Here is a 71,084-nt window from a genome sequence, read left to right on the forward strand (position 1 = left end):
AGACTCTGGGAACTTACTGACTGTGGACCACTTTGACGGAAGGACTGAGTTGCCAGTCTGAGTTGCCAGTCTGCGGTTGGGTCTTGAGCTCCCTCAAGAAGTGAAAGGACTTTTCTAGAGTAGCAGAAGGAATGGGACCCCAAAAGCGGAGGTAAGAGGGTAGGATTGAGCCCAGGTTCAAGCGATGAGTTTGTACTCTGTCTAGTACAAGCCCTGCCGAACATGATCTGGGATGGGGGGATCTGGCCAGATTGGGGGTGTGAGACTTCCAAAATGCCAGGATAGAGCCAGACGGCCATGTCTGAGACAGTGATGTTGAGCTGCTATCATTTAAACAGATTTCATTTCCAGAATGAGACCTTGATCAGAAATTTCTGATCGGCAGAAATCCATGAGAACTTCTCTACTCTGCAGGTGTGCAGAAAGCTAAGTCCCGGAGCACTAACTCGGGCATTCAAGGCACACAGCACAGGAACAGCGGGGCCTATTGCTTTGATAGCAGTTCTCTGTGCTCTGAAGCCTAGTAAGTCTCCAGCGTTCCTCTGACCACCGGCCTAGCCACACCGGTGGAGTTCTACCTCTGTGCTTCTTTTGTTGTTGTTTGTTTGTTTGTTTGGTTGGTTGGTTGGTTGGTTTTTTTGTTTGTTTTTCTTTGGGGGCAGTGCTAGGAATCAAAGGACCCTGTATACATGCTGGACAAGCGCTCTATCAATGTGCCCCAGTCCTTTCTCAATCTTTTTTACAATGCCGAAGTCCCCTAGCAAAGGCGTGTAGACACCCCCGGGGCCCCAGGAGCCCTGACATAGATGTTCCCCATCCTGCCTGTGAGAGTCGGAGATGCCGATTCCAGAAATTGTCTGCCTGCTCCTTTTTATCCCTATTCTGCCTCCCATCCGCAGTACAAACTGAGAAGCAGCTCAGGACAGGGACAAGGTTGTGGAAGGGAGAGGGGCTAGTGCCCATTGAGGCTGGCCTCTGGAGAGCTGTGAGTCTGAACTCGTGAAGCGGCGCAGAGGTACAAACCCTCACAGTGATGGTCAGCACAGAGGGCCTATGAAGGCACCTGCATGAGAGAGCTTTCTCTGAACGAAGCCTGGCAGAGGACACTAAGACAGAGGCAAAGAGGTCACAGCCAGTGCTCTTAGAGAACATGTCAGCGTGTATGGATGGTTGCCATGTCTTGGGATATGGAATGTGACAGACAAGGCGCCATGGAATACGGAAGCCATGGAGAGACATCAAGAGTGTCAAGAAAGACTTCATGAGGCTAGAGAGATAGCTCAGCCAGAAGAGCACGTGCCATGTAATCAGGAGGACCTGGTTTTGGTTCCTAGAACCCATGGAAGGAAACATGCAAGCATGGTGGTGTATATCCAAAATCACAGAGCTGAGGGAGTGCAGACAGGCGGGTCCCAGGGGCTCACTGGCCAGCCAACCTAGTCAAATCATTAAGTTCCAGGTAACAGTAAGACACCTTGTCTCGAAAAAAATAAAGTAGATGGTGTCTTCAGAAATAATACCTGAGGTTAACTCTGGCCTCCACATACATGAATGTGAACCTGCACACATACACTCCAGACAGACAGACAGACACACACACACATACTCCATACATGTACATATATATATATATATATTCAATACAGCTATGCACACATACATACAGTCACACTCCACATATACACACACTCTCCCTCAAACATACATACACTCCAAACAGATACATATGTGCACACACATACTACACACACACACATTCCATACAGATACACACATATAGACACACATACATCACAACACAATATACATATATACATATTACATGTATACACACACCATACATGTATACAAAATACACTCCATACAGATACACACACACACACACACACATGCAGAGACACAAACAAAGGAAGGGACAGGAGAATAGGCCTTGCATGATGAATGGGACTTTGAAAGACAGAGAAGGTGGCAGCCATTATCCCAGAAAAAAGGTTCCAGGATGACAAAAAAAACAGCGTGTTTGAGCCTCAGTAAGATCAGAGTGTAAGAGGAAGGTTGATATACAGAACTTGGCTGGAGGTGACACTGGTCAGAGATGAGGGCCCACAGGGCAAACCTTGAAGAAAATGCAAGGAATTTGGCTTGCCCCACTGGACAAAGGCAATGGAAGCCAATGAAGGAGAAATGGAGGCATGTGTGCATGTGTGTATATGGCGATAAAGAAAACAGACTGGGCTGAAAGACCACTTAAGATTTTACCGGGGTGGTCCAGAGGACAGCAATGAAGCAACAGGACTAGGTAGATGTGGAGACAAGAGAACACTCAAGGAGACCCCCGCCCCAAGGCTCAGAGGAAAGCTTAGTGCAGAAAGCAGCGTGTCCCCACAGTGAAGCATGCGGACTCCACAGTTCCGCTACTAGGGCTCCTCTCCAAGCCTCATCCTGCCCAGCTGTGGGATGTTGAACAAGTCCTCTCACCTCCCTGAACCTCAGTGTTTTGTCTATAAAAGAGAGATAGAAAGGGGCCAGTAAGGTGTCCCAGAGAGTAAAAGAGGCTTCCCGTCAAAGCAGACCACCCGAGTCTGGTTCCTGGCGCCCGCATGGTGGGAGGAGAGAACCGACTCCCTGCAGCCGTTCCCCGACTTCCACAGGCATGCTGTGTCATGCATGCACACAGTAAATAAAATGCGAGAGATTTTAACAAAAGGTAGGAAGAGTAGCTGCCTCTCGTGCACATTGCCAAATTATAGGTTCGTGGCACTAGGAGTGGGTTTCATCCATTCACCGAGCATCTGCTGTGGGCTGACGCTGTTCTCTAGGTAACAGATATAACAGCAAACAAGCTAAAACACAATCCCACCCTCGTAGGTTCATACTCTAGAAGAGTACAGGGACACGTTAGACAAGATAAACAGAATACACATTGGAACAGGTGTGTGTGGCAACGAAGAGACTCAGCAGGGGAGTCTGGGAAGCTGTGAGCAATACCACAGAGCAATCGCCAGTGGGGTCTGAAGCTGAAGGCTTCAGTGGAGACAGAGACAAAGCAAGAAAAGAGCAAAGGATTCTGGGTCGAGAAAAAATGCAGGAGCAGATGCATTGTCCCCAGAGATGCTAATGGAGCCAGGATGGTAGCAGGGCTGGAAAGGGAGGCCTGAGGCAGGGGCCAGGGAATGTGTGATTGGGACTATGGGCACAGAAAGCAACAGAAAGAGGCCAACAAGTCAACAAGCACTGGGGCTCCCTCGGAGAGTTATTCCAGTACACAGAGTGGTGTTCTCATAACAGTAAGGGGGACCAAGAAAAGCATCCATCTGACCCTGCCACTGAGGTACCAACCCAGGGAATCAACAGAGAGTATAGGTTAGGTTCATCCTAACTCAGGATGCAGAGTCCCGGGAGTTGAATGAGATACAAGGAGTGGGGGCTGTAGTTGCATTGTGGGAGACTCAGGGAGATGGGCCATGGCCAGGAGCTGGTCCAGGCACCTAGAATGCTCAAGCATCCTCTCTATGAAACTGTGGATTGTTACAAGAGAATGGGGTCTTGTTTCAGGAGGAAAGGGAGGTTTAGGGACTCAGTGTCACACACAGGAATGGGACTTAATGACTTCAGCCTCCAGGGTTCCTCAGAGGAGTCGCTGTGGAATCCAGTAGCCACTCCTCTCCCTCAGGAGAACCAACAGCCGGCTTGCAATTGGGATTGAGGATGAATTAATAATGAATACCCCATTGCCTTATCAGTGCAAGGCTGCTTCAAGGGGCTTGGGATTTGGCAATGAGAAAGCCAGGCTCTGTCCCTGCCCTGTGGAGGGGAAGCAGATGCTGAACGACAGCCAGAATAAACAGCTATTCCTAATGTGCGTGCAAGACTGCTACAGAAAGCACAGAGAGGAAGTCAAGTGAGTCCTGGAGGAAAAGGCTGAGGGAAAAGGTTGCCAGGTTAAATGAAACGTCAGTATGTGCCTGCCTAAGCAAAGGCCCGAGAGGGGAGGGAGCCATGCAGACATCCAGGAGAAGGCTATTTCTAGGTGTGGGCACATCCCGTGCAAAAGACCTTAGACAGAAGAGCTGGAGAGATGAAACCACGGGGGGGGGGGGGGGGGGGGCGGAAGGGGGTAACAAGGAAATCCAGTCCGCAGAGGCTTAAGATCGATGGAGCACATCAAGGGGTTTATACTCTGGCAGTCACATGACTGGGTTCTTACCTTCAAAGGGTGGTCATGACTGCTTCGCTGAGAATAGGGAACCATGGGGGTGGAAGCTCATGAATGGGTCAGATTCTAGACACGCAGTCTCGCTCTCTGTCCCTTGCGCTAGCGTCTATAGCCACACCCTGCCTTGTTCCCCCCCCCCCACAGAAAGCCAGCACCAAGTGTCCTTTAACGTCCTTGCAGCAGCTGATAGTCACTCATTCATTTTTACTTCATAAATATTTATTGAGCCAGGCATAAATACAAATAGTGTCCCAAGCAGGCAGAAGGCCATCATTTGAGATTCGGCATTTCTAAGGCACCAGAGGCCACCTTTGATGCCCTAGAAAGCCACAGGGAATTCATACAGGTACCTCATTCAGTATGAGATCCAGGGGAAACTGGTCTCAAATCCCACGCCATTCCCATCATGGCTGCTCCTCAGGGAACACGAAACAGCAAACAAATGATCACTCAGGGGCCGGGCGGTGGTGGCGCACGCCTTTAATCCCAGCACTCGGGAGGCAGAGGCAGGCGGATCTCTGAGTTCGAGGCCAGCCTGGTCTACAAGAGCTAGCTCCAGGACAGGCTCTAGAAACTACAGGGAAACCCTGTCTCGAAAACCAAAAAAAAAAAAAAAAACAAAAAACAAAAACCAAATGATCACTCAGAACACCCTTCTCTAAACCTTCCTGCCTGCCTTCCTCGGCCTCTCTTAAAAGTTTCGTGTGTTTTGAGACAGGCTCTCACGAGCTCTAGCTGGCCTGGAAGTTTCTGTGTAGGTCAGGCTGGCCTTGAACTCACAGAAACCAGGAGTACTCGCGTGAAGCAGGCTTTCTCCTTTTCATTTGGTTTAGGACTCAACGCTTGAAAAATATTGCCGCCCACTTTTAGGGTGGGTCTTCCCCCACCTAAAATTAACCTAACCAAGATAATCGACTACCGACCCTGATGTACTGAGCCTCCAGCCGGTACTAGATCCATCTTCAGGACAGACCAGGGTCTCTCACATATAGCTCTGGAGATGGGTGGGTTTGCCACTGTCTCTCAGAATTCCCTAGAGCCTGCTGCTCACTGGAGGCCCAGGCTGGGAAAGGAGCCAGGAGAAAGGACACCCAACATAATTGCTCTCCAATGACCTCAGGGTCCTACCAAAAGACCATCAGACACGGCAGGCATTGTGTCGGCCTGTCCTTCAGCCGCCACCAAACTCACATCTAGGACCAAACACGTCTCTCGCCAGGCCTTAGGGTCCTGTCAGCAAAAGATTAACACCTTATCAGTTCTGCAAAGAGTAAATGAGACAATATATGTGCTTGGCTCATTGTCATCGCTTAATAAATTCTTGCTGTCGTTTGCGGTGTCTTCTTGACTCCCCAGTTTCATCTGTTACAAGATTATAAACTCTCTGAGATAAAGCCAAGTCTTATCTTCGTCTCCTCAGAGGCTATAGAGGATCTGAAACACCGTAGAGACTTATCAATGCTGGAATGTGAATAAGGGCCCTTGGGGGTTTAAAGTCTACCTCTCCCGGGAGGTTCTTTCTAAACTATGTCATTGTTTTTAACCTTTTGTACGTGTATATACTGTTGAGCGCCCAACATACGTCTGTTCCTCCTTTTCCTCGCCTGCCTTCCTCCTCCTGATCCCCATTGTCCACCACTAACAATTTCGCTTCCACTTTCACGATCCATGCGTGAGCATACACGCAAACATATATGTGATTGTGTGTATCAACATGAGATCTGGGAACCACAAGGGAAAGACAACCTGGGATCTGTCTTTCTGCGGCTGACTCGGTTTCTGTAATGTAATTATCCCCGGCTGCATGCATTTCCCTGCAAATGGCGACTTCATCCTTCCTGAGGAATCTAAAATATCCCACCATGTTACAGACCTCATTTTCTACGTGACTGCCATTCTGACGGGTGGGATGGGCTCTCAGCACGGTTTTGACTTCCATTCCTCTGGTAGCTAGTGAAGTTGAATGTTTTTTAAATGCTTTGGTCATCTGTATTTTAACTTTTGAGAACTGTTCATTTCCTTAAGTCATTTATCAATTGGCTCGTTTTATTTCTTGTTGTTTAGTTTTGAGTTCCGTGCATAGTCTATATGCTAATCTCTATCAGATGGATGGAGAATTTCTCCCATCCTGTGGGCCAACCCTTCATGTAACTATTTCCTTTGCCATACAGAAGCTTTTAAATCTTACTGGTCCCATTTGTCAATCATTGGCCTTACTGTGGGCCGGCATCAAGAGGGTCTTTTTAGAGTCAGTCTGGCCTAGGTTACAGAACCTCCCATCCACACCTACTCTCTGGGTGTGAGGCATAGCATGGGAAGAGTGGGCTGGACAAGATGCCTGTGCCACACTCTACCCCAGAATGTACCAAGGCTCGAGTCCAAGTCCACTGCACATCTGGTTTTCCCCCATCAACATTCTGGACAGTAGAGAAACTGGGAGAAAGACGAGAGAGGACCACAGATAGCATGGGATGCGGCTCACTCAGGAAAATGAAGTCTGTCATCCTTGCTTGCTTCCGGCAAGAGGCAGGCCTCTGCTCTGGCCACCAAGACAGACAACAAAGCACTGGAGCCAGCGGTGTGCTCCCAGCTCTCCGCCTGCCTTCGTTATCAGCCAGCCTGTCAGGAGATAAGGCCAGCAGAGCTGTCTGGGCTCAAGTCACAAGGGAGAAGATAATTAAAAAGATGACGCTGGCCAGGCAGTGGAGGGGGCGGGTGGGGGAGACACCTGAAAATCTCACTGGAGACATCAATAGGACCGAAACTGGAAGCACAACCTTCCCTGAGAAGGGGCAGAGTACTCAGCACTTAGCAAATAGTGCCATCAGATGGAAAAAGGTCACCAGTCACGGGAGCTTTGCCTGGCTCAGACAGAGAGAGGAAACCCAGAAAGACCCCCCACTTACACCTCGCTCCCCACCATTCAGAAGCATCTGGCTATGTGGGAGGTCCTCAGAGACCCATTAGGTCTCCATCCACAGTCCTGAAGATTCAGCTCCGGGAAGATCTAGATGGTAAAAGGGTGAAGCAATTTGTTATTCTTTCCACTCAGTTGGCACCCAGAGGTCAAAGGAGGACCAATTAGGTCCTACCCACATCTCTGTACAGAGAACAGTTACAAAATAACCTCGCAGGACTAAAGGTGCTCAGATGAGCTGGTAGAAATATGACAGCAGAGAGAAGATCGGGTGCTGAGAGAGGGATGAAGGATGCTGGGCAGAGATAGTCAGTCTGCCCTTGACCATTCTGAAGGAGGAGGAGGAGACAGCTCCTCCATCGAAAACAGGAGTGGGTCCAGACTTGCAGGCAGCATGGCAACACAGAGGCAAGAAGGGGAAGCTGCTGAGCCCCTAGTGTTTGAACTGCATTGCTAAGGGGTGGGGCTTAGGTGAAGAATGGGCCCTGGAGTAGTTTGCATTCAAAGGGCTTTGGTGGCATTTGGTAGGTAAAAAAGAGTGGCCGGGATGATGGAGACATGCTCACTTTGTGTGCTGGAATGGGCCTGCTGGCCACTGGCTTCAGCCAGGAAGAGTATATTTTATGCCGGGAAGAGATAAAATCCAGGTGGAGGTGGCACCTTGGGACCTGTGTGCTGTTGACAGAGAAGGAAGGCCATGGATAGAGTAGAGAACTTTCCCTGAGAGAAGTCCCAGCCCTAGCCATGGGTCAGGTATGGGGAATGGAAAGAAAGACCCACCTGGAAGGATGGCAACTATCCTGATTTGGGGGTCTTTGGTGACTTTTAACCATCCCCCCTTTGGTTTTTTGAGACAGGGTTTCTATGTGACTTTGGAGCCTGTCCTGGAACTAGCTCTTGTAGACCAGGCTGGCCTCGAACTCACAGAGATCCGCCTGTCTCTGCCTCCCAAGTGCTGGGATTAAAGGTGTGTGCCACCACTGCCCAGCTGACTTTTAACCCTTAATAACCCAAGTGTTGGCTGCAGCGAGTTGGTTTTCTGCAGCCAGGGGAAGGGACTTGGAGAACTGCCGCAGTCAATACCTTCATTTTCCAGAGAAAATGTGATGCTCAGAGATCAGGAGACATAGGGATAGGATGAGAAGTGAGCCCCTCATCCCCACCCATGCACAAACCGGGGGAGGGGGATAAGTAAGTCCAAACTGTTTGGTTGGTCACTTCAGCATTGGCCCTAGCTCTGCGTGCCATCGGGTTTTTAGCTTTTCTACCTGTGACTTGAGACGTCAGTGAGTCAGTGGCCAAGTCCCCTGCTCTCAGGATGCTCACTAACTCTGAAGTCCCCAAGGAAAACAAAGATCCTGAGGCTCCAGTTTTTAGGGCACTCAAATGAGATTAGGCTTGGAGGGTTATGGGCCTCTCCTCAGTACCCAACTGTCTTGTCTCCTCCAGGCCCTAAGCTGAGGAGCCAACAGAATGCCTGGCTTGCTGAACCGCATCACAGGGGCGACCCTGCCTCTCACTGTGTCTGATGTCACCTCCTATGTGAGCGGCTATGCCCTGGGGCTCACCGCCTCCCTCACCTACGGCAACCTGGAGGCTCAACCCTTCCAAGGTAACCCCCGTGTAGATTTCCTGGAACCGCCTCCTCCACATGGAGTCCCTGTCCTGCCACTCACTAGCTGGCTGGTACTGGGCAAGTGTGTGACCTTTCTGCTGGGCTCCTTCCTCTGCAAAGTGAGATTTCCAGGACGGCCCCACGGGTTTGAAGTGAAGGAGAACAGAAAGCAGGGAGAGCTAAGATTTGGGTTCTGTAAGGAGGAATTGCTGAAGCAGCAGTACCTGACGGGCAGCTGCATGGGTGGACATGTGGATAGGACCCATCACTGGGGAGCAGTCTCTGTAGAGGACAGGGGCTCGCTGTCACACACCTCTCCTTCCCCCAAGCAAGGGACTGACAGACATTGGCCAGGGGTTAACTGCGGGCAGGATTCTCTCCCCTAACCCTTTGTGTTTGCTTTTTTATTTGATTAGTTGGTTGGGGTTTTTTTTGTTTTTATGTTTTTTAGACAGAGTTTTGCTGTATAGTTCTGGCTAAGCTGGTACTCACTATGCCGTCCTAGCTGACCACATACCCTCAGCAATCCTCCTGCCTCAGCTGCTAAATGCAAGTATGGCAGGGAGGTGCCACCACATTCGACCTGGACCACCTTCTTATTCAGGGTGATGGAGTCTCCTAATGGCTAACCCATTCTCCCAGGCCCTGTGTCCAAACTCTGTCACTGCCTCAGTGCTTCTCTGGGGGCCAGCACTACCTGAAAGGAACCTACATGGGAACTTTCTTCTTGAGGATGTGGCTGGACAAATGGCCTTGCTCTTCTGTTCAAGGGAGCCTAGAGCTGGGGACTGAAAACGGGCTTACCTAGGGACCCTGGAGACACTGATGAACAGCTGTGAGACTGACCAGCTTTCTTCTTGCAGGAGGGACAAGTGTCCCATTTTATAGATAAGGAACCTGAGGCTCTGAAGGACAGGAAGTCAGGGTTTGTGGAGTCCTCACCACGGTCTCAGCACTGTGTTGTCTCCATGTTAGAGGAAAGGGATTGAGGTTTTCAAGCTCAGCATCACATAAAGCTGACAGAAATGCAGGCTCTCAGGCTCTGCCCCCACAGGGATTCAAATCCAAAAGCCAACAACCTCCAGACAACTCGCATATTCCTCACTCCAAACAAGTTCAGCTCTAAAACAATAGCCAGGCGTGTGGGTGCTAACTGGAAACCCAGCTACTCTAGAGGCTGAGGCAAAGGGATTGAAATGTCAAGCTCTAGCTGGGCTATGCAGCAAGTTCAAAGCTAGCCTGGATAACTCAGTGAGACCCTGCCTCAAAATAAGAAGTAACAAGAGGGGATGGGACTGTCACTCGGAGGTAGATCACCTGTTTAGCTTGTGAAAGGCCCTGGGTTCAATCCCTAGAACGTCAGGAAAAGTAAAGACATAAAAATGCGTGACACCTACTGTGTGGCTTGCTGTAGATGGGGACTCTAGACTTAGAGATGAGTGTCCTGTCCAGTGTAACAGGGTCAGGAAACATGAAAGGCCTAGATCTGAACCCTTCTCTAGCTCTTCCACAGCCCCACCTACTGAGGGTGCCAGCGGCAAGCCAGTGACCGTGGACCAAATTCACCACCCAGTCATGTACCGCTAGGCCTAGGCACAGCCTACACGACAGCCCAGGTTTTTCTTTTGCTTGGAAACCAGACTCTCTGGCCCCCAAAACTCAGACATTCAAGGGTGAAAACTGGCAGGTATTAGACACATACGTTTCTTCACGTTGCCTGCTGCTGCCCTCACCTGCCTGGTCCCGGCCCTGGTCGGCTATGTCCTCTCCAGGGCCAGTGAGTACAGTCCACAGATCCAAGTACAACCCTGGCAGATCCAAGACTGACCTCCCTCTGGGAGCTGGACATGTAGGATGGGGCTAAGCACCTTGTGACGCTGGCCCTCACTCCGCCAGGTCTGTTCGTGTATCCGATGGACGAGTATACCACAGTGGTTGGTTTTGAGGCAGTCATTGCTGACCGTGTTGTCACCATACAAATCAAAGACAAAGCCAAGCTGGACCGAAGCCACTTGGATATCCAGTCTGCCACTGTCACAGGTAAGAAGTTCCCACAGAGCGTGGTGAGGCTGACCTGGGTGGAGGCTGCCCGAGCCAGAGCCTCGGGCACATGGCAAGGCAGCATGGGACTGTCTTTATTTTCATAGTCAAGGGGCAATGAGGATCCAAAGAGGGCAGGTTACAGATCTTTCCAGCGCAGAGGCTGTGTGGAATGAGTCACACCATGGGCTGGCTCCTAGCCTAGTTTTAATGATTGATGTGAGCTTAGATTAAAAAAAAAAAAAACAAATCTTGTCTGAGGACTGGGGAGATGGCTCAACAGTAAGAGAGCTTGCCGCACAGGTGTGAAAACCTGAGTTTGGATCCCCAGTATCCAAATAAAAAGCTGGGTGTGACTGTCTGTCCTTAGGACCCCCAGCACTGAATGGGGACAGGGGCCAGAGACACAGACGGGAGTATCCCTGGTGCTTGCCGATGAACCAGCTTAGCCAAAAATCCTTAAACTCCAGGTTCAGTGAGAGACCCTGCCTCAAGCGAACAGTGGAAAGCAAAATGGAAGAAGGCACCCAGCATCCCCTCTGGCCTTGATGTACTCACAAATGTGTGCACCTGTGTACAGATGTGCACACATACTCAGCCACACGCATGTGTGCACACTCATCTGTAAAAATAAGTAATCAGAACCACTCAGTGCTAAATCAATGCTTGCCAAAACTTATGCCACTGTAAGTTCTAGCAGCATAGCTAGTGATTCCTGCTAGTGAGGAAGCTGAGGCTCAGAAAGAGGCAGTGGCAGGTTCAAGGTCACACAGCATGTTAGTGACCTGACCCATACTAAGTACCACACAATGTAAGCAAATCGGACCTTTGATTGTCAGGTGAAACTGAAGATGTCAACATGAGCATCCAGATGTAGACAGATTTTTAAATCAGCACTCAACGATGGAACCTTCTGGTGTGTGTGTGTGTGTGTGTGTGTGTGTGTGTGTGTGTGGTGATCTTTTGTGACCTGGAGAAATTGCTAGAACATTCCCAAGAATGGCCATGATGGAACATCAAAAGTGCATGTGCTTGGAAAGGTGCTTGTTAGAAGAGAGGAGGGAGACTTGACTGGGGACTAGGGAGGCTCTCATGGTGGGGGAGGAGGTGATGGAGGGGTGACACTAACCAGTGGGACAGCAAAGCCCATGAGAAGAAGCAGGAGTGTGTCAGCTGGTGCCTGGGTGGGGTCTGTGGGGTGGGCTCGTGATCCTTTGGTGGGTTCTCTTTATGGTTCTGAGTCTCCTAATGGAAATCCATAGCCTCCACTCAGACCCTGAGGGTACAGAATCCAGCCAATGAGCTAATAATTGGCTGAGCAGGTTAGGCCAGCCAACCCTTAATGGTGGGCCTCAGTTTCCCCATAAGCAAACAGGGAACTACCTCATAGCAAACTTAAGAAGGGGCCAGAGACAAGGTCTGCACAACACCTGACACCAACCTGGCACTTAGGGAACAGTCCACAAGAGGGGGTTCCCATCACCCCTCATTCCTGCGCGCCGGGAAAGGTGGCCTTGGATGAGGATCTGGAGCGGATTCTGTTCGTGGTCAACCTGGGGACCATTGCTCCCATGGAGAATGTCACCATCTTCATCAGCACCTCCTCGGAACTCCCCACGCTGCCCAGCGGGGCTGTGAGGGTCCTCCTGCCGGCAATCTGTGCCCCGACCGTGCCTCAGTTCTGCTCTCAGAGCTCCGGCTCCTCCAGACAACAGGCTCAAGGGTAAGGAGGCCCTGCCCAGGAAGGAGACAGGGAGGGGCAGGGGAGGCATTTGGGCCCTCTTACTTTCAGGGTTCCAGAACAATCTACTGGAAATGCTCATTCTGGTACTGGCAGAAGTGCAAGGCTTTAAAATTTCCAGGGGTTATTTTTCAATGCACTTAAGAGGGATTTTTCTGAGTATTTACTATATGTTAAGCCCTAGGACTCAGTGTTAGGGATAAAACATGATTCATGCTGTTTAGAAACTTGGAGTGGTTGGGCAGTGGTGACACACACCTTTAATCCTCGCACTAGAGAGACAGAGTTGGGTGGATCTCTGAGTTCAAGGCCAGCCTGATCTACAGAGTGAGTTCCAGGATATCCAGGGCTACACAGAGAAACCCTTTCTTAGAAAACAAAAACAAAGAAAGAAAGAAGGAAGGAAGGAAGGAAGGAAGGAAGGAAGGAAGGAAGGAAACTCAGAGGGAAGCCAAGCATGGTGTCATGCTCCTTTAATCCCAGCATGCAGGAGGCAGAGGCAGGCAGATGAATCTTCGTGAGTTCAAGGCCAGCCTGGTCTACACTATGAATTCCAGGACAGCCAGAACTACATAGTGAGACCCTGTCCCCAAGCAACAATTTAAAGGGAAGAGATCATTACCATCATGCAACAGCCGTGTGATTCTTTATGTCTGTGGCTTGAATGCGTAACTAATTGTGTGAAAACTGTGGTTTGAGAGAAGCTCTTTGGGCTAAGGAGATGAAGAAAGAGTATCCAGAGGCCAGGCTTCATAAATACCCTGACAGTGAGGGCAGAGCAGGGCCTAGGGAGGAGCTGACACAGGTGACGACAGGCTGCAAGGCTAGGAGAGCCCAGCAGACTCTGGATCTCCCCAGTGCAGCAAAGAGCCATTAGTGAGTGCTTCCAGCTGGGCAAAAGGGGTCCTTCTACAGAGTGGGAAGGGAGGAGAGTGCCATGGCCTAGGAGGTACCTGCTGAGACCACTGTCTATGAAAACAAGTGCTAACTGTGTGGGGGGTGTGTGGGGATGTGGGGGATGCAAAGAGGAGAGGATGGTGTGGCTGCTGTTTTATAGAGCAAACCAGGATTAAACAACAGCTATGCTCTTCCTCCTCCTTTTCTCCTTCCTCCTCCTTCCTCCTCCTTTTCTCTTCCTCTGCCCTCTCCTCCTCCTTCTCCCACTTCTTCCTCTCCCTTCCTGCCATTGTCCCTCTCCACCCGCCCCCTCCTCCTGAGCTGTTAGGGATGGAGCCCAGACCCTTACACTTGCTATACAAATGCTCTACTGCTCAGGAAGCTATGGAAATACTTTCTAGAGGGGCAGGGAGTATACAGAGAGTCTGAGGCTGCGGCAGGTCTGATTGGCTGTTGTTGGGCTGAAAACAGCTATGGCAGAGTGAAAGAGGAGGAGTCGAGCTCACAGGGCAGTGGAACAGATGTAGATCTTGGAGATGCCAGGAGCAGGTGGCAAAGCTGACCTGGGCGGGTACCATCAACCCCATGTGTCACTTTGCAAGTCCTGCCCATGGGGCTACAGTGTGGGTTTGAAAGGCAGAATCTGACTGGGGCATTCTGGACTTTAGTAGACCAGAGACCCCTGGTGAGCTAGCCCCTCATTCCAGCTGGCAGAGTTGACAGTTATGCCCTTGAGAGATCTGTATCAGCTCCCCATGAACCTCACGGCTGCCCAAAGCCAGCTGATGCAGCGTTTGCCAGGCCAACGGGAAACGGGGAGGGGGCTCCCGTTCACTGCCAGGAAAATGGGACTTAGACTACAAGCCAGGAAAACCGTTTGACTGTGATTAGCATGTGCCCTTTAACCTGGGGACCCAAAGAGACATTCTTTATAAGGTCAAAAGAGACACAGCAAGGCTGTTGGTGGTGAGGGTGGTATTTGTGAGCACAGGGAAGAAATGAGTGCCTGGCAGTGGATAGCCCTGTGTGGCATCCAGCCACCAGCAGGAACCTTGAGTGACAGCATGTGGACCAAGCTTAGAACAGAGAGTGAAAATGAGGGCGTCACTGAGATGCATGATAGATCACAGACACGAGGCCACGTGACGTAGCAAGTCACTTCATACCAGAGCCAGGCAAATCTGGGCCAGGATGCCAGCGCTGCCAGGCAAATCCTAACCAAGGCCCATGGGAGAGTTGCTCTGTTTGCGGAGCCTCAGACCCTCATGTGGGAAGTGTTGGGCTCTGATGTCCTCCTCCTGGGTTTGTGATGCCAATGATGAGGGCTGAGGCACTGGGAACCCATGTCTGGATCTTGGCCCATCCCTGGTACGCCCCAGTAACAGACATGGCGTCTCTCTGCGTCCAGCCCCTCCCTGGAGTCAGGCTGAATGTGACGGCAGAGGTCCTGGGATGGAGGAGGCTGGGCTTCGTCCTCCTTCCCCTCCTCCTCCTCTTCCTCCTTCTCTTATTCCTCTCCTCACTTCATTTCCCTCCTCCTCCATACACCTTTCTAGCAAAGACCCACACTGCTACGGCATCCAGACTGTGGACTCCTGGAATGGGCTGTGTCTGGCCACCCTCCTGGATACAGAGGTGACCAACCCAATGGAATATGAATTCAACTTTCAACTGGAGATCCGTGGGCCATGTCTGCTTGCAGGTGAGAGGGCGCTACCCAGGCCCAGAGAAACAAAGGGGATGGGCCTTCTGACCCAAAGCCTCCAGAGAGATGGGGGGAGCAAGAGGTCACAAAGACCACCTAACCCAGACAGAAGTCAAAACTGAACACCTCAGAGCTGGATGCGCAAGCTGTCCCGAGATAAACTTCTCCCCAGGACAGCTTTCACGTTAACCCAGCCCTACCCTGAGACTTCCCTGGGGAAATATCTTTCAGAGAGTGGTAGGTAGCTCAACCTTCTCCAGAAGGCCATGGCTATAAAGCTGAACTCTGGTTCCCTCCTGGGGAGTATTCAACTCCCCCCTGTATCCTCGCTTCACCCTAGAGATTCTGGGGTGAATTCTGGTAGTGGAACATTATAAAATTCTCTGAATAATTCCAACAAGTAACCAGGGCTGAAAACTGGGGTTAAATGGTTCCCTCCCAACCATCTTCTGGTTTAAAGGGCACAGGGCATGGTTTCTTGTCAGTGAGTGTTGATTGCAATGCAAGGAGCTCTCAAAGAGCACCCACAAAAGTGCCCCACCCATGGAGCATTGAGCTCTTCCTGGTTGATTAGCAGCATTTGTGGGTACACCCTGTACCCCAAGAACAAGTTAGATCCTGTGGTTAGGAAGGAAGGACCACTGGGCACAATCTACACTATGGGGAAGCTGAGTAGGGTATCCATGCTCACACACCAAGGTGTGTCCATGTTAGGGCCGGCCTGCCAATCATCCCCATCCTATGTCTCAGTCTCCCTCTGAGCTCCTTTCTCTCTTGCTCTCCTAAATCTGTTTCTCCTCTGTCCTGTCTTTCTGTGCTCTGCTTTCTCAGGGGTGGAGAGTCCCACTCATGAAATCCGTGCAGACGCTGCTCCCTCCGCACACTCAGCCAAGAGCATCATCATCACCTTAGCCAACAAACATACCTTTGACCGGCCAGTGGAGATCCTCCTCCACCCCAGTGGTATGGTACCCCAGGAGGGGCTCTGCTGCCTTCGTGGAAAACATTTAGTCAGGGCAAGAATTGAGATGGGTGGGAGATGGGAGAAGAGACCAAAGACTTGCTCCCAGGGAAGTCTGTCTCTATTCAGCAAATTCCAAGCCCCAGGGATCACCTGCCTTGGGGGGCCTTGAAACCCTACATTCTCTGAGCAGAAGTTGCTCTGACAGTTTGTAAACTCTTTGAGCCATTCTCTGCCTCCTTAAAAGCTCACAAAATGTCTGGCCCTGAAAAGATGCCACAGGCATTTGACTCAGCATCATATCAGTCCATTTGACATAAGGGTAAACTGAGGCCCATGGAAAGAAGGTAGTACTAGGCTTCCTCTACTAAGGAGTCTTCTCCTGGCCCCTACTGCCTCACACACCCAGGGATGTCACCCTCTTCTCCAGCTAAGTACCCACTCCCATCCCTCATGAAGAAATCACCCCTAGACAACAGCCCCTGCTGTGCCCCTCACACCCAGGCAAAGGCTGAGTGTTGATCTCATCTGTGCAGAGCCCCACATGCCACACATCCTGGTGGAGAAAGGGGACATGACCCTGGAGGAGTTTGAGCAGCACTTGAAGGGAAAAGCGGATTTCATTCGGGGGATGAAGAAGGACAACAGTGCCCAGCGGAAGGTGAGCTGCCTGTGGCAGAGCTGGGGCACCCTGAGGACCTGTCTCACTGAACCATTGAGGCCTCTGACCCTAAAGTGGAGGGCATGACTCCTTTGAGGTCACACCCTAGGCTGGTGGCCATATCTGGACAAGAAGTGAGAGGTGTTTCCTTCTGGGGTCCCAGATACCTCAGGGAAGGTGGGCATGGACTTCCTGATGCCACAATCACTCCATCCCGTCTCCCTGACGGCTCAGCTTCTTCTAGTACCCTCCCCAGCATTCCTAAGCCTGGCAAGGCTTGCAGCTAAGTAGAGATGCCATCTTGGCCTTATTTCTCCAGGCCATCCCGGCCCTATAGCCCCCTCATCACCTCCAGGCCTCAAAATACTAAATAGGTTTCTTGTTCTTCCGTCATCTGGAGTCCTTATTACCTGCTACAAAATGGATGAAAGATGGGCCAGGAAAAAGGTCCTTTTCCTCTGTCCTTCCCCAGCCCCGGCAGTGAAGGGTAAAGAGGCACTGACTGCAGGAGGGGCTGGACAGAGGGTGAACCCGCAGCCCCACATTGAGCCTAGTGATCTCTTTTCTACACATGGTGCCCCACACAGCGCATATCCTGAATGTCAAGCGTGAAGGCACATCTCTTTCCATGGGCTCATTTGCTGATAAGTGGTCTGAGACCCAGTGCCCAGTGTCACCTCTAGAGTTAGATCTGGGGGTATCGGGTCTAGAGGACTGGCAGCTCTCCTAGAGTGGGGTGCAGTGCTACTGTACTTTACTGTTCCCCACCTTCTCACTGCCCTTGCTGGTACAGGGCAGCGGGAAGGGAAAAGGACAGGAAGATGTGGGTCACCTAACTGCTTGCACCAACCCCACCATGGGAGACTCCAGTGGAAACCCCTGATGGGGGAGATTCAGGGGGCTTGGTATCATCACTCTGCTTACAGAGGGAAGCGGGGGCACCGCCTTGCAGAGAATATGCTAGAAAGGGAAGCTGAGCAAGGTCTCAAAGATGACGGCAAGTGTGGCATGCCAAAGGTGCCACCAAGCTCCCAGAACAAATGATGGCGTGAAAAGGGTGACACCCCTCCCCCTCCAAGGCCTGGAGGTGGCTGCCCTGGCTGCCAGGCCTCAAATCAATTAGCTCTGGGACCACTGTGGCTAACGAGAATTAATATGCTACCTTGGGTTCGTTATGCAAATAACCTGCATCCTCACAGAGTTCTGAGAATGACGGCGATCAAGAGGCAGCTGCTCAGAAGTGATGAGTTTATTGTAATTGGATAATGGCAGCTTGAGGAGCCATTAGGGAATCCGGAGCCAGGCACCCATTTGTCCCTCTGAAAGGCAGAATCAGGTTGCTAGAAGGAGCTCCTTGTGGCTGGCAGAGGTTGCTGTTTCTGTTTTGGTCTCTGTTGTTCAAAAAAGCCAAGCCAGGCAGTGGCCTTTTGGCAAAGGGGGTTCTGGGTGGGAGGGAGAGTGGGATTCACAGGTGGGAAGGAAGTCAGGTCAGGGGCATCTGGAAGGCGAGCATCACCCGGGAAGGATGGGTGATGAACTGCCATTGGCTGATTTAGCAAGGAAAGGGCAGGGCATCCTGAATGGAGGAGATGGAGGTCCTAAGAGAGACAGAGACTAAAACAAACTAACCAAAAGTTGGGCAGAGAGGCCAGTAGCAGACAAGGCACACAGAGGGGGCGGGGCTGGAGAGAGAGAGAAAGAGCCAGTGTCTCTTTTATTCATTCAGCAAACGCTAAACCCCCAACTGATGCCAAGCGTTCTCAGTCCTAGAGAAACAGCCCTGGAAATGTTGTATTCCTTACCTCAAGGGACTTATAGCCTAGAAGAGGAAGACCAGCAAGTGAGCAAGACTGTCTGGGAGGGGGGCTGAGACCCTGGGAGAAGCAGGACAGGATAATATGATGGCAGGCGTTCTTTAGCCAGGTGTCAAGCAAATGCCCATTTGAGAACAAGATCTGACTGGCAGAAGGCCCACGGGGAGAGGAGTGGGCAGAGAGCACAGCCCCTGGGTTTGCAGGCAGAATAGCAGGATGCCGCTGAAACAGAGTCCAGTAGTGGACAGACCTGTGGGACTTCATAAAGCACAGCATAGACTCCATGCTGTGGAGTACTGGGAAGCTGCTGCCGGCCGCTGTATGTGCACGGACCATAGGGAGTCAGCAAGAGGTGTCTGTGGAGGCAAGAGAAAAGCCTGCCCCAAACTTGGGCAGTGCCACAGAGATAGCAAACAAGACATGATCAGGGGTTTCTTAGGTAAGGAGTGTGAGTCTTTATTAAAGAATGGGCTGGGAGGGGTCTGGAAGAGAGGAACACTAGGGACAACTGCTACATCTCTGGTGTGAGCCAGATGAGTACTTATGCCCACTGTTAAGATGGAAAAGAGAGAGGGGAGAATGAAAAACACACCGGCAGGGATGTGTGGATACAGACAGCCTACGGTGGAGGGAGTGGGAATGGAGGAAACAGATCCAGTTCAGAACGAGCTGGCTGGAGAGTCAGGCAAAGGGTTCTGCAGCCCTGGGGAGCCTGGGGCAGGCCCAGAGCCCGAAGGAAAACACAAGGCCAGAAGATAAAGGCACTTGCTTGACAGCTAAGTTTAATCCCCAGAACCAACATGGTGGAAGGAGAAAACGGATTTCTACAAGTTCTCGTCTGGCATCCTCATGCACACGCTCACACAATACCAAAATTCATAACAACACATCAACGTAAAAACAAAAACAGCCAACTACGAAAGGTTGACAGTAATGTGCCTGCCGTGCAAGCGTGAAGCCTGAGTCCCATCACAGCACCCACATAAAAGCCAGGCTCACAGGCCTGTGATCCCAGCACTGGGGAAGCAAAGACAGGGGCAGGGGATCCCTGTGGTTTTTGGACCAGTCAGTCTACCCGAATGATATTGAAGTTCAGTGAGAGATGGTGTTTCAAAAACTAAGGTGGAGGGTAATTGAGAAAGTCACTCAAAGCTGACCTCAGGCCTCCACATGCATACACACACGCACACGCGCACACACACGCACACGCACATGCACACGCACACACACACACACACACACACACACATGCACACACGCACGCACGCACGCACATGCACACAGGTAAAATCAAATCAAAAGCCTTGGAGCCACTGTCCTTCCTGACTGTCACTGCTCATCGCTTAACCCTACAGGACTCCCTGGAGATATAAGAGGCCAGGGTGAGGCACAGCAGCTAGAGGGGAGGCAGCAAGCAGAGCAAATGTTGCATTCAGTGTGAGAAGTGCTTGAATCCCCCAGGATGGGCAAGGGCAGCTGCAGCAATGATAATGACACTGACTCTGCCGGGCGGCCATCGTCACAAGTGTGGCATCCATCCACATGACCACGCCACAAGGCAGGCACACGTGCTCATTTCGTAGAAGCAAGTATATCCACGTGGAAGGGTGGGGAAGGCTTTGCAAACATGAAAAAATGTGAAAGAGAAGAGTCCATTTGCCTGCAGGAGGGATCCAGTAAGCAGAATGGTGACCAAGGTGAGCCAGAGAGGGCCTTACATCCACTGTGAACACCAAAGGTGCTCAGTTAGGGGGTTTCCCCCTCTTATGTGCTAATGTAACTCATCCTCAGAACCACCATAAGAGGTCAGTGTTTGCAGCCTGCTATACATGTGAGGAGACACCCAGAGGAAGGAGTTACCTGATACCACATGGTTGGGTGGCATCAGAGTTGGGGTTCAAACTTGGAAACATGCAAAGCTGTGCTTACTGCTGCTGCATGTCATCCTCTAGTAGGCACAGGATCCAGGGACAGCCAGCCTGGAAGCTTTCGGCACAGAGTATTATTTGGATCTAGGTAATGTTTGGTGAGTGATGGGGCGCTGGTATGAGTCCCCAGGATTCCTCAATTGCCCAAGTGTTGCATGACTTTTTCCGGGGTGATGTGGACAAGTGTCTGTGCACCCCAGATGGGCCACCAGTAATGAACTAAAGAAATGATCCCACTTCCAATGTAAATTAGTGAACCGAAGAGTATGGGCTTACTTACAGGAGCATGGTTGACTCAAAGGCCTCAATAAACAGCCCAACTGAAAGTGAGCAATGACTCAAGAAAGCTGCGTCCCTGGAGCTCCCTGAACAACTTGGGCATATTGAAGAGTCTCTTCTTTTCAGCAGTAAATGCTACTTCTAGAACCCTGGGCAGGCACCTTTTGACTCCTATAGGTTTCAGGAACCCTGTGAAACCTATGACTTGTGTTGACTTCCCAAGCTTTGTAAGTCTAGAGGCCTGGACAGGCACCTTGTGAATCCTGTAGGTTTCAGGAACCCCCTGAGACCTATGACTTGTGTTGATTTCCCGAGCTTGTAAGTTTGGTTTCCTTTCTGGGTCTTAAGGAGCCTTCCTGCCATGGGAGGAAATGTTTTAGTTAGGAGGAAACAGCTACACCCCACCAAATCTGAGAGTGTTCCCTTCTCCTCCAGACAGAAGTCATCCGGAAGCGTCTCCACAAAGACATTCCCCACCACTCGGTCATCATGCTCAACTTCTGTCCCGACCTCCAGTCTGTGCAGCCCAACCTGAGAAAGACCCACGGGGAGTTCATCTTTCTCATCGACAGGAGCAGCAGCATGAGCAGGACTAGCATCCAGTGCGTCAAGGTACCGTGTGTGGGACCCTGTCCCTGGGAGCCAGGGCTCAAGTCCATCAGCTGCCGCTCCCTTCTGCCTGGCTTTTCAAGGACTTTCTGTTCTAAGAAGCCACTTGTTCAAAATCAGTTTAAGCAGAGACACCTAAACTCAATTTGTTCCCAAAATAAACCCTGAAATGATGGAAACAGAACCAGAGAAGCTCTCCATTTGCAAGGCATGAGGGCCTTCACTTTCCATAGACTTGTGCTGCAAGCCTGCGCTGGGTAAAGCACTCTTCTAGGTCCTGAGTGGGAAGGGGCACAGGGAGGGGGATGTGCTGGGAGCCTGGAATGTGTGGGATAATGGGCTAGCCCCTCAAAGTGCGTCTTGGTTTTTAATCCAAGTATCCTAAGAGATTGCACCTCTTGTCACAGTCTCCACATGAAGAAAAGGTTCTTGAGAGTTGTGGTCACCTACCCATAATCTGTGATCAAACCAGTGACTGTCCAACTGCCCCCCCCCACCTGACATCACAAAGTCACTAGATGTGGCCCCTTTAAGTAGAACCCAAGAGAAAAGATTGGATTTGCTCTGGGTAGGTAGCCAACTCAGTGAAGTGCTTAGAAGGACTAGAATTAGATTCTCAGAATTCATGTCTAAAAACAGTCTCCAGGTGTGGTGGTGCACACTTGTAATCTCAGCACTGGGAGACAGAGACGGGTGGACCCGTTCGGCTCACTGCCCAGTCAACCTAGCAAGCTGGTTCCAGTTCAGTGGTAGACCTTGAGAACAGCACCCCAAGTTGTCATCTGGTTTCCGTGGGTATATGCACACATGTGTGCGTGCATGAGTGCACACATATGAGAGCACGTGCGTGCACACACACACACACACACACACAAATAAAAACATTTATTCTTTCTCCCAAATGACTGATGGTGGACAAAGCCATCTTAGGACGAGAGAAAAAACCCAAGATGCTAACATAGTCAGTACCTCATAGAGCTCACAGTCAAGTGTGGTGTGGCTTAATAGTCAGAAAGCCTGGGAGTTTAAATTTTGTCTCCCTGTTTCGGAAGCTCCAGAAAAAAAAAATACAGAAGAAGAGCCTCCCTTAACCATCACAGATCCCCTCTTCCCTGCCAGGAAATCATTAAGCTTGTTATGGAATTATCCAATGTTCCCTTTTATTGTGACTTCTGCAGGTGTCTGTCTCCCCATCTGGAGTTATGAACTCATTAAGGGAAAAGAACTGTCGCGTCCTCATCTGTCCCTGTGTGGCCTAGCTCTGTACTTCTACATAAAGCACCCTCATTCTATTTATTGGCTTGAGGGATGGATTGTGGCTCAGGAGAATGAGAGAAGGGGAACCAGAAGAAAATGAGCTCTCCTGTCACCAGAGAGGCCATCCTTCCTCTTTACCTCACCCAGGGGGCGGGAGCAAGTTCTTGTTTCCAGAGCAACAGACTCAACAAGGAGAGGAGAACTTAGGTGGAATCTACAAGGCCAGCAATCTCCTACTCCCCTTAGTTCCTCCGCATCTTGAATAAGGTCAGAAGCATCATAGACGAGAGCCAAGAGCCTTCTGGAGGCATCCTGACACAGGGATGTGAGATTGGGGAGGACCTTCTACCCCTGCCTGCCGCCAGAGGTGGAGGCAAGCAGGGAGCTGTCCGGGCTTTCTGGAGTGCTGAAGTACACTTGTAGATAGTGTGGCTCTCTAGATCCCCTTCCACACCCACATCACGTAAAAGAGCCCCAGCATTAGAAACCTAAAACAGTCTTTGGAAAGCATTGCATACCTTGTCCCTCATATCTGGGGTAAGGAATGGATCCTTAAGGGGTGAACTGCTTTACCAAGTATCACAGGGCTGGTGGAGAGGCTGAGCCTTCCAGATATGTATCCATTTTTCATGGGCTGCTTAGGAGAAGCAAACCATGTCATCTGGTTTTACAAAGCTCTCTTGTTTATGTCATTTCTGCTGCGTGGCATGGTTGAAGGAGCAATCCCGGGGTTCAGAATTGATTCTGTCACAGTTGCTATGTAGCTTTAGACAAACTGATTCTCAGCTGTAGACTTCATTCATCTTTTCTATGAGGTGAGAAGAAAGGATTGATTCAGAGAGGGCAATTGTATGTCATGTGGCCCTCTGCTTCCTGCTCCTTCCCCGCCACCCCACCCCCACCCCTGCTAAGCCTGGACTGTGTCTCTGCGTTCTCCTCATGCACCCACCCCAGGAAGTTGTTATCGTTAAAATGAAATTGTTTATGAGCAGGAATCCACTTTGTTAGTGGCAGCCCTCTCCACCGTTACCACTTCAGAAATCTCTGACAGGGACTTCCTCTGGTCCGTCCTTCAGTCCCCTTTCCCCGTGGAGTCTCCCCCTTGCTTTTTTTTTATAGTTCCATTCTCTCGGCTCAAGGTCATCCCTTCACAAATGGCTCTGCATTGGTGCAGTCCACTCGGCTAAGCATGACCCTTTCAGAGAAAGGCACAGAAATTACTCGGGGAAAGCCCTGCCAAGAATAAGGCTGGTGGGAGGTGGGGTGGGGGAATGTTTGAGTCATTCATCATGGTCCATCGGGTAGAACTTTTAGGGAACGCAAGGCTGAGGGAGGAGGGGAAGAGTAGAAATCCAAACAGCCCACGCCAAAGGGGAAAGTTCAGGCAATTTAATTTCCGGCAGCTGGCCTCATTCTTCAGCCGCCACTTGCTGCCAAAAGCAGGGCTTTAAAAAAAAATTCTAATAGGTGTGAGTCGAGGCGATCTGTATGGATCAGCAGAGCCTCCTGCCAGCAGGAATATGCATTAGTGGCCAATGAAAAAAAAGCAGATATTGACTTCTTTCGTAGAGACACAAAATGTATTGACACAGGCTGTGCAGAGAGGCAGCGGGGACATTAATGGCAGCATTTAATGTAAGTGTTTGCAGAAGGGGACAGAAGAAGGCTGCAGGGCTGTGGCGCTTAGCCCGTTGGATGATGTGGCAATTGCCGGAATCAACTGGCAATGTTTGCTTCTATGTTCTAGAGTATTATGGTCTGTTTCTCTGAAACTATGCTGAGATGCTAGGGAATGGGGAGCGTAAATATACGATATGGAAGTAAAGGGGAAGACCTTTCATTTCAGCCTCTGGGCTGAGGCACAGCCAACACAAATGAAGACTTCAGAGCTGTATTAGGGAATTTTTTTCTTTTGATTTGATTTATTTTGTGTACATTCTGGGGTGTATGGAGATGTCAGAGAACAACTTGTGGGGTTCATATCCCTCCTTCCACCATGTGGGTCCTAGGGATGGGCAGCCAGTGCCATGTCACCAGACCCGGTGCTGGGTTTGTGAATGTCAAAGCCAGAGGCTCAGGTTTTATGACCCAGAACAATGCCTCAGCTTTCCTGAGCCTCCACGCGCTTCCCTACAAACTAGGGGCATTTGTACTAACATAGACCTCACTGGGTTGGTAACAGCTCCACGTACGGCTTCCTCTGTGCCGTGCTGAGGCTCAGGCAGACACAAAGTCGAGTGGTTAGTGGGAAGGTGGGGTTTCCACTTGAAGCTGCCTCCCTGGCCACTGCTCTATACTCCATGTGATAGCGGCGATGGAATGCGGTTGTTAACTGAGGTTGTCTAACACTGCAGCCGCCCACCATAGCAGCTGGGTATTGATCACTGATCATTATTCTTGCCAGTCTTCCCTGGTTTCCTTCCTTGCTTGCTTCCTTTCTAGATTTTGGTATACAGTTGAGATACACATGTAGCCCAGTCTGGCCTGGAAGTTTCTACATAGCTCAGGCTGCCCATGAGCTAGTAATTCCCCTACCTTCAAATCCCCAGTGCTGAGATTTGAGCGCCACCATACCCAGCCTCATTGATTTCCTCATATTTTCTCTTTCTTTTCTTTTTTCCTTCCTTCTGTTCTTCTTTCCTTTCATGTGTGTGTGCGTGTGTGTGTGTGTGTGTGTGTTTGCATGCACATGTGTGTGTTGCATGTATGTGAGAATACAAGTTCATGCATCCATGCTCATGCATGTAGAAACCAGAGCAGAATATTGGGTATCTTTCCTCTATCATTCTCTACCTTGTGCCTCTAATAAGGGATCTCTCCCTGAACCTGAAACTCACCTTTCCAACTAGGTTGGCTGATCAGCCAGTTCTCATGATCCGCCTGTCTCCACCCACCATTGCTAGGGTTACATGTATCCACAGCCATGATCAGCTTATTATTTGGGTGCTGGGGATTTGAACTTGGGCCCTCATATTTGCAGAGAAAATACTCGTACTCTCTCCATCCCCACACTATTATAGTTAGCACTTTTACCAAGGTCTCCTGGTGGTGCACATTTACAGAAGATAGGGACGCTAAGGCTCAGACTCAGGAGGTCAAGAGACATGCCTGAATCCTTGCTGCACTGTTTACTAGCTGGATGCTCAGCCAATCATTTGCCCTCTCTGAAGAATGGGGATAACAATGAGTCTGTTGCTGAATGGTATACTTGAAGTACACCATTTGCATCTAATAAATATGAGTTAAAGAGACTTCCTTGGGCATGTGTCACCAGTGATAAGATGATGCTGATGCAGGGGTCTTGGATGAGCATCAAACGCCATTGGATCAACAATGGAACCTTCCCTCAATGTCAAGTTGGCTTTGGCAGAGGGGAATGGGCAGACCCTGCTCTTCTCACCTCTCAAGGTCAGCAAGAGGTGATGGGGACTGCGAGGCCATTGCAGAGTGCTCATGATGAGTCAGGCCTGTGCATGGATTGGAGGTCACATGCTGGTAGATTTGATGGGTCAACCTCTGGTCAGGAGTGGCAGATTTTAGATACAGAGAGAAGGAGTGCTGGGTACCGGTAGGGCGACAAGTCCCTGTAGAGGTGGCTTCATGCTGGAAATGGCAGCATTGGTGTGTGGTGACAGAGTGGCAGTAGCCCCTGCTAAACTCTGAGAATCCCTTTTCTTGCCTGGCAGGAGGCCATGTTGGTAGCTCTTAAGAGCCTTATGCCGGCCTGTCTCTTCAATGTCGTTGGGTTTGGATCTACATTTAAGACCGTCTTTGCTTCCAGTCAGATCTATAATGAGGTAAGGAGAGGTAAATCTGGACCTGGGTGGGTGATGGGCAGTGGTGAGCAGGAAGGGGAAGGGAACAGCAATGGGGTCACACTGGGGACAGCCTCAGAAGCTGCCTGCCTGAGGCTTGCTGATGCCTTCAGAAGTCTCCTGCTCCTTACAGTAAAGTCTGTGAGATCATGAACATGGAGAGCGGGGATAGAGGATAGGGACACATCTGTCATACCCATGGCCTGCCACCCACCACAGCCCCTATCTCTTGAGGATCCAAGGCTGAGCTACAGAAATGAATGGCAACAGACAGAAGAACAATTAAATGGCAAGGTGGCTTTAAAAGTGGTTGTGGGGTCCTGAAAGCTTAGCTGCTGTTTGGAACAAAAGGACTCTGGCCCCAACAGCAAAACTGGGGTAGTCTATCCAGAGCTGAGATGCTGGGAAGGGCATACAGAGTGAGGAAGGAAGAAGGAGAAGAACAGCATTGGCTACTTACTACTAAAAGTAAAGGATGGATTTTTAAAATAAAAGAGAAATACATGTTGAGCCAGGGATGGTGGCACATTTCTGCAATCCCAGCGCTGGGAAAGTGGAAGCAGGGGATCAGGAGTTCAAGGTCAGCCTCAGTTACATGATGAGTTTCAGGTTAGCTTGGGCTACATGACACCCTGTCTCAAACAAGCAAGAATAACAACACCTTTGATTGCTAATTTTTAGATCTAGATAATCAAAAGGAATAAAATGTTTGAATTTCCCTTGATACCATCAGTCAGACAAAAACAAAAATGATAAGGAAAAGCGATGTTTCCAGGTCACCTTCTGTGCGTTTCTGTGCGTTTACACACATTTTCAAGACAGGGACTAGGTCTTCCAGACTGGGACACGACCTACTTTCCCAGTCTATCAGGAACATATTTTCATGCCAAATCAATCCCATCTGTGACATCATTTTAATGACTGCCCGCCCATGGCACAGACAGAATGGGATTGATTTGTTTACAAAGCCTGGAAGCTGGCCTTTCCGTGGCCTCCATGTTTTTCCTACTTAGTCATTTTTGCTTATGGATTTCCTATGCATCTTTGCCTGTCTCCTGGGATGAATTCAAAACTATGCATTCATCATAAGACTTGATATTGACAAGATTGGCCATTACTATTATTTTTTAAGATAAGGAGACTCTTAACTCACATGTAGTTGAGGATGATCTTGATGTTCTGGTCCTCCTGCCTCCACCTCTGGAGCACATTACAGGCATGTCCCACCACAGCTTGCTCATCTGCGGTTGGGAGTGGAACTCAGGGCTTGCCTGTATACTACCAACAAACCACACCCCAGCTTCAGTATTGATCATTCCTTCTAAGTCCCTACAAACATGGATATAGGAAGAGAATCTTCTTGAGCCAGGGGCAGGAGAGTGAATCCAGAGCCAGTCCCCACAGGTCGGTCCAGGAGGGAGGGGATCTGGAGCCCAGGCCGGGGAAACAATTGTCTTCTCAAAGTGTCATGGGAGTCGGTGCCAGGGTCGTATTCAGTGTTCATTTCTGAGGATGCACAGTGCTGTGCTCTTTCCTCCGTGCCCCCTGCTTCCCTTACCAGGCAGGGAGATTACTTGTACTGAGCAGTTAAGAGCTCAAAAAAATCCACATTTTTTCTGGGGGTGCTTATATCCCTAAGGAAGAATGCAGAGAGGACAATATTGTCATTATTTTGTAAATGGTGACATTCCAAGACATTGACGAGGGATGGATTTCATCAGTGGCTGATAATTTTCCAAATGGAAGGACAGGGGTATATGGTTGAACTAAGAGCTAGAGAAGAGAGTTCATCCTCAGGAGGCACGTGGTGAACCTAGGACCTGTCTGCCCTGCCATGGTCCTTCCCTGCAGGCGAACTTGGCCAAGGCATGTGACTGCATCCAAAGAATACGGGCTGACATGGGCGGCACCAATATCCTCTCCCCTCTCAAGTGGATCCTGCGGCAGCCAGTACACCAGGGCCACCCAAGGCTACTCTTCCTGGTTACTGATGGGGCTGTGAGCAACACTGGGAAGGTTCTGGAGCTGGTGCGGAATCACGCCTTTTCTACCAGGTCAGCCCAACCTGCGGGTCTAGGGTCTGATTACCTCAGGCCGCCTGAGTTTGGGGGAACCCAAATGAGAACAAGTTTTCACTGTACCAGAGGGAGAGGATAGCACCTACACCTCCCAGAATGCCTTGTTTCCAGGATGCTGAGAGGAGATGCTTTCCATGTTTGCCCTCTCTCTCTCTCTCTCTCTCTCTCTCTCTCTCTCTCTCTCTCTCTCTCTCTCTCTCTCTCTCTATCTCTGGGGTATGAGTTGTCCACAACTTAACAACTAGAGACTACTGCCAGTGCTAACTGGCAGTTGGTTGTAGAGTGTGTATGTGTGTGTGTGTGTGTGTGTGTCCATGATAACTCCTCTTCCTTCCCAGACTTTTACCTGAAGACAGAACCATCTCTAAGCTGCCTCTGCTGGACTGTGCTCTGTCTCTTAGTCCACTGGGGACAATGACCCAGAGCTACCTTCCTGTCCCTGTCCTCCAGGTGCTACAGTTTTGGGATTGGACCCAGTGTCTGCTACAGACTGGTGAAAGGACTGGCGTCTGTATCCAAGGGCAGTGCGGAGTTCCTGACAGAGGGGGAGCGGCTGCAACCAAAGGTACACAGAAGGACCTCTAGCATCTCCCAGTACTGCGGCTCCAGCAGCCCAGATAGGCCCAAAGCTGAGATCTATGCTGGGCCATTGAGCTCACCCCAGCCACACTTTGATCCTCTGGTTTTCTCCTTTATAAAATGTTAAACTCAGAGATGATGCCCAAGATCCATTCCAAGAGTCTTAAAGAGTTCAGAGGTGTGTGTCCCCTGCGGAATCAGCTGCCCCAAGCCTGCTGTGCCTCCCTCCCCTCAAGATCACTTTCTCACCGTCTTTTTGTCCCCTCATCTCTCCACGTCCTCCACACACATCGTCCACTCTGTTCTGACGCTCCGCGACAGATGATCAAATCCTTGAAGAAGGCCATGGCGCCGGTGCTGAGTGACGTGACCGTGGAGTGGGTCTTCCCTGAGACCACAGAGGTCCTGATCTCGCCTGTTAGCACCAGCTCGCTCTTCCCTGGGGAACGGCTGATGGGCTACGGCATTGTGTGCGATGCCTCCTTGTACATTTCCAATTCCAGTCCCGTAAGTACCTCAGCCGTGTGGGAGATCGTCTGCAGAGCTGCCTCCTGGCCCCTCTCCCGTTGCTCATCGTGGCCGGTTTTGTTTTTGGTTTTGGTTTTGGTTTTTGGAGACAGGGTTTCCCTGTAGTTTCTAGAGCCTGTCCTGGAACTAGCTCTTGTAGACCAGGCTGGCCTCAAACTCAGAGATCCGCCTGCCTCTGCCTCCCGAGTGCTGGGATTAAAGGCATGCGCCACCACCGCCCGGCTCATGGCCGGTTTTTAAGGAGTTACAAACTCAATGCCTAAGGTGGCTAAGTAGAAAATGAACTTAGTATATTAAAAGACAAGAGCCAGGGGCATGGTTCAGTCAGTTTAGGGCTTGCCATGCTAGCAAGAGGACCTGAGTTCAATCTCCTGTGTAGAAATGCCAAGTACAGTGACCTGCACTTGTCTTCCGGCCTTCACATGTATGTGTGCACATGTGTACCCATGACCACAGGGACATACATGTTCACTTGCTTGTAAAGTAGACATGTATTAAAATGAAAATGAAAGAGGGAAGCCATGAAGGAGAGCAGCTATGGCTGAACTCCTAGTTAAGGCCAAAGGAGAAGGGAGAACATGTCCAGTTGCCTAGGGTTCACCTGACTGGACTAGAAAGCCTCCATTTATGGTATTGAAATGTTTCTGTACTGGGACACAGGCTGTGTATTGAGTGTGCTTATAGAAATAGTTGGAATGCTATATGAAATGTCCAGAATTTTTAATGGTTCATATGAATGTGTTATAGAAGGTGAACTAGTCAACTACACAGAGAAAATTCTAAACAAAATACTGGCCACGTTTCTTTTTTTTTCCATGTTTCTTTTTCATGGTCCATGTTTTATTTAATTTTAATTATACTTGGATTTCTGAAAGATACTAGATTATCAATACACATTCCTATAGAGAGGGACCCAACCAAGTCATCAATTCCTCCTCTTAGACTGGTGAAATAGTTCAGGCAAGGTAAAGTGTCTGCCTCTCAAATGTGAGAATGGAATTTCACCCTGGAACCTACATACTTGAAAAGCATTGTAGCACCTGCTTGTAATCCCAGAGCTGGGAGGTGGAGGCAGGAGGATCTATCCCTAGGGCTTGTTGGCCAGGCCTTGAGCCTAATGACAGACTCACAATACTGAAAGACCCCGTCTCAAGGAGGTAGACAGTGATGAGCGTTGTTGAGGATGTCACCCAAGGTTGTCTCCTCTGGCTTCCACACATAGACCCATGTATGTACAGTCCCATGGATATGAACAGACATATGAACATGTACGCACACACACACACACACACACACACACACACCATTTTTCCAAGTTCTGTGTTCTTCTCCCGTGAGACTGGCCATATTGTCTCCTGCTACCGGCAGATGTCAGATAAACATCACCGTCATACACGGTGGATATAAATGTGACTGGCCATTACCCTCCTGGAAGGCCATTAAGAAATAGCTCGTGAAAGCAGAAATACACAACTCTTCTGATCCAGGAATGTCACTCCTAGGTTGCTGCCCCAGAGATGACCACAGGGCATACGGTAGTAAAGACAAACAGTCATGAAGCAAGTGCTTCACAACGAAAGGCAGCAGAATATTATACAACCAGATGTTAGAGACAATGATCAGCAGAAAGAATGCTTTACGTACAAAGTTCAAGATACTAATAAATGTTTATGGTCTGGTTTTGGTAAAATAAAGCATGACCTCCCAAAGTGTGAACTCTGTGTGTGTGTGTGTGTGTGTGTGTGTATGTGTATGTGTGTGTGTGTGTGTGTGTTGAAGAGTAAAATGAAAGGACACGCGGTTTATCTATTAGGAAACAAGAATGAAATTTAGAATTACATTTTTAATTTTTCCAGTGTACAAAGTCAATGATTAACTAGTACCATAATATAAGAAATTCTTCTCTCTCTCTCTCTCTCTCTCTCTCTCTCTCTCTCTCTCTCTCTCATTTTTGTTTTTATGTTGTGTTGTTGAGACAGACTTGTACTTTGTAGCCCAGGCTGGCCTGGAACTTGCTATGTAGCTCAGGCTAGCCTTGTACCACAGTTCCTGAGTGCTGGGATCACAGTTGTGAGCCACCATATCCAGCTCCACGCTTACCATCTCTTGATCAGAAATTCACCTCAGTTCTCCAAACAAACCAGCAGACACTCCTTCCTTATTCGGCTTGGTTCTCGGAGGTGCACACCCACCTGAGCCCCCCTCACACCCTTTGCTGCCCACAGAGGGCCTTGCTGAGCCTAACTTTGCTCTCTCCCGTCTTTCCTCTCCTGTCTCCAGGACAAAAGGCGAAAGTACGGCACGCTGCAAGCTCAGGAGTCCAGCAGCTCTGTTTTCTATCACTCTCAGGAGGAGGGACTTGGCCCGGGCAGTGCGAACTGTGCCAAGATCTTCAACCCAGGGCAGACCCAAGATGCCCATCCATGCAATGGAGACTCCCCCTCCCATCACGGTTGGTCCTCTGCTTTCTGCTCTGCTATGTTCCCTTATCCTTGGAAGTGGTAATGGTTGCTACCTTATATTGACCAGTTTCTACGTGTTAAACATTTGATAAAAACCATCTCTGGGACCAGTAGCAGCTGTGCATGTGGATACAATGATACCCACGGTACACACCAGTTAGCAGCTATGGGTATGGTCATGCTGATACCCACAGAACAGACTGGGAGACAGAGACTGCAGAATCTCAGCAACTGGCTAAGTTCTTGGATACTAAAGAGGGGGTCAACCTAGACCTGTGTGCCTTTGTAAAGTTTGATGCCATTTTCAAAAAGCATTTACTGATTATTTGGGGGGGGCAGTAGGATGGTTCGCACCTCGCACCTGCCCTCAAGATCCCCCCTTTTAGACACAAAGGCACAATTGACCTTAACTCTGATAAAGCCGAGGAACAGAGACCACAACTGTGGTGACCCCAGGGAGAGAAGAGCATATCTGCCTAAGATCACGGGCCACTGAGGATGGGGTCTTAGTCATGGGAAGGGAGAGGAAGTGCCTGGGAGCAGAAGCACTCAAGCAAAGCCATGGAGGTGTAGCACATAGAAAGCACTGGCCATTGGCTGCTCATCTGTTCTAGTGTCCTCTGACCACTCAGCATCTCTAAAGGGGCTAGGAGGGACCAGGGAGATGGCTCGCTGGGTCAAGTGCTTGCTGAGCAAGCATGGAAAAGCGAGTCTGGATCCCTAGCATAAAGTCCACTGTTGAGAGGATGCAGGAGGATCCAGGGGCACTCTGGTCAGTCTAGCTTATCAGCAAGCTCCAGTCAGTGGGACATCCTGCTCACCTTGGCAGCACATGGACTAAAATTAGGATGATATGGGGGAGATTAGCATGACCCCCTGCACAAAAGTGACAGGCAGATGCATGACACATTCCATAGCGTTGAGTAAATTCAGCATGAAATAAATGCAAATAAAAGTAAAAATCCTAAGATTGGGGCTGGGGAAATAGCTTGGTGAATCAAGTTCTTACACACCAGCAAGAGGGCCAGAGGCTCGCTCTACAGAGCCCATCTAAAACGAGTTGAGTGGAAAACAATTGGCCAAGATTCCTGACGTCAACTTTGGGTCCTCCCTACACGCACGTGCCCAACTACCCACACATAACACATATAACACACCACATACACCACACACACACACACACACACACACACACACACACACACGAATGCTTGAATACTACACAGACATGAACACACAAATTTTAAAAAACCACCAAGGTAGACGGCAATAGAGAAAGAAACCGCACATCAGTCACATGCATGCATGTGCGTGCACGCACACACGAGAGCACACACATACATGACGAAGACAACAGAAGGAACAGTTATGAGAAGTTAGACCAGGACCAGACCTGGCAAGGCTTTGGATGCTAACTGAGACACGTGCACATATTTCTGTAAGAAAATGGGAACTTAAGACATTTCAAACGGGAAAGTGACATATTAACCCCTTTCTTTTCCCCACTACCCTCCACCCTGATAACACCCCCCTCTTGCTACCCTTGTCCAGGTCTGGATGTCTCCCAGCGACGGAGGGCGTACAGCACCAACCAGATCTCTAGCCAGAAGACCACCCCAAGGGCCACCACAGCCAGCGATCCCACTGGGATTGCCAGGAGACACCCACTGAGAAAAGCCAAGGTGCAGGACCTTGCCAATCAGGGCAGCTCAGAAAGCCAGCAGATTGATCTGCAGGTACCTAAGCAGGGCTGGGTGGAAGGGGCTGAGAGGAGTTTGGTTTGGCTGTGGCTCACACGTAACAACAAAGATGGAGCGTTTATCAACACAAGAGCACATAGCATAGGGTAGAATGCAGAATCCAAATCCAGCTAAGGCCAAACTTCCTGTTGACCCCTCAGACTGGTCATCTCTGACTTGGTGAGCTTGCCCGAGCCCTGTATACAGCACTTCCCCATTGGCACAGGACACTGTATAGATTCTTGTCATTAAGTTTTATGGTACCTGGGAGAGGAGGGAGTTTGGAGACCATCCACCCTCACTTGGTACAGATGTCATAACTGAAGGTCAGAGAAGTAAGCCAACTTGCCCAGAACCACACAGTGGATTTGACTAGGAAACCCTGGCCCTCGGGGTTCTTGCTTTCTTCCTTCACACTGCTGGTCCTTCCATGCCTGGGCAGTCATTCAAGGCAAAGAAAATAGGAGTCAGAGCCACCACAGGAAAGGTCACCAGTGTCCTGTTAGATCATCCCTAAACAACCTCAGCATCATTGCTGTCAAGGCTCTGCTGTAGGGGCTGGTCCTGGACATGATAGAGTATCTTTGGAACCAGGGGGACAAATCCATCTGGTTGAGACCACTATGCCAAACCACATCATGACTTAAGCATTCTCTTCAGGACAGAAATCACTTGTCCTAAGCATGTGGGCCCAAGCAGCTTCCCGTTACCTCCAGTGCACCTTCCCACTTCCCCGCCACATTCTCTCCCAATCGCCACATATGCACGGGCCACACACCACCTGGCCCCTGTGGACTCTCCGGGCTTCTCCAAGGACCCTCAATGTACTTGGTACACAATAGTCTTGGAGTTAGGCATTTCTCTCATACATTTCTGAACCCCTCTGAGCCCCACTGCCTCATCTACCCCTTGGCTTTCAGATACTTGTTTATACCAAGCCCAAGAACAGATAGATGAAAATCAAAACAGACCAAAAAGCCCGTAAACAACACTAAACACACATGCAAGCTTTGTAAGAACAGTGTAGCGAATTGATAAGCCACGGAGAGCCCACTGTGTTCCGTAAACAGTGCTGAGATCTGCACCATTTGGAAAATCAAAGTAAAAGCTGGTTTCTCTCGCCTTATGGGAAAATAAATTGCATATGAATCAAAGACTTAAACACACACAAACAAAAATAACAAAACTTCTAGAAGATTTTTTGGGGGGTGGAAAGGACCTCTTAAGCACAACATATGGGGAGACATAAGGGAAGGGCTGGTAATTTTAACTACACACAAAAAAGGTTTGAAGCTTTATGCCAGAAAGGAAAGTGGGTTTGGAATTCTCCACGGCACAGGGTTCTCTGCGCCTCGGAGTTGACCCATGGCCTGGGAGTTCTCTGGTTTCTGTTTCTCATGGGTGGTGGAGACTCAGCCATGAGTCCCTGGGTCCCTGGGGGACAGCACTGGGAAGAGCTGTGGGGCAGAGAGAGAGGGAGGGGACAGAGAGAGGGAACTGGGAGGGACAGAAGAAGGAGGCTCAAGCCACCAGCCACCATGGGCTTCACCTCTTCCTTCATTTCTCCTCTTTTTCCCCTTCCTCTGCCTACTTCCATCCTTACTCCTTCTCGTCTTCCTCCCTCCTCCTTTCTTCCTCCTCCCTCCTCTTCTTCCTCTTCTCATCCCTCCCTCCTCCTCTCACATTCTCTTGTCCTCCTCCCCTTCCTCCTCCTTCTCCCTTCCTCCTCCTCCCCATCTTCTCTTTCTCCTCCTTCTCATCCCCTTTTCATCCTCTCCACCCTCCTTCCCATTCCTCCTTCCTCCTCTTCATCCTCTCATCTCCATCCCCATTCCCTTCCTTGCCATTCCCCTCTTCCTCTTTCACCTCTGCATCTTTGCATCTTTCCTTCCATCTGCACCCTTCCTACTCCTCTTGCCTCTCTCCTCCCACTCCCCCTCCTCCATTTGTATCACCCTTTCTCCCCTCCACCCCTCTTGCTTTTTTAGCCCTTACTCAGCGGTGGCCATGACCTGAGCCAGGGCCCCAGACTGCACGGCCCAGGGGCCCGCAGGCCCTCTCTACTGCCTCAAGGCTGCGAGCCCTTGCTGCTCTCTCGCCAGGAGCCCCAGGCCTGGAATCCTATGAAGGAGCTGGACCCTGGTTCCAGCCCTAAGTCTGCCCCTGACAGCCGAAGCTCGGAGGATCTGGGTAAGTGTCCAAGGTCCGAGACTTGAGGGGACAAAAAGGCCCAATTTCAGGTGACAGGGTCAGAGGACCAGTGGCTGCGTCTGTGTCTTTGTGAAACTCTTGCTCTGAGAACAAACTCTTACTTTCTAGTCCCATCTTCTCCACTCAACCTGACTGTACCACCCCGTCTATCCAGCCCCTCAGGGACAAGCTTCCTGAAAGATGGATCTGTCTGTCCCTCTCTGGGTCAAACCCAAGCCACCTGTGCTGCACTAGTCCACTAGAAAACTGTCCTCAACTTCTTAAGGGAAGGGAGGCTAGCTCTGTGTTTCCTAGAAGTGACTGCCACCAGGGTGGCTCCCTGTCTCTGGCCTCAGGTTCAGCCCTCTTGTCCCTCCACCCACAGAGCCACCCCATCACCCCTCCACCTTTGAAACGGAGATGTCCTCAGACTGGGAGCCCATGGCTGAGTCGGAGGAGCAAGTCAGTCCCTGCAGGCCTGCCACCCCAGGCCCTGTACAGGGGAAGGCCTTGGTCAAAGGCCTGTGTGACAACCAGTGTCTGCAATGGGAGGTGAGCTTTGAGCTGGAACCGCCAGCCCTGCAGAGGGAGGAGGAGCAGGATGCGGACCTGTGGAGCGAGACCTTCCACCACCTGGCAGCGCGCGCCATCATCCGTGACTTCGAGCAGCTGGCAGAGCGTGAGGACGAGATCGAGCTGGGTGAGCACCCAGGATTGAGGAGGGGGCCCGTATTCCCTACCAGAAGCAAGCCTTTTAGAAGCATGGTACCCCACCCACTCACTACCCAAGGCCCACCCCATCCTTTCCCAAAGCCCCGCCCACAGCCCAAGGCCTGCCCTCTAGCAGCTAGTATCCCACCAACTGCCGAAAATACCCCTCCTCAGTCTTCAGAGTCCTGCCCACACCCCCAAAGCCCTCAAAGCCTTTGTTCTAGGGGTCCCAGTAACTCAGCCATTTCCCTAGGTTAACCATCTAACCAAGCAACGCCACCCAGTGTCCCCTCCCATGCCTGAATGTCCACCCCATCTCTTACCAAAGCCTTGTCCATACCACATGAAATTCCCTTTAATCTCCTAGTGTCCTGCCCACCGTGCTATGTATGTATATGCCCACCCCTCTTCACAGCACGTCCTAATGCCAAACCCATACCCCCCTTCAAGAAAGATTTCATCCTTGCCCTTCATAAAAGCACCTCCCACAGCCTCAAAGTCTGCCCAGGGGGGGCACAGCGCTCTGCCTGCCTCCTAGATCCACCCATTCTCTCATGGAAACCCCACACCCATACCCTGCCCTCTCTTAGAAGCAGAGAGGTGGAGGATCCCCGTTCTGCTCAAGGTTCCACTATTATTCTTCCTCCCCTGACTCTGTCACTTACCACCTCCCAACACCCCTGCAGTGGCCAAGGCTCTCTGCCTGCCATTAGCTGTCTTCAGAGGTCTACACTCCACCACAACTTTCCCCCACACATTTAATGGCGCTTGGGACTCTATCCTCAACCTGAGGTGCCCCCTTCCTCAACCCTGGCCTCCTCCATTCTCCTCTCTTCCCGCCTCCTTCTCTCCTGCCTCTGTTCCTACATCCCTTCACCCCCATGCTCCCTCACACCCAGCGTCCCGTGCCTGGTTCTGGAGACCCCACAGTGATAGGAACTCCTCTGAGGCAGAGTCTTTCCTATAAGGTCCCTAGACCTAGCCGAGATCTCGCACTCTCTCATCGGCCCCATTGACTTCCTGACCATCAGCTGGGGACCAGGCTGGGGACCAGGCTAGGTACTTGGTCCTGTAGATGCTTCTGAAGGTTGGTTGGCATAGAACAGAGCAAACCCATCTTTTCCTGGGAGCACCTGGCACTGGCTAACAGAGGCCAGCATTAATCAAAACAATTACACAGAAAATTAATTAAGTGCTGTTCAGAAACACATGAATCTAAGCCATGTACAAGAGGGATGGTTCAGGAGCTAATTTAGTTCAGGAACTAGGGCAGCCTTTACCCAGAACATGACTATTGAGATCTGGATGAAACTTGCTTGGAGAACAGAGACAAGGGCCAAGAAGAGTTACACAATTCCTTTGTTCTAAGTTTATGCTTCATTTGCATACTATGTGACTTATATTTCATTTGTATTTCAGGGTAATGTGTGATACTCTTTTCTTCCCGTGAATACTCCCCCAGCCCTCATTTTCCTGGCTTCTGGAACAGTCCCCAGAAGGCAACAAGCCATAAGGAGGCTTCACTACTTGGTAGAAAGGGCCCATCTTCCAGGGCAGGTCATCCTAAATCCTAACCTTGGGTCCTTATTAACTTGCTGTGTGACCCTCTGTGCATGGACTCCTTCTCTGGTTTTAAATCTCAGAGAGAGAGAGAGAGAAAGAGAGAGAGAGAGAGAGAGAGAGAGAGAGAGAGAGAGAGAGAGACTGTGTGTGTCTGTGTGTGTCTGTGTGTGTCTGTGTGTGTCTTTGTGTCTGTATGTATCTGTGTGTCTGTGAGTCTGTGAGTCTGTGTATCTGTGTGTGTGTCTGTGTATCTGTGTGTATCTGTGTGTGTGTCTGTGTCTGTGTGTATCTGTGTGTGTCTGTGTATCTGTGTGTATCTGTGTGTGTCTATGTCTGTGTGTGTCTGTGTGTTTGTGTCTGTGTATATCTGTGTGTCTGTGTCTGTATATGTCTGTGTGTGTCTGTTTGTGTGTCTGTGTGTATCTGTGTGTGTGTCTCTGTGTGTCTCTGTCTGTCTTTGTCTGTGTGTGTCTGTGTGTGTGCGTTTAGGCGGAGGTGGGAGTGGTAATGGTGGATAGGTATATCCCGAGGTCCGAGGAGGATGCTGGGTATGTCCCTCTACCACTCTCTACCTTGTTCCCTTGAGACAAGAGTATCTCACCAAACCTGAAGCTTGGGGCTTTGGGACCAAGCTGACTGACCAGCGAGCCCTCTGGGTCCTCCTATCTCCCTCTCCCTGCATCCCCAGAAGGGGTCACAGGTGGCCATGGCCACACTCAGCCTTGCAGTTGTCCACTGGGGATATAAACTCATGTCTTCATGCTTTCTTAGCAAGCACTCTTACCCGTGGAGCCTCTCCCCAGCCGCAGCTGTTCAATCCTCTCCGCGATGTCATAGGTTTTATCTGTTCTGGAACCGCAAAGCCCTGTAACAAGGTCCCCATTAGTCATCCGCAAGATTCAAATACAAAATACAGACAACATAGAATACTTTTTTTTTTTTTTTTTTTTTTTTTGGTTTTTCGAGACAGGGTTTCCCTGTAGTTTCTAGAGCCTGTCCTGGATCTAGCCCTTGTAGACCAGGCTGGTCTCGAACTCAGAGATCCGCCTGCCTCTGCCTCCCGAGTGCTGGGATTAAAGGCGTGCGCCACCACCGCCCGGCTAGAATACTTCTTAAATAACACAAGCTACTTAAGAGAATTGTCTATCTTTTATTCTAAGATAATGACTTAATTTATTACAATATCCTTTATCTTTTTGAAATGATGATTTTTTTTTTGGTCTGGATGTCTTTAATTAGTACATTTAAGACCTATTTGATTCCAAAGATGGAGTCTGATGGCCAAACTCTCTTTCTAGAGTCTCCAAGCAATACTTTCTGATCCCAAGCAGTGAACCTCACTCTTCCTCCCTCAGGGTCCAATCGCCGGTACCAGGTGAACGCCGTGCATACCAGCAAGGCCTGCAACATAATCAGCAAGTACACGGCCTTCGTGCCTGTGGACATAAACAAGAGGCGGTACCTGCCCTCGGTAGTGAAGTACCCCAACTCCGGTAAGGCATGTATGTTTGCCCATGGACTTGAGGAGGGGCTGAGATGGCCGGAAAGGGCAGCCCTGCAGACAGGGGTGCAAGGCCATGAGAAAGCAGAAAGGCTCCCAGCAGGTGGCTCGGCCACTGAAGGGGAGAGGAGGAAACACCTTTACTGTATTTGGTTTATCTCAGGAGGGACAATGAATGACAGAGAGCCCCAAAATGTCTGGAATGATGCAACTTAGGTACAGATGGGTCAGAGTGGCAGCCACCCAGGAAGGGGAGCTTGTACCTCCATGCTGTTCCCGTCCTGGTTTCTCTTGGCAGGTGTCTACATGGAGAGAAATCGAGCGACCCATAAGGTTACATGAGCTAGAACATACCAATACACACTGTTTCCAAACTACAGGTGTAAAATAGTCTATCCCAGAAAGAACGCTAAAATGCTTTATCTGTAATACAGTGTATTCCATTGCAGGGAGCTCCCATCGTCCATCAGGCCCAGCCTGTTAACAAAAGCCTGTCATTCTTGTTACTCAGAAGATTGGTGCCCAGGGATGCAATTCAAGGGCTATCTGGGCTACACACTCAAAGGCTAGCCTGGGCAATTTAGCAAGACTTTGTCTCAAAATAAAAAGTAAAAAAGAGAGCCTGAGTTATAACTCAGTGGCAAAGTGCTCGCCTAGTGTGAGGCCCCAAGGTCGGTCCCTAGAACTGACATCCTTTGTTTTTACACTAAAGCATATTTTTGATCATCTAAGCCCCATAACAGGTTCTGCAAAGTGACTCCATTATTACCCCATTTTGTCAGATGGGACACAGAGGCAGAGGAGGTTACATGTCCTGAGGTTACTGAGCAGGACAGGCAGAGCTAGGCTGTGATTCCCAGTAGCTTGGTCCAGTCTGTGTTCTTGCCTCCATTCTGACTCTTAATGTATTGTAACCAGGGACTGGCAAGGTGACTCAGCAGACAAAGGCATCTGCTGTCAAACCCAAGGAGCTAAGTGTGATTCCTGGAACCCACATGGTTTAAGGAGAGAAAGTTGTTCTCTGATCCTCACGTGTGTGTGTGTGTGTGTGTGTGTGTGTGTGTGATATTTCTGTGTGTATCTGTGATGTCTGTGTGTATCTGTGATGTCTGTGTGTATCTGTGATGTCTGTGATCTGTGTATATCTATGATGTCTGTGTCTGTGATGTTTCTGTGTGTATTTGTGATCTGTGTATATCTATGATGTCTGTGTGTATCTGTGATGTTTCTGTGCATGTCTGTGATGTCTATGTGTATCTGTGTAAACAAGTGATTCTCAACCCTCCTAATGCTGTGACCCTTTAATACAGTTCCTCATGTGGTGATCCCCCAACCATAAAATTATTAACACTGCTACTTCATAGCTGTAATTTTGCTTCTGTTGTGAATCATAATGTGGATATCTGATAAGCGGCTCCTATGAAAGGGTCATCTGACCCCCAAAGGGGTCTTGACCCCCCCGGATGGGAACAACTGGTGTAGAGGACACTTTTCATGGTTGGTTTGTTTTTGGTTTTGTAACTCTGGGGTTTTTCTTTTCTGAATTTCACCTTCTTGGCATTTTCAGGGCTCTGTCCTTAGTTGTTGTATGTTTGTTTGTTTGCTAGTCTTGCTAAAGATGGAACCCAGGGCCTGGCTTGCTGGGCAAGCACTGTACCCCTGAGCTACAGCCTCAAGCTTGAAGTTCTTTTTTTTTTCCTTGACCAGATCTCCAGAAAGATGTTTAAAACCCAAACATACCCTCCTCCCCACTTTTTTCCCTCCCCTGCCCTTTTCCTTATCTGTGTTACCAAAATGATCCTCCATTCCCAGTTCCCCATTTCCAGCTCAGTCTACCAAAGCTGGACCAGAGGCTGTGGCCCTGCTGTATCCTCACTCCTGTTTTCGGGAAGCTTCCCCTCTCTCCCCTCACCCAGCTCTGACTCTGTGGCCGGCCTGAGAGATGGAGGACCCAGGATACTTACTCCAAACCATAAAGCCCCTGTAGTCTAGCCCAGCTCTCCCCATATTGTGCTAAGAAACCAAAGCCCCTATTTCCTAGCCTGCAAATAGCTGTCTAGTGCAAAAAAATAGAAAATATCAAGTCAGGAAGTGCATTCAAGGACCCTGGGTTAAATAAAGCCCAAGGCTTTCTCTGCTGCAGGAGGTCTCAGAGCCCTTAAAGTGCTGGTGCACATCAAGATGCCGGGAAACAGACTGTGGTCTACAGCTTTTCCAAATGAATTCCCCAATGAGACTGTTGTTTTCTGTTTATTTGTGTATTTGTAGGTGTGTGACCATATGTGTGTGTGTATGCGTGCATGCATGTGTGAGTGTGTGTGGGTGGGTGTGTGTGTGTGCGCATGCGCATGCGCACGCGTGCCCACATATAGAGGCCAGGGGTCAACCCCAAGTGTTGTTCCTCAAGTGCTGTTTGTTTGAGACAGTCTCATTGGCTGGAAGCTCAGTGAATAGGCTAGTTAGATGGACAGACAGATGGTGAGTCCTAGGCATCCTCCTGCCTCTGCCTCCCCAACACTGGAATCATAAGTGTGCACTACCACACCAAACTTTTTTCACGTGGGTTCTGGGACTCAAACTCAAGTCTTTAATGCTTTACTGACTGAGCTATCTTCCCAGAAACACAACTCTTATTTTTAAGAAACAGCAGATAGGCTAAAGACCTCTGAGAATGTGGCCTCCTAAATACGCTTTAGGGAGTTGGCTTCACCTTTCTGCCTTCCGTTGGCAGTGCTTGGGGCTTCAAGGATCTGTGTAGGAGGAGGGGCTGGGACATGGGACATTTCACAGAATGTCAGCAGTTACATTCACCTGGTGATAGAGATGGTTATCCCCATTTTCCAGATGGGGAAACTGAGGCTCAGAACTCACATCCTATTCAGCTAGTGCACGATGGGGCTGGAGTACAAACCCAGATCTTTCTGGCCCCAAGGCTCTTAGTCTTCTGCTGTGCCTTGCTTGCCTACCTTAAGTTAACTGAAAAACAAAAGAGCCATTCGTTGGCTGCTGTCAGCCTTGGGAAAAGGGCAGGAACCAACAGGTTCACGCCCATCAGATGCCTTGACCTTCCCTGTCCTCCGCGAAGGTGCCATGCTCCGAATGGTCAGCTTCCGGAACCTGACCCGACAGTGGAAAGACTTGTCTTCTGGTGTTGGAAGGTCCCAGACCATGCTCAGAGAACACGCCTCAGCTGCAGGAGACAGCAAATTCCAGACCCTAGGTAAATGCCATTTCCTGTGCTCAGAAGCGCAGGCACCCCTATGTCTAAGGCCTCAGGGGCCCCTCTCTGAGTCTGCAGTCTTGGACCCCTAAGCAAGGAGAGAGCAAGGCCAAGTCTCTCGGGTTCTGGGGGACTAGCGTAGGCACAGGGGTTTGGTGTAACTCCAGTACACAGCTTTGTACAGAGGCAGGAAGCAGGAAAGGGCAGCCAGGGCCTGTCCCAAGGCCCTTCCGTACGGCATCCCCTCTCGCCCTCAGCTGCGGGCCCTCCAGCCTGTGGCTTCTCCCAGACACCAAGTTCTGGGAAACCTAAGGAACAGGAGCAAGTGATGAGCAAAGAGGCCATTCCATCTGCCCAGGTCCCACCATCTGCTGTTTTCTGGATTCCTAGCATCTCCCTTTCAGCCTTCTCCTGATTGCCTGGTGCTCAGAGAACTGTGGCATGACCTTTGAGTGACCTTGAGCTGATTGACAGGCTGGCTACTCCACATCTGTCATCTATGCCTGACTTTCTGGCTCTCCACAGAGAGCCTGTGCTCATTGTAACCCCTTCCCTTGCAACCCTCTATACACACCCTGCCCTCTGTTGAATGTGGGGAGGACATCAGAGGCCACGCCCTGAGCCTCCTCAGCCACCCACACTGTAAGAATGTTTCATCAGAGGGAATAGAGAGCAAAAGAAAGACTAGAGTACTAGATGCCCAGAGCCCTTCTTCAGAATTAAGGACAATGTCTCGGCCTCTTTGTGTCCCAAGCCCCAGGGGACCTGCTGAGCCCAGCCATTGAGTTTCTGGAACTTTCCGACCTAACTGCCCCTTCTCTGCACCTCAGCCCTCAGCAGGCAGAGGCTTCCATTGACATCACAAGCCTCTTCCTCCCCGTCATCCTCTGTTCAAGCCCCACATCCCCAGCCCCTCAACTCTTACGCTGCCCCTACTGAAGGCGGTGAGCGGCCTTGCTGAGAAGTCCCCTTGTGCTCAGCTCTCTCCTCGCTACTATGAACTCCTCACAGGCACTTCAAGAGACTTTCTGTTCCTTGGTCAAGAGAGGAGAAAAATGGGCCCCGGGGGAAGTTAGGTGACTCACTCAGGGTGACAGTGTGTGCAGGAGTCGAGGTTTGGATTCAGGGTTTGGCGGTGAACTGTGACATTAAGTGACACTGCAGTCACCTCCTGGTTGCTTCAGTCAGTCAGCCACTCCATCTCTAGCTTGTCCTTGGACTGAGTGCTATGGCAATGAGAGCCCCTCTTCATCTGGGGAAACTGAGGCTTTGCTGAATGTGTCTGTGCACGCACCTCTTTTCTATAGCTTAGACCCTCCCTTCTGTCAGATTGTCCCGTCAGTCTGACCCCAGAAGTGACAATGCCAATAATCATCACCTTGGTTCAGCATGGTGACTCTCCTGTCACTGTGACAACAGATTCCCCAGAACAGCAACTGACAGAGGACAGGGTTCGCTGTGGTTGGTGGTTCCAGAGGGAGGGAGCCCGTTGTAGAGTCGGAAGAGCAGAGGAAAACACATGCGGGGCCGGGGTGGGGGGCAGCGGGCAGAAAGTTGGCTGGTGATGCTTTCATCCACTCACAGGCAGTGAAAGAGAAAGACAGGAAGTGGGGTGAGAATACAAAACCTCAAATCCCGACCCGGTGCCATGCATCCTCCAGTTAGGCTTGACTCCTAAAGACTCCATAATCTTCCTTAAACTTCCCCACAAACTGGGGGCCTCGTGTTCGAATCCATGGGCCCATGGGGGAGACTTCTCATTTAAATCACAGCAAGCATGGTTATGGACCATGATTCTCATGTCTGTTTTACAGACAGGGAAACTGAGGCTCAAAGCCTTCTGATGTGTCAGGACTATGTCCTGGTGCCTCCTGGGGACCTAGAAGGAACATCTCAGTGGGCACAGACCTGGGAGATACCACCGCACCCAGAATCTGACTCCCATCCTGAAGCCCCCGCTCTAGGCTTGCCCCCAATTCCCTGTGGAGTCTGCAGTCTGAGGCTTTACTGAGTACTTGGTGATGCAGCAAGCATTATCTGAGCAGTGTCTCACTGAGACCTTCCAATGACACTGGAAGACCCCCTAGCTCCAATTTCCAGAGTAAAGTGACAAAGTGACCTTACCAAGAGCCCACAGCTTAGTGAGTGGGGGTGTTAGGTCTTGGAGCCCAGCAGGGTAGGAAGAAAGGAGGGGTGAAGGGTGCTCAGGCCCCTTGACATCCTTTGTTGCAGCCCTAGAAGAACCCCCTGCTTCGACCTTCAATAAGATCCTGTCCCCTGCCAGGGAGAAGGACACAGCCGCAGAAGGTAAGCAGGCAGCCGGGGCCGAACCTCTTACTGCGTTGGCGGAATAGGAGAGGTACCAGGGGCAGGGAGGTATCTCAGCACCAGCAGAGTGCCCAGAATGTCACTGATGTCTCAGGACAGCCCCAAGAGAAGGAGAGGACTGCCCCAGTTTGAAAACTAAGAAGCTGAGACTTGGCTGGGGGAAGCAGTTTGCCCAATGTCACCTATCAAGTTCGTGACAGAGTTGGGCCTAGAGTTCCAGTTGGAAGGCCATTGTCCCATTGCACCCAGCCTGGCATCCTCTAGCAGGATTGTCAACTCAGAAGTGTCTAACCCAGAAACAGTGCCATTGGTCTGAAACTGTCGCTTCCTAGAAGATGCCAGGGTCTGCCTGCAAGAATCCTATAGGCTCACCTGCCCCATGTCTATGCCACCCTTGTCTGTCACCTGCCCCTCACCTGTGTCACCCCTGTCCGTGCACCTGCCCCTCTTCTGTGTCACCCTTGCCCATGTACCTGCCCCTCACCTGGGTCACTCCTGCCCATGCACCTGCCCCATGCCTATGTCTCCCTTGTCTGTCACCTGCCCCTTGCCTGTGCCACCCTTGCCCATGCACCTGGGGTGCAGCTGCTCAGCAATCAGTTCTCATCCTGGCACCATCTACACATAGGCAAACTCCTGCCCCACCCATAGCCTGTTTCCCCAGGTGGGAGGTGACTAAGTAGACAGGTCCCCCATTAAGCCTCAGTCTGTCATTCTGTGACTCCTCAGGTTCCCCTCACAACCTGTCCTCCATGAAGGCCTCTGAGGCTCTCTTTGGATCCAAGTAAGTGGAATTTCCTCTGAGAACACGATGCTTCATTCCTTTTCCCATCAAAGGCAGAGCCAGCCTCGCCCCAAGGGTGCTGCAAAGCCCTGCTGCCTAGAGCCACCACCGTGGGCTGGGTCTCTTTAAACTTTGGAAGGCCAATAAATAGTAACTTGTGTCTTTGCCTACGCAAATATTACCTACGCAAAGTAGATTCCAGAGGGTGTATCTTGGGCTTATCTGGTTGAGGATGCAGTCCATCACGGTGGGGAAGGCATGGAGGCAGAAACGTGAGGTGGCTGGTCACATCACATCTGCAGGAAGGACCCCAAGAGAGATGAACTCTGGGGCTCAGCTCGCTTTCTCCTTTTCTTTTAGTCCAGGACTCCAATACATGGGATGGTGCTGCCCACATTTAGGGCGGGTCTTTCCTCCTCAGTCAACCCAGAGAGTTAGTTGTCTCTTCATTGATTCTAGAGCCTGTCAGGTTGACAGTATTAACTGTCACAACTATCTTTGGAGTCTTCCCACCCCTGGACTCAGATGGACACAGTACCCATAGACAGCCATGAAAAACACCGACCCATTCATTGCCCCATTGTTGCTAACAGAAGAGGTGGGGGCAGACACACCCCCTTTTTCCAGGCCTCCATTTCCCTGGCTGTCAATGAGGAGATTGAGAAACACCGTATGTTAGGTCCTTCTGGCTCTGCCTTTCAGCAGCGTCTGGGCAGGTACCAGAAGGCTGGGATGACCAGAGAACCTGTTTCTGTCTTCACAGATTGAATCTCAACAAGCCCAGGCTGCTAACCCGAGCTGCCAAAGGCTTTCTCAGCAAATCAATGGCCAAGACCCCAGAGCCAACTCCGGGCAGCCAGAGCTTGGACTACATACCACTGGTGAGCTCCAGACCTCAGACCCCTCCTACCCAGCTCAGCCCCCCCCCCCCCCCCCCCCGTTATGCCTTCCCCTCTTCAAAGGGAAGGGACTCTCCTCCCAGTACACCTATCCAAAGAAATCCTGAGCTTCCCACACAAGCAGCCACCAAGGCAGAGGAAGCAGCCAGGAGTTCCCGCTTGGGGTGTGTGTCTTAGTGCCCGTGTCAGGAGGCTTTTCTACACGTGGCTGTCCTTGCCTGAAAGATTTGCAGGACCTTGGCACTGTCCTACAACATCGTCCTCTTGCCTGCTCTCAGTACATAAAAAATAAGCCTTGCCGGGCGGTGGTGGCGCACGCCTTTAATCCCAGCACTCGGGAGGCAGAGGCAGGTGGATCTCTGTGAGTTCGAGACCAGCCTGGTCTACAAGAGCTAGCTCCAGGACAGGCTCTAAAGCTGCAGAGAAACCCTGTCTCGAAAAACAAAAACAAAAAAAAGCCTTGAAATGGCTCGCAGGTGAGTAAAAGTCACTTCCTGAGGACATGCCCATCTCCAAAAGTGGTTCTGTAGGTGGCCCAGGGTGCCATGGTGGGAAAAGAAGCCTGGCTCTCCAGCCTGCCACTCTGAGTCAAGGAACAAGGCGAGCAGGTCCTACCACCTCTGAGTGTCCCTGAGCTTGGGGTTCGTGGGGCGCATGAAGGAGAGGCAGAGTTTGGGTACATCAGTTCAGGTCTCCCTCCCTCCACACCCAGGTGTGTGTGTGGCGTCATTTGGCATCTCCAAAAGTCCAGGTCAGCTGACCACTTACATATATGGTTGCTGTGCAGGGGTTAACTGAGCCTGCTCAGTGCAGATCCTGGGGAGATAAATATAGTTCTTGGGATGAAGCATCCAATGGAAGGCAGACTAGGAACCAGGCAATCCTACCCTTTGGGAGCAGTAGTGAGGGGTTGCTTTGGTGGGAAATATAGGTAAGGCCCAGGGCCTGAGGCAGGGTGCTAACAGAATGGGCTCTCGGAGAAGGCAGTGGTTGAGCCAAGACCTGACTCTTGAGGAGTCATGGCCAAAGGCCTTGAGAGGAGATAGCTTGGCATCTGGAGAATGGAGCTGAGGGGTGGAATGCAGAAAGGGGGGGGGGTGCAGGTGGTGCAGGGCTTTATAAATCACACGCTGGACTTAGTCTAATAGAAAACTGAGTAAGTGAGAAATTGATCCTGGCCTTCAGCCCATGTGTTTTCTAGCCTTTGTGGAGGGAGTGCCTTCTGAGTGCAGGACAGATGGACAGATGTGGAGGAGGAAAGAGAGAGGGGCAGGGAACGTGTGAAAAAGCAGGCAGTGGGCTGCAGCCTGTTAGGACGCAGAGAGTGACCAGCATGCATGCAGGAATGGGGTGAGCAGACTAGAGTCTGCTGGACAGGCTTCAATGATCCCAGTGGCCAAGCAGAGCCTGCACAGGATGAGAGGCAGCTTTGGAGCCAAGATAGTGAGTTTGGCTTAGAGAGTGATTAACCCACAATGCTGAAGGATAAAATGAAGCCATGCCCTGTTGACTTGGGGTATCCCGAAAATAGGCAGAGTGGGCAGGAGGAGATGAACGAGCAGACTATGTGGATCTGGATTTCACGTGGCGAGGAGCTCCATGGCCTGAGAGGTTTGAAGCCCACAGAGATGCTTCTCTGCCCACAGGTGTCTCTGCAACTGGCCTCCGGAGCCTTTCTGCTCAACCAAGCCTTCTGCGATGCCATCCAAATCCCCATGGAGAAACTCAAGTGGACCTCACCCTTCATCTGCCTCCGAATGTCCCTCACCACCCGCCGGCACGGTTCGGAGAGCCAGAATCCACGGAACGGCATCAGTCTGTCATCTCCATCCCCACCCCACAACAACAACCCCCTAGAGGCCGAAGCTGAAGGCAGCTCAGACCTGGAGCCAGGCGCGCTGTTGGAGCACACAGGAAAGCTGTGGGCCACTGTGGTGGCACTCGCATGGCTGGAACACAGCTCGGCTTCCTACTTCATCGAGTGGGAGCTGATCGCTGCTAAGGCCAGCTCGTGGTTGGAGCAGCAGAAGGTGCCTGAGGGCCGCACGCCGAGCACACTCAAGACCACTGCCCGCCAGCTGTTTGTGCTCCTGAGACACTGGGATGAGAACCTGGAGTTCAATATGCTCTGTTACAACCCCAATTATGTGTAGGGAGGGGGAGAGGGACGGGCCATTTGGGTTGGTAGGGGAACTTTTTGAAAGTGTAGCCAATATAGTGTTACTAGAAAAAGCCTTGCACACTGGCAGTGGGTGGGCCTGAATTCAATTCCAACCTTGCCACCTACCACCTACTAACTTTAGATAAGTCACTGTCCCATCAGGGCCTTCGTTGCCCATCTGCGAAACAGGAGGGTGAGAGAAGGCTGTTTACTAGATTTTTAAATGGCCTCAATATTCCTTCCATTCAGACCTTCAGGCTCCAGAACTTGCTGCTACTGAGGAATGGCAAGAGAAACACAAACACACACACACACACACACACAGAGAGAGAGAGAGAGAGAGAGAGAGAGAGAGAGAGAGAGAGAGAGAGAGAGAGAGACAGAGACAGACAGAGAGAGAGACAAAGAGAGACAGAGAGACAGAGAGAGAGAGACAGAGACACAGACACACACACACACACACACACACACACACACACACACGGGGTTGGGGGAGAGTTTTCCCTGGAGAAAGACCATGTTGGCACGCACTAGAGAGAGCAATGCCCCTCTCCAATAAAAGGTAGATAAGAAAATCCATCAAAGATAAGCAACCAGAACCATAAGCTTGCTCCAGGCACACAAGAGACCTCCTCTGTTTATTGAATTGTGGGATAGGCTTGTGTCTCCATGGTAACAGTCCAGGGGCTCCAAATCCCACTAGGAAGCCGACCAAAGAACCATCCCTCTCAAGACTTTGCAAGAAATTCTTCCTAGTAGTTGAGTACTGCATGGTAGGTACTAAGTTTGGCTTTCTGTCTAAGAAGATGAGGGCATTACCGGGGCAATAGCTCCTGTCCAGCCAAAATAGTAGATTGCAGTCTGCAGAACTAGTAGAATAGGCAAGCTCATAGGAGTCAGTGAAGAAACCAGACTTAAATAATTTTTCCATGCCTTCTGCTGTTGGATAAAGGGGCTAGAGTGCCTCTGTGTGCATTGCATTCTGGGATAGTGGAGATGTGGCCATACCACATTATCAGTCAGAGAGAAAACTTGACGGCAGCAACAGAACAGGTTTGGCTACAATGTGTCTGGAGATGAAAGGGGATAGAAAGGCCTTGAAACTTTAAAGCATGAGCTATGGGCCACCACACCTCCCCCCCCCCCCCCCCCCCCCCCGCCAATCCCAGAACACCATGTGATAACCCTGAACTGGTGTCAAACTGTCTAGTATCTCCCCTCCCCCTTCACACTTCCCCAGAAGAGTGCCTAGATCTCACCAAGGACACTAACCCAGGACCCTAGACAGAATCTGGGGACCCATAAAATCCCCTCTTTCTAAGGTCTTAACATCTCATATTTGTTTCCAAAAAGTAGTCCCTGATATGAAATCCCACAGCGTTTCCTTTTCAGTGAGACAAATCTTGATTAAATCAACCCATGGGTTTGGGGCTGTGGGTTGGGTGACAGCTCCATGAATATTCTTGTTTGTATCGGGAGCTAGCGGCAGGGATGCTGCCACAGAACACCCGCTGAGTGAAGGGGCAAGAGACAGGCCCAGCAGGACTTGGGTGCTCTGCTCCCTGCCCTCAGGTCCTGCCTTGCCTCCGGCTACCCTGCTACAGCTTCCCAGAGAGTCGCTCGCTGTCTGAACGACCCTTTTGAAGAGGCTAGTCCCTACTTCACTGAATGCTTCCGCTTCCAGCTCACCCTCTGGGGAGAAACAGCTCCTGACCTCGGATGGGGCGGAATGAAATCTTGGGCATTGGCTTAGCATCAGTGTCCCCAAGAGGGACAGGGATTTAGATTGTCTTGCCTGAGGTTCCAAGGAGGTATGGGAGAGACTTGTCAACTCCCCTGCTCCACCAAAACCCCCACTATTTCAGCTCCATGGCCAGCAACCCTTGCTTCTTCTGGATGGCAAAGGTAGTGTCCCTTATCTGGTCATCATGAGAGGAAAATGGTCAGGCTGAGAGTCAAAAGATGGATGCTTCCTCAGACAGTGAGAGACTTCCCTTCTCTTGGCATTTTGGAGTTCATGCACTTCTTCCTGCTAACGTTCCCAGATCCCCTCTTGGTAAGCTTTGTTTGCTCTACTTCTGAGTAACTTTGGACATGATGTGTGAGCACCCTGGAACCTCTCTCTTCCTCTAGCAATGAGCAAACTGGACTGCCTAACCGGCACCTGCCCGTGAGCTTGATCCCAGAACCTCAGAACCTGGAGAAGACAATGGCCGTGGCTTAGAGCAGTCCAGTTCTCACCCAGCATGGAATTAGCATGATGGAATGCCTAGAGAGATGGACTATATCCATGCATCAGCTGCCAGAGCTCAGCAGTGTGCTTGATGCAGAAGTCATCGCTGATCTCTGCAGCCTGAACTCAACATCCCAGTACCATAGAACCGAGGAGCAGATCCCTTGGTATCCAGTAACCCAAGGACTGGGGAAGGGAGTGTCCGAACAAGAGGCACTTGTAAAAACTGCTACAGTGGTATTTGGACGACTTGCAGCCTCGGTAACCACTGACTGGCTCGCCAAGCAGATGGCCAAAGGGTTGGGCCTTAAGGGAAAGATCAGAGCCCTAGGTAGTGAGCACATGCATAGAAACTAAAGTGGTACAAAACTGGAGGGGCACACTGTTGTTCCTGCGAGCTACGCGAACTTGAATTCATTTCATTTAGTTTGTTGAGCCAGCTTCACTTTCCAGGTCATGTCAAAGGGACACTGATGTCCTCTCTGTGTGAGACTGTCCAGCCAACCTCTACACTGCTTTTCATGGTAAAAACATGGACCCAACCCAGCCACCACTACGCCGTGTGACTTCTGGCAAATTGCTGTCTTCCTCCCAGGCCCTGTTTTATTTTCTTGTAGAATGATAGGATTCTGTTAGGCGGCCACTTCCAAGCTTGTTACTCACCTATGAGAAACTTCTGTCTGTCAAACACACAGGGGAAGCCTCAGAAAACAGACATATGCAGGCAAGGAAGCTAAGGGGTTAATGGCACCAGCACTTTCCAAGGAGGTCACCCAGAAGGCAGCTCTTTCAAAGGTACCCACTTGAAAAAATGCTGGTGGTGGGGCATTTCCCTGGGTTGGTACTGACATCCAAACCGCTTTTATAGAATGCTTTCTGTATGGAATGCATGCGTAGTGCCTCTGTGGGCACACCAGGGGCCATCCCTGTCCCTTGGGAGCCTGGCAAAGAGTATTGGAAGAGCTCCCACGACCCCTCTGGCACTCCTTGGTCCAAGGTGGGTGTGTCTTGACTGACGATTCTCCAGCGCCATGGTCTTGCCGTGTGTGAGCGTAGCTTCAGCCTTGCACAGTCTGAGTGCCGCTGACCCTAACTGGCTGATCTCTGAGCACTCGGACGTTCTTGCTGGCGTGAGGACAACTGGGCACAGTAACACAGAAAGGAGTGCCCAGTGTCCTTTGGGTCTACCGCCTGCCCTAGGCAGACTGTGTCACTAAGTCTGACTCTGGAGCCCAAGGAGGCTGTCTCCCACTGAGTAACTTGGCCCACACTGCACTTGTGAATTTATAGTCTTGTTTTCCAGTCAGGCCCCTGTTTGACCGCAAGCTGCGTGTCCGCCATGACCTGAGCTGGCATGGTTGTAGCTGATGAGTGGAGCCACCCCTCCTAACACCCACCCCTGGTGATTGTCATCCGCCCCCTGGATGAGGGAAAAAGCAAGACCCCCAGCACAATCCTGCTTGCTGATTCACCCATCACTAAAGGTTTCTAGGAGCTTCCTCTAAATCCTGCCTGCACCCTCCCACACACACCGACATCTTTATTTGAGGGCCAAAATTCCTCTGCTGGTCACTGCCCCCACCCTCTCCCTTGGCAGGGACTCTTAAAGGAGAGGATATAGAAAAGAGTCTGCTCTGCCTGACCACAGTGGCCTCCTCCCCAGAGACTGGCTATCCCATCCCCCTGCCTGGCTGGAATAAGCCTGACACCCCAGTACTTGTCATTTGAGGTTTTAAATCTTGTCTCGCTCTGACTCACTAACATCTCAGAGGAACCCCAGGAGGAAGTGCGCTCTGCATCCTTAGCGCCCCGAGACAGGAGAGGGAAGGTATGAAGCATATGTCCCTCAGCAATGGGAGGAGTCTTTTTCCCCCAAAGCAGGAACTAAGGACAGCTGAGGTAACAAAGATACACGCTCCTCCATTGTAACATGGCTCTCTCTACAGTGCCACCGAAGATAACAGGGCCATGCGTGGCACTGTGCAGCTGAGTAGCCTGATCCATGGAGATTTGTCCCCAGGCCGTGGACTTGGTGACCTTGCCCAGTCAGTACTACAGTTCCCTAGTGGGAAGTGCCCTGACCTGGTGACTCTAGCCTCACACCAGCGCTGCCTCCCCAGATGACCTGGCACTACCTTTATGAGATGCCTCCTGTTGACGCTGCAATTTGCCCAGAGTCTTGGTTCAGTTGTCCGGGGCTTACAGCCGCTTCTAAGGCAAAGTGCCTGTCTCCGTGCATTCGTGTGGTGATGTGGTATCATTTTAACTGTTTGCTCAGGTGGCTTTGGCTCAAGTGGCATGGCCGGTGCTTGTCCCTGTCAGAGCCTCAAGTGCCTATCACACGCTGCCCTGTATTTTTCTCTGTTCACCCAAATGACCCCGCAGTGCCTGGGATACTTCCTGCTTCTTGGAAAATACATTGCCAGCTTGCCTGGTGTAGCCAGTTACACTGATGTTTGCAGAGGTCCTAGATACCAGCTGTCTGATTCCAACCACACTTAGCCATGCCTACCCTGGGATTATGTGTGCGTGTATCTATTTTCAAAGGAATGGCTGTTTTGCCACGGTGTCTCCTGTCCTCCTCCAGGCTTTTGGCTCATAAAAACTGTCCATGTGACAAGAGTATACTTGTGTCTGCTGTTTTTGTTCTCAGAGCCCAAGCTAGCAGGACAGGGATGGGTTCACCTTCCTTAGTGAGCTGTGTACGTCTTGCAAGGGTGCCTCTCAAGGTGACTAATGAATGGTCTAAGTTTGCCTGGGACTGAAAGGACTGAAAAACTTGGACAGTTGTAGTGAAGCAGAGCTGGAGATATGGATAAATTGTGGGCACATACATAGTTTAATAGGACATCCCAGGAAACGGCCTGGGAGAGGTAAGAAGTGAAATGGGATATTGTGGTATATTTTCGAGAAACGTACAGAAATGTCTATTCACCCCAGAAAAGGGAAGAGGGGGAAAAAGATTCTAAGTCCACCTCAATGAACCAAGGAGTTTATTGGGGTTACTTACAGGAGCACGGATGATAATGGGGAAGTCCTCTGGGTGATTTGCGGGAAGCTATGCCACTGAGGCATGCCACCTGCACCCGGAAAGCTCAAAACATTTAAACTTCTGAATGCTCTCCAGGCAATTGTTTCCCTCTTATATAACCTCAGGGAGGGGCCTTGGGAAGAGCTCCCCAGCCTCCCCACCTCTCCCTCCTGAGGGATTGTTAACCCACCCAATCACACAAGGGCCACCTGGGGGGATCGCTGCTGCTATGGTTTCAAGACTCCAGCCACATACAACCCAGAGGAAACAGCCACCCAACAGAGATATGTGAAGGACCCCCCGATAAAGAGAATGTTGTTGCTCAGGTTACTGTCGTGACCGTGACCCTCATTCTGACCAGGAATTCTGGGAGCCAGAGTGATAAAAACCTTGAGCTTGCCATGATCAACCGTAACTGTAAGCCAAAAAGAATGCCTCCCCCCACCCACTTACGTTGCTTCTTGTCAGGTATTTTGGTCATGGTTGCAAGGAAACGTGATCAATATGAGCCCTTTGCAGATTACAGAGGAAATGGTTGCCTAAAATAGGAATTCCCATCAGCCCCCAAAACATCGCTATAAGACACTACCAGTCCCTGCAGAGATAGTGTGGGATGCCAGCAAGCTGAGCTAAAGCAGGCACCAACACCCTGCTGGCCAGCCGGGAGCTAGCCTTCAATGTGACTAACAAACCCTGTCACTGTCCTGCCTCCACCAGAGGCCCCTGTGACACTACCTCTGCCTTTGGGACGCTCCTGCAAAGGCCAGGAGAGCAGTAGGGACCTCCTAGTCTGTCACACTGGAAAGGATGTGCTTATGGATAAAAGGGACCCCTGGGCTAACTCCAGGAACTCAGTGTAAGACAGGAAGTGACCACACCCCGGATTCTGGGCCTGCTGTATCCCCTCTCCTGAGATACCCTGTCCCCTGCAGGGCACTGTGTCCCTGTCACCCCACAGCCTGGGCTGCCCCGGAGCTCTCAGTTCACCCTCACCCTGGTCTGCTGAGTGGACTCCAGTCCCATTCTGTCAACCTCCGTCATTCTGCTGGAATCCCCAGTGGCACTCCCTCCCCCACTGTGACCCTCTCCTGGGAGCACCCAGCCCACCCACACCCAAAGCCCAGCTGGTCCAGATCTCAAACCTTGGAAAAAGATAGGGCCGCATATCCTCTATTGCACAATGAACCCTGAGTCATCTTAGTGACATGTGACAAAAAGGGGTCCTTTCCTATCCCAGATATCTAGGATGTTGGCCAGACCCCACTCTTAAACTCAGCTCAGAGGACAGTAGGGAGGTAGTTTACTATGGCTTTCTCAGCCTTCCTAAGACAAACTGGTCTCAGAAAGATTCTCAGACCTTCCAGAGAGCAGATATGCATCTTCCCAGGTGCTGACCGGTTCCCTGTGTACCCTGCACCTGGGGCTGAACCTGGGGCTCCACAGCAGGAAACCAGGTCCCTGTGACATTCAAGTTGGCAGTGCCATATTGATATCCAGCAGAGGGCACTGTGGGTGTGCACTGCCTTCCCAGACCAGGGCTGTGTATGGCCTGGATGTAGGAACTGAGGGGCAAGCACAGGGATGGAGGCCAGCAACCCAAACTGTTCCTGCCAACAGTCTTTCTACTCTTCTGTGGGTTCAGACCCCAGGCTGGCTCACCTATGCCTGGAAAGGACAAAGCGGCCATGTGGTCCTTGCCTTCTCTCCTCTACCATGTTTGCACTCACTGCTCCCCACAATGCCATGCAATGCCTGTTTCTTTCAGACAAGCTTCCCAGGTCTCCACTCAACAGCAACTTCATATTTTACTGGGAGGGTCTGTCTCCTCCATGAGCCTGGGAGCTCCCAGTTCAGGGAAATCCTTCGGGACAGATGTCCCTGTCCTGTTCTGTGTACTAGCCCGCTCCCATCAGACTGGAGACCTTCCAGGGGCAAGGCTTTTGTGTCTTCCATCAGACAGCGCTCTCTGTCTCCTCCATCCAACTGTGCCTCACCGCTGCTCCTGTGTCAGCACCGATCAGTTTGGGGACAGCCTCTTTGTCACTCACTCAAGAAGGGAACTGAAATGACCCAAGTCCCATGAGCTTTGCACACAGAGTATATGGATCTAGACATATAAAATATCACCAGTGTCAGGGGAGAAAAGGAAGAGACGGATCGAATTTTAAGAGTGGAGACCTTGATTCTCTTACAGGCGCCACCCTTCGCTCTTCCTTGACAGACCCCCTCCGTCCACGCTGTCACCTCACACTCTGCTCATGTCCCTTGTACTCCTATGCCACCTATCCTCCCTGCCCGCAGATGACATTTTACATGCAGCCTCCACACTGCCACCAGGGGAACCTCAAACACCCCCACCCGCTCCCACTGCCTCTGGAGGGGAAATCCACCGACTGACATACGAGATCTCTCACATAGGCGGGGGGAGGGGGGGTGAGGGGTCTCACTTTTTTGCCACTTCTTGCATCGTCATACCAAGTGCCATCCCCTTCCTCTATAAGCCACACTGGCTTCTAAACCACAGGGTCCATGACAGACTTTGAGATACAGCTAGAAGCAAAATGAAATCCCCGCCTTCACTGCCATGCTAGGGTGTCACAGCGAAGCACCACGCAGTGGCATTTAACACGGGCGGCTACTGTCCCACAGCTCTGGAGCGCCCCAAGTCCAAGATCACAGCTCTGTTCTTCACACAGCGTGCCCCCAGGAGTTCCTATTTCCACTACTCCATTTTTATAAAGACACTAAGTCAGGACCCACTCGGACAACCTCCCTTTAGCTAAATTACCTCTTTTCTAAAACTTACTAGTATTGTTGTTGTTTTACAGTAGCGTGTGTGTGCACACATGTTTGTGTGCATGCATGATAAGGGAACATGCACTCACCATCACACAGGCTCCAGGGATTAAATCTGGATTGTCCGATTTGCACAGCAAGCACCTTTGCCCACTGAGTTCTCTTGCTGGCCCTACGCTGTCACTCTAAAGACTCTGTCTTGGGACTGAGGAGATGGCTCAGTCGCTAAGTCCTTGTCCCACAAACTGGAGAACCAGAGTTTTGATCCCCAGAACCCACATGAGTGCTGAGTAGATGTGGTGGCCCTCCAACCTACAAGCGTGGGGACAGAGGGTTCCCAGAGCCAGTTGGCTAGCAAGATTAACAAGAGGGATCAGACTTGGTTTGACTGAGAGAACTCACTCAGTTAGGTAGGAGAATGATTGGAGATAATTCCTGGTATCAATCTGGCACATATACATGCAGCCATACATGCACACGTGCACCCATACACATGCTAACACATACATACATACATGCATACATACATATGCCAAAAAATGGAAGGAAAACATAAGAGTGTATCTCCATATCAGGTCTTATTCTGGAAGTTAGAATTTCAGTGTAGGGTTGAGAGCAACATTGCACCTGCCCCCTGTCTCCATGGGGCTGATGTTCTAGGAAAGAGAGACAGACGACCAACATAAAATCAAGTAAAAATATACCGACATGTCCTAGTGAGGTTTGGGGTTTTGTTGTTGTTCAGATTTTTGTGTTTGTTTGCTTGTTTGTTTTTGTCAACTTGACCCAGCATGTGTCACTTGAGAAGAGGAAATGCCCCCATCAGACTGGCCCGTAGGCAAACCTGTAGGGAGTTTTCTTGATTAATGATAGCTGTGGGAGGACCCAGACTACCTTGGGAAGTGCCGCCCCAGGCCGATGGCCCTGGATAGTATAAGAAAGCAATCTAAGCAAGCCAAGGGAGCAAGACAGTCAGCAGAGTTCCCCATGATCTCTGCTTCAGTTATTGACGAGATTTCTGCCTTGAATTCCTGCCCTGACTTCCCCTGGGGAGGGATTACAGCATGTAAGCCAAAGAAACCCTCAGAAAGCAAACTGGAGCTCAGGACAAAGGCTAGAGGGCAGCTCAGGGAAGCACCGTAAGAGAGGAACAGGGTGGCAAAATGCTAAGGCAGACCTGTTTGATGGCCAAGTGCAAGGCCAACCCACTCATCTTTCCTCAGTAAAAACCAATAACCAAGGTACCATTTGAGGGATGCTAAATGTCAGGAGGACAGGTGTGGCCCCAAACTCATCGCCTTTGTTCCTCATGGCTCTAGGAGTATCATCTAGTGCTATACACAAGGATGTTGAAGTTCAAAGACATCATGTATTCTCTTTTCTCTAGTGTTTTTTTTTTTTTTTTTTTTTACTTTTTTTGTTCTTTTACATACCAATCCCGGTTTCCCCTCCCTCCTCTCCTCCCACTACCTCCACTTCCCCCCACCCCACTCCCCATTAGCTCCTCAGAGTGGGTAAGGCCTCCCCTGGGAAGGCAACTAAGTCCCATCCTATCACCTCGTTGAGGCAAGACCAAGCACCCCTCCCCCCCGCCCCCCCCCACGCCGTGCCTAGGCTGAGCAAGGTATCTCTCCATAGAGAATGGGCTCCACAAAGTCAGCCTTAGGGTTGGATCCTGGTCCCACTGCCAGTGACTCCATATACTGCTCAAGTCACACCATTGTCACCTGCATTGAGGGGGGGGGGGGCTAGGTCAGTCCTATGCAGGGTCCCCAGCTGTCAGTCCAGAATCAGCAAACTCCCACTAGCTTGGGTCAGCTGATGCTGTGGGTTTCCCCATCATGGTTTTGATCCCTTTGTTCCAGGAGCTCAGTCCAGTGGTTAGTTAGCTCTGCATCTGCTTCCATCTGTTTCTGGAAGAGGGTTCTAACTTCTCTGGGGTTGTAGACTGTAGGATGGCTACCCTTTGCTTTATGTCTGATTTCCACTTATGAGTGAGTGCACATTATATTTGTCTTTCTGGGTCTGGGTTACCTCACTCAGGATGTTTTTTTCTAGTTCCGTCCCTTTGCCTGCAAATTTCAAGATGTCATTGTTTTCTATTGCTGAGCAGTACTCCATTGTGTAAATATAGCACATTTTCTTTATCCATTCTTTGGTTGAGGGGCATCTAGGTTGTTTCCAGGTTCTGGTTATTATGAATAATGCTGCTATGAACATAGTTGAGCAAATGTCCTTTTGGTGCGAGTGAGCATCCTTTAGATATATGCCCAAGAGCGGTATTGCTGGGTCTTGAGGTAGACTGATTCCTAATTTTCCGAGAGATCTCTATACTGGTTTCCATAGTGACAGTACAAGCTTGCACTCCACCACCAAAGGAGAAGTATTCACCTTAGTCCATATCCTCTCCATCATAAGCTGTCGTCAGTGTTTTTGATCTTAGTCATTCTGACAGGTGTCAGATGGTATCTCAGAGTTGTTTTGATTTGCATTTCTCTGACGGCTAAGGATGTTGAGCAATTCCTTAAGTGTCTTTCAGCCATTTGAGATTTTTCTGTTGAGAATTCTCTGTTTAGATATGTACCCTGTTTTTTAATTGGATTATTTGGTAGTTTTGTGTCTAGTTTCTTGATCTTTATATATTTTATAAATATATAAAAATTTTTATATATAAAAATATATAAATTTATAGTTCTTTATATATTTTGGAGATTAGACCTCTGTCTGATGTGGGGTTGGTGAAGATCTTTTCCCATTCTGTAGGCAGATGTTTTGTTTTATTGACTGTGTCCTTTGCTTTACAGAAGCTTCTCAGTTTCAGGAGATTCCATTTATTAATTGTTGCTCTCAGTGTCTGTTACTAGTACTTTCTTTAGGAAATGGTCTCCTGTGCCAATGTGTTCAAAGCTACTTCCCATTTTCTCTTCTATGAGGTCCAGTGTGACTGGCTTTATGTTGAGGTCTTTGATCCATTTGGACTTGATTATTGTGTATGGGAACAGATGTGGATCTATTTGCATTCTTCTACATGCTGATATCCAGTTATGCCAGTACCACTTGTTGAACATGTTTTATTTTTTTCATTAGATAATTTTAGCTTCTTTGTCAAAAATCAGGTGTTCATAGGTGTGTGGGTTAATATCAGGGTCTTCGATTCAATTCCATTGGTCCACCTGTCTGTTTTTATGCCAATACCAAGCTGAATTTATTACTGTAGCTCTATAATAGAGCTTGGAGTCAGGGATGGTGATGCCTCCGGAAGTTCCTTTATTGTTCGGGATTGTTTTGGCTACCCTGGGTTTTTGTTTTTCCATATGAAATTTAATATTGTTCTTTCAAGGTTTGTGAAAAATAGTGTTGGGGATTTGATGGGGATTGCATTGAATCTGTAGACTGCTTTTGATAAGATTGTCTTTTTGGTTTTTGTTTGTTTGTTTGTTTGTTTTGTTTTGTTTGCTTTTTGAGAGATAGTTTCTCTGTAGCTTTGGAGCCTGTCCTAGAACTAGCTCTTGTAGACCAGGCTGGCCTTGAATCACAAAGATTCTCCTGCCTCTGCCTCCTGAGTGCTGGGATTAAAAGTGTGTGGCACCATTGCCTAGCTAAAATTGCCATTTTTACTATGTTAATTCTACCTACCTAAGGGCACAGGAGAGCTTCCCACTTTCTGATATCCTCTTCAATTTTGTTTTTCAAGGGCTTAAAAATATAAAGACATTGCATACTCTGTCCAGGGTCGTCCAGCTAGAAATCTACGTGGGAAGGATTCAAACCCAGCTTTGTCCATCCTTGGGGGCCCAGGTCCTCCAAAGCATTTGCTTCACGCCACCTATGTGTGAACACTCCTCAGCTCAGCTAAATGGGCTGAGGTGGCTGGGTTTTTAGGAAGGCAGCCTTTTGAATAGGCTTCTCTCAAGTTTAATTAAAGGAAAGTTGTCCACTAGGAGAGGAGGCTCAGTCTCAAGTGGTCTGGATTCTACCCCCTATACTGTCCCCGGAAGACAAAGAGAACCCATCCCATCCTCATCCCCCACAGGGAGGCCTCTGGGACCAGGAGGTTCAGGACCCAAGAGAATCAGCGATGATCTTCCTCTTCATCCTGGTCATCACACACTGCTCCCTGGAACCCAGTGCTCACTCCCATTGCTTTCCCAAGCAAAGAAAGCAGCAGACAGGCCCTGGCTTGGGGAACTCTGAACCTAGCTGCTCCTACTGTGGCAGCTTTAAGCTGTCAGAAATGGAGATGATGGGTAGAAACCTCCAGGTTCCCATACCACTATAGCTGGAGACACTACAACCCCAGGAAGGAGACACTGCAGCCCCTGGACCGAAGCTACTCAGGTCCCCCCAAACAGCTGTTCTCTCTGAGTTCAAGAACCAAAGATACCCTGTGGTGACACTGTTGGACAGTCGTGGAGGCTATACACGCACACATGAGGGCTAGAAGTGGGGTGTTTCAGAGGAACCATGGCAGAAGCTAGATGCTCAGGTGGGAGGATTCAGCGGGATCAAGAGCTGGAAATCAGCGAAAGAAAGGCTGAACCACACAGATGTATCTTGTCAGTCTCCATTTTGTGGAAGGCCTCCGTCCTGGTACTATAGCCAGCCGGAGTGAAGACCTGGGCAGGAACCAACCTGCACTCGCCACTCACACCAGAGTCGCCCCTGCTTACATTTGTCCATCATTGTCTCTCGTCATCTGCTTCTCTCTCCCAGTTGGTCACCCACCCCTGCTCTGCCCCCTCTCTCTAGAACAGCTGTTCTCAACCTGTGGGTCGAGACCCCTTGGGTCACCCAAGATCATCAGAAAACACAGATATTTACCAGTGGCAAAATTACAGTTATGAAGTAGTGACGAAAATAATTTTATGGTGCGGGCGTTACCACAATATTAAGAACTGAATTAAAGGGTGGCTGCATTAGGAAGGTTGTGAACCCCTGATCTAGAATTTCTACAAGCCAGGGTTTTCTTTCTCAGTATTTCTCCCCCTCCTGTCCCCACCCGAGCGCAAGCGCTCCCTTCAGAACCCAGAGAATCCACAGCTGTCTTTAACCCAAAATCCTGCCAATTAAATAGTTCCTTCCGGCTCCAGCGGCGGTTGCTGACGTGGGGAAAAACGAACGCAGAGGCCGCCTACGCGGGTGGAGCGGGGAGAGGCAGCCGCCTGCTCCCCGGGATGCTGCGGGGATGTGGGATGCATTGCTGTCCCTCTCTGCCCACACCAGAGCCTGCTGAGACCCAGGCACAGCTGATCTGAACCTTATTCCCTTCAGCTTTTTGCTGATGAAGGAGGGGCACTTCATGCCCTACAGGACCTCCCAGTGTCACCCCCAAGGTTCTGAGGTCCCCAGCCCTGGTTCCCCCACACTTCCTCCTGACTCGCTAATTCCCCCAAACCCACAGGGCACCAATCTGATTCTTTGATCTCCTTCTTTTTTTTTTAATATTTATTTATTTATTTATTATGTATACAATATTCTGTCTGTGTGTATGCCTGCACGCCAGAAGAGGGCACCAGACCCCATTACAGATGGTTGTGAGCCACCATGTGGTTGCTGGGAATCGAACTCAGGACCTTTGGAAGAGCAGGCAATGCTCTTAACCTCTGAACCATCTCTCCAGCCCCTTGATCTCCTTCTTGATTCTCAGGTTTTCCATCTTTCTTGAACCCCAACCTGACACTTCATGCCACTCCTGACCCCAAAGTCCCCCCATGGGATCTAGACCCTGCCCCAGATCCCTCCCTCAAGACTGCAAACCGAGCCCCAGACTTCGCATTCTGAGCGCCCCTGCACTCTGGTCCCTCGAAGTCCCCATGCTCTGTCCTTGGCTTCCCCCGCTTGGAGCAATGCTGGCTCCGCAGCCCGGAAGACGTCGCCGTGGGAACCAGAAGGGGGCACATTAAAAGCAATTAGCCCGCGCACAGTTGGCAGCGATACCTTAATAAATAATAGTCAGAAAGGCATGTAAATAAATATTAGAGCTTATTATGCGGGCAGGAGGCGCGGCGAGGCAAGGGGACCCGGAGGCCGGTGGCGATGCCTCCACCTCTGGAGATTGGCACAGGCCTGCCACTGCCAGGGATACCCGAACCCTTGATGCCTGAGACATACGGCTAGGGCATGAGCAGAGATGGAGAATGAGGCCAAGGGAGATAAAGCAGGCAGAGATAAGAAGAAGAAGAAAGAAGAAGAAGAAGGAGAAGGAGAAGAAGAAGAAGAAGAAGAAGAAGAAGAAGAAGAAGAAGAAGAAGAAGAAGAAGAAGAAGAAGAAGAAGAAAGAATACGAATAAACCAGGCATAATGCGTGCTCCTTTAATCTTAGCACTCAGCAGGCAGAGGCAGGCGGATCTCTGTGAGTTTGAGACCAGCCTGGTTTACAAAATGAGTTCCAGGACAGCCAGAGCTACATAGAGACATCCTATTTCAAAAGCAAAACAAACAAAACAAAACAAAAATGGAATGAACTGGTGCAAGGGAGAGTAGAGTGGAAGGAAGGCCTAGAGGGGACAAGGATCAGTGACTCTCATTGGCCAGCATCCCCCCTCTTCCCTCCTCCTCGGTCTAGATTGACATCTGCCCAGACTCCATAAAGAGGCTTAGCCCCAGCCCCAAAGGCTCTTGGCTGCTCTTAAGTCGTGCACAACAGATAGCCATCAAAGGCTTCCTGCTTTAAATGCCATGGCTTAAGGGGCTCCCATGTACACCTCCAGCCAGACCTGGTTCCTCTGACTTGAGGAAAAACACCTTCCTTTCTGGGTTCAGTAGATGGGTGGCTTCCCCTTTCCGCCCTTGAGACCAAAACCTTAGAATCATTCTTGAAGCCTCTCCTCTCACCTAGTTTGTAGCCTATCTTATAAACTAGCCATCTCTGCCTTGGATATGTTTCCAGAATCTTCCCTACTCCGTCTCTGTTGCCTGGCATTAGTGAAGCTCTTTCAGTCAAGACAAGTCTTCCTTGAGCTCCCTGCTCCCACCTTGACCTCTCACTGGCTCTCTGTGGAGCTATGAAAACAAGGGGCCCCAGGACTAGACCTCTACTCAGCGGGTTAGCGCAATGGAAAAGCGACTGTCCTTAAAATGACCTGTCAGGCCTTGGAAATCCATCCCCACCTCCCTCCAGCCCTGACCTCACTCTCCTGCTCCAGCGCCCCCCCTCAGCCTCCTCCCTGTTCCTCAACCATGCCAAACCTGTTCCCACATTAGCACGCCGGCACTGGGTGTTCCCTCTCTCTGGAACATTCCCCAGATGGCATCAAAGTAAAGCCCCATTTTGCAAATTTGAAGGAAAGGGAGGAAGAATGGAGGTTGGAGGGAGGGGGATGATAAGAGACTCCAGGTGGGAGGAAAGAGCACCGGGCAAAGGCCAGGTGGCCTGGGCACATGCCCAGTGTGAGCAGGGCTAGGAAGGATGCTCACCGGATGGGGTTAGAGATAACTCCGAGGCTGAAGTGTGTGAGCCATCCTGTCACCAACCTGGTACCCAGGCTGCAGAGGGCTAGACTGACTATCTGAAATGGAACATCTCTACCGACACCCCCCCAACCCTGGGGCATGGTGCCCCAACTCCACCTTAGGCCACAGCTGGGAGTTGGAGCCTGGTGCTGCCGGCAGCACTGCATGGGTAGGCCCCTGGTAACAGCCACAGTAATTACTGGTTGTGTGTGATTAGGGGATAATTATGCTTAATAAGTCCAAAAGTAATTACCAGGCAGGCTGCCTGCTGCTTTGGAAAACAGAGGCCCCCAGCGAGCTGGTGCCAGGGCGTTGAGAGGGGGAAAGAATGGGCATTGTTGGACATCCAGGTGCTGGCCCATTTCTTCTGCCGATGCTCACATCCTCTGAGAAGCACCTTCACCATGGACTTGTTCACCTCCAGAGACAGGGAGCTCACTGGCACACAGACAGTGCCTCCCACCACTGCATGTCTACATAAAGTCCATTCTACACACCATCTGCCTATGCCCACCTCCCTGTGACTCCGCTACTTCCTCACTTGGACAGCTTAGCAGGGGAAGGGACACCACACTGAAGTATATCATTGTAGATATCACCACAACTGTCTTACAGAACTTACTAGTTCCATTGCGTGATGGAGAATCTGAGGCTCTAGGAGGCCTAAATTCATAACAGTAGAAAGGAGCAAAGTGGAAACCCCATTGTTATTTACGGCCAGCCCAGAGCCTCTGCTCCCTGAGTCCCTTAGAATCCATCTGATCACCCCTTGTCTTTTTTTTTAATGCCAGTGCTGGATTGGCAGCAGGTGCCTACCATGCTCTATGGTGCAATGAAAAGCACACCCTGGATTTGCAAAGTCTTTGGACCACTTTGGGCTTCCATCTTCCTATCTGAGGCATTTCTACTCCTTCAGGCCAACTCCAAGGCCCATGCTGGCCCAGGATCCCTGTACCAAGTACCAGAGAGAGACTCAGACACAGACACCTTCTCCAGCCCCTTATTTCCTCCCCTCATTACTGAGCTACCCTTTAGCAATTCCCGGGGAAGGCGCCATAAATAGAGCAGTGAGCAATACTCTTTTCTGGTCACACAGCCCTGCCTTACCTCTACTTCAGACACCTGGCTTCAGCTCATGCTTAGAAACTTGGTTTTCCTTCTCATCAAATGCTGTGAAAGTTTGCGGGACTCCAAGAATATCATGTAAAAGTTCACTTATAGGATTATAGTCAGCTATGATTGTTCATAGGTTAACGTTTTGTGCCATTCTTCCTGTTTGATGTCTGAGGCTCTAGGGGACCTAAGTTCATAGTTGCAGTAGGGAACAGAGTCGATACCCCATAATAAGCTACGACCAATGCTGAGCTTCTATGCCCTGAACCCCTTAGAAGCCATGCTATCCCTTTCTTAGACACTCCTGTCTCCCCATCCCTTTTCTTATGCATCAACGTTTTAGGGGCATGAATAGTGCTGTCTTTATTGTGTGCCTTAGATAAGCGGGGTGCAGGAAGCAGAAATAAGCTTCTCCAGGCTCACGGGGAATCCTAGTTACTTTTCTATTGCCATGGAGAGACACCATAACTGAGGCAACTTATAAAAGAAAGCATTTGATTCAGGAGTTTGCTTACAATTTCAGAGGGTGGGTCCATGTCTATCATAGTGGGAGCATGGCAGCAGACAAACAGGCATGGTTCTGGAGCAGTAGCCGAGAGCTTACAACTGATCCAAAAGTTGGAGTTAGGAAGAGAAAGACTGTGCCTGATGTGGGCTTTAAAAACCTCAAAGCCCACACCCAGCAGCACACCTCTTCTGAAAAGGCCACACCTCCTAACCGTTCCACCGAACAGTTTCCCCAGTTAGAGACAATGCACTCAAATAAGAAACTATGGGACCATTCTCATTTAACCCACCACACAGGATCAGCAAAAGGCAGATCCAGGATTTGAACTCAGGTCTGGTTCCACGTTTGTACCTGTAACCTCAAAGGTACCTGCTCTGGGATATCAGATAGCAAGATGAGACAGGACCCAACAGTGGAATTGACTGTTCTCCGCAGCATTGGAGATGGGAGATTCCTTCCAGGCTTTTGAAACCTGCTTCTCCCATTCCATAGCATCCTTCTTGGTAGACAGCTCAGCACAGCTCTTTCTCCACAAAAGAGAAGTTTCCTCAGTGCCCCCTGGGAAAGAAGAGTCTATGGTCAATACCAACCTAGCACCTTCCTGTGCAGTTATGAGGCAGTGCACTGTGGGGACAGGGAACACTTGAGTTAAAACTAGAACATTTCAGCTCCCAATTGCTAGGTCTGGAGGCCAAGGAGAGGAGTGGAGCAGGAATTGCTTCACGTAGCTCCTGGGGACCTCGAAGGACCATTCTCACAGAATTGGGAGCTCCCAGCATACGAATAAGTTGCTGTTACTGTAAAACTAAGGGGAGAGCCCATAAATCTGTGCCTTTAGCCATCCACAGGAAATAAATATCACCTGCAAACAGTGTCCATGGGAGATGTGGCTTAGAGCTGGGAGGCACAAACACCAGTTAAGGTAGCAGGTTTCTAAACCACTACCCACAAAAGAATTTTCAGCATCCAGAGACAGACAGTGAACCCTGAGGATTCAGATCCATGGGGGTGAGCTGTGAAGTCTGAAAGGCAAAGCATTAAGTTGGATGCCCCCCCCCTCCAAGACCCACCCATCCCAGAGTTACAGCTGTTTAAGTCAGCACTGGATTTGAAGGCTACTGCCCAGAGAGCCATAATGTTTCAGCACCATGGACAGAGAGACGGCCTTCGCTATAGGGGCAAACCATCACTCTGGCAATATGGGGGGCTCTTAAAAAAATAAAAATAGGACTGGGGCATAGATCAGTTGGTACAGTGCATGCACAAGAGGTCCTGGATCTGGTGCCCAGAATCATATAAATTGGGCATGGGTGCACACACAGGTAATTCTAGTACTTGAGAGGTAGATATGGGAGAATCAGTTCAAAGTTACCCTCAGCTACACAGTACACTGGAGGCCAGACTGGGCTACATGAGACCCTCAAGAACATTTAATTCTTTAGAAAGTAAACCAACAGTTGGGGAGATGAGGGGGCTCCTCACATCCCTCTCTAGTGGGCAGAAAAGAAGATACAGATACATTCTAGATGATTGCTTGGGCCCAAGTCTCAAAGGAGAGGGGAAAGTTGTTTATTTGATAACAAAGGAGAAAAGAGTGATAAGTGAACTAGCCTCGACCTGGAAATCCTCCAGCACACTCTCGTGTTCTGTGACAGTGCAGTCTTGGGAACGCCATTCCCATTTCCCTTCTCTGGGCCTGCCCATGACATTTCTGGGGGCCCTTGTGGTCAGTGAGGGGAAAGCTAGCACACGGCGTATTTGGTCCCGGATCTGTGCAGTGATTAAGAGCCACTTTTTCCACCTACCTCACTCATCAGTATCTCAAAAAATTAATCATCTCAAACCTGTCCTTCTCAAACTGTGACCTCCACGACAGGGGTGACCCAAGACAGGTGTTTCATGCAGGCAGAGAAAAAAAAAGGGAACTGTAGCCAAAATCAGTCAGGATTATATAGGTAGATGAAGTCAAAGGGGCCTTCTGCCTGTAGAACTTTTAGACGCTCTGATGTGCTGCTGTTGTGCATTTATTATTTCTGAGACATGAGTGGGAAGTATTCAGTGTTCCCAATCTTCCTTGCATGAAATAATTATAAAAATAAATAACGTGTAGTGAAATTTCCTTAAGGTCCAGGCACTGTAACTCTCCTAGGAAGTGGGTATGTCACTGTTCCCATTTTGCAGAGAGGAAAACTGAGGTAAAAAGGACAAAGGCCTTGCCCAGAGTCACACATTCCATGAACTACAGAGCAGAGACATGAACCCAGGTGGGCAGGCTCCAGTGTCTGTATTTTCCACAGCCTGGCTCAACTGCCTCTCTCAAGTCCAGGACTTGAAGAATAGTAGCCAGTGTGGGAAGTGTTGGCCTAAATGCATGTCTGCTTAGCTCCGGATATTTTGAGCAATAGATTTTTTTTTCTTTTCCTGTAATTTTCCTTTGGGTTGATGTTGAGATTATGGGCAAATGGACGTAGGACCAGATGGTGACCGGGAGGTAGAAGGAGCCCTGTGGGCTTTTGAACTAATGAATTAATTTTAATTAAGATTGGCTTTGCAGCACGTGACACGGAGAACTGCTGTGATTCCGATCAATCGATGGGGGCCAGAGAAAGGAGAGGAGAGAGACAGAGGCCACAAGAAGGGTGGAAAGAGGAGAGGGGGAGATAAAGGGATGGAGGGGGAAGAAGAGAGAGATGTGGGTAGGGAGGAAGAAGCATGAAGAGAGAACAAAGAGGCAATAGAGAAAGAAAATGCAAAAGAAAAAAGAGAGAGAAGAAACTGATTCACAGAGCCCTCTCTAACAAGGGAGAGAGAGGAATGAAGACAGGATCCTGGGATCCCTAGGATCCTGGACTCGGGACGCTTCCTGTCCTGGCTTTGTTTTCTCAGCCAAGAGCAGCTGAAGAGTGTCCTTCATGGCAACAGGTGAGACCGTTAGTGCAAGGCTCTTCCGGGGTACCTGGAGACGGTTCCGAGTCTGGCCCTGCATGTGAGCACAGCCCTTCCTTCCCTTGGTCCCTCATTCTGGCCCAGCTCCTTGTCAGGTACTTCTCTGTGCTGTTGGCTGGGAACAAAACTGCTCCTGTCAGCCACCACTTGCAGCCTCCACTCTCCTGTCCCCTGCCTGGAACTTCAAAGGAGCCTGACACAATTTCTCTGCAGTCATCCCTCGCCTGTCAGATGGCTCCGTCTGCACAGGATTCGGCTCTGCCTCTATCTTTGAGTTAAAAAAAAATGAACCCTGGATTCTGCCTCTCTTCATATGGGAGCATGGGCACAGGGACAGAGCTGAGTGTCACTGGTGACAGTTCAAGCTCTGGGCTGGGCCTCGGGGCTTCCTTGAGGGCATCTGGATAATATAATCCCAATGTCCTAAACCCAGTGGACTTCAGACCCATCTAAACCAGCCCCCACCCTCGCCACAGGCCTCTCTAGCCCCTCTAGGAGGAAATTTGGGGATGGTGTTGCCATGGCAACCGTGGTACCAGAAATTGCTGTTCGTTATGCTCAGGGGATGGAATTATATGACCTGGAATCTAAAACACGCAAAGCAAATGGCGTTATGGAAAGAGCAAAGTTGCTCTCAAAACAGAGGGACTCAGAAAGACACACACACACACACACACACACACACACACACACATACACCTTTGCTGGGCCTTAGCAGGTCTGTCATGTTAAATGGTACACCTGGGGTGGGGGGGGACCTGAGTGCCAGGCAGGATCTTAGAGTCAGTGATGCTTCCAGAAGAGTAGAAGCAAGCTGAAGGCATGAAAGGCTCTCAAGAAATACCTCCTCTCTATACATGGGGCAGAGTCAACAGGGCATCTCAGCAGCTCTGGCTTAGATCATAACCCTTTGCCAGAAGCCAGGAACATCAGCTAGCCTCCTATGAAGGATATCATCCTCTGCAGAGTGGACTGGAAGGACCCCAAGCCATCTTGCCATCTGCCCACTGCTCAATCCAGCCCTGGTCTGACCCTGCCTCTACCTATGTCCAGGAATCACAAAAGCATAGAAAAACCAAATCTGAAACAAAGGTTTGTCTGGGGGAAAAAACACATGGTTTAAACACTATTTTTCCTCCTTGAACTCTACTTAACATTTCAGTTTTTTATATTTTGTGTGTGTGTGTGTGTGTGTTTTGCCAAATGTATGTCTGTGCACCACATGCGTGCCTAGTACCTGTGGAGGCCAGAAGACGGCATTAGATCTCCTCAGAACTGTAATTACAGATGTGTGTGAGCCACCAGGTAGGTGCTGGGACCCAAACCTGGGTGCTCTGGAAGAGCAGCCAGTGCCCTTAACCACTGAGCCGTCTCTACTACTCCCACTTAACAACTTAAGTATTATATTTTTCAAAAGTCCGTAAGACCTACACAGAAGGACAGAAGGCCCCCATGGGCCACAAAGAGAGAGGATCTGACTTCCACGTTTGAGTCTTGACTTTCACCTTCAGTCACGGACTTTAGGATCTGCTGGACCTCACCACCCTGTGTTGTTCTCATATGGAAGTTGTATTAATGTCTACAGCAGAAGGCTGGGCTGAGAATGGAATGAGTCAACCAAGGTCCTAGAGTACTTAGCATGGACCCTGACACACAGTAGGTACACAGCATGGACCCTGACACACAGTAGGTACTCAGCATGGACCCTGACACACGGTAGGTACACAGCTCGGGCTCTGACACACAATAGGTACTCAGCATGGACCCTGACACACAGTAGGTACTCAGCATGGACCCTGACACACAG

At 50.2% G+C, this 71,084-nt stretch overlaps 1 protein-coding gene across 1 annotated transcript; it reads left to right on the forward strand.

The window, feature by feature from the left end:
- The first annotated feature begins 8,606 nt into the window (after positions 1–8,606).
- On the forward strand, positions 8,607–49,190 carry Vwa5b1 (von Willebrand factor A domain containing 5B1). The gene is made up of 24 exons (XM_042055284.1): positions 8,607–8,745; positions 10,645–10,788; positions 12,241–12,511; positions 14,983–15,128; positions 15,963–16,094; positions 16,629–16,753; positions 21,210–21,386; positions 26,327–26,437; positions 28,307–28,509; positions 28,984–29,098; positions 29,434–29,619; positions 31,921–32,092; positions 33,654–33,838; positions 35,830–36,031; positions 36,417–36,731; positions 39,661–39,798; positions 42,892–43,026; positions 43,194–43,384; positions 44,334–44,487; positions 44,841–45,020; positions 45,259–45,333; positions 46,084–46,138; positions 46,902–47,019; positions 48,684–49,190. Exons 1-24 carry the CDS (start codon positions 8,607–8,609, stop codon positions 49,188–49,190), a joined length of 4,176 nt encoding a protein of 1,391 aa, XP_041911218.1.
- Positions 49,191–71,084: the final 21,894 nt, after the last annotated feature.

Source organism: Arvicola amphibius, chromosome 6 (assembly GCF_903992535.2).
Source record: "Arvicola amphibius chromosome 6, mArvAmp1.2, whole genome shotgun sequence".
In the NCBI taxonomy this organism is placed as follows: Eukaryota; Metazoa; Chordata; class Mammalia; order Rodentia; family Cricetidae; genus Arvicola; species Arvicola amphibius.

Excerpts from the sequence above, each read along its gene's own strand:
- Vwa5b1 (XM_042055284.1), top strand. The coding sequence starts at position 8,607 with ATGCCTGGCTTGCTGAACCGCATCACAGGGGCGACCCTGCCTCTCACT. Across the intron at positions 29,620-31,920 it reads ACATTTCCAATTCCAGTCCC|GACAAAAGGCGAAAGTACGG; the intron begins GTAAGTACCTCA and ends TCCTGTCTCCAG. Across the intron at positions 36,032-36,416 it reads CCGAAGCTCGGAGGATCTGG|AGCCACCCCATCACCCCTCC; the intron begins GTAAGTGTCCAA and ends CTCCACCCACAG.